General features: G+C 43.9%; 1 protein-coding gene across 1 annotated transcript; it reads right to left on the minus strand.

The window, feature by feature from the left end:
* Positions 1–16,331: 16,331 nt before the first annotated feature.
* LOC138262112 (tumor necrosis factor ligand superfamily member 10-like) lies at positions 16,332–48,157 on the minus strand. Its single transcript, XM_069211870.1, has 5 exons — positions 47,659–48,157; positions 32,936–33,097; positions 24,936–24,972; positions 22,543–22,650; positions 16,332–18,939 (listed from the first exon to the last, which is right to left on the minus strand). Exons 1-5 carry the CDS (start codon positions 47,896–47,898, stop codon positions 18,482–18,484), a joined length of 1,005 nt encoding a protein of 334 aa, XP_069067971.1. The 5' UTR covers positions 47,899–48,157; the 3' UTR covers positions 16,332–18,481.
* Positions 48,158–72,089: the final 23,932 nt, after the last annotated feature.

A 72,089-nucleotide genomic window follows, 5' to 3' on the forward strand; every position in this document is an offset into this window, starting at 1 on the left:
TTTCATTTGCATTTCTTGGCCCACAGATCTGAATTTGGCAAAATTCGAAATCCCTGAAAAGCAACAAAGTTAAGTTGTTATTTTGGAAACAGTACTGAAAAGAAAATCTTCAAATATTAGCAACTTTCAACTTTTTTACTACTCAATCTTAAAAATCACAACAAGGCTTAATAAGACTGCTTAAATGCAAAAAAAACAAACAATTCCCTTGAGATATGATGCTGTGCAACTGGCACGATGGTAGATGAAAGCACGCTTTGCCAAAGCCAGTAGAACTTGCCTGTGCGAGCTAATGGTACTGGCAATTATTTTTATCCATGCTGTATAGCAGCACGCCTACTGTGGGCCATTACTAAGTCATTTATTTTAAAGTGCTATGACGCGGCCAGTGCTAATGTGCTTTTGTTTAGGGTTGGGTGGCAAGGCAAAATAGACAAAGGGCAACTTAGAATAGAGGACACATGAGAAACAATGGGGTAGCACAGGGGCAATAGGACAGTCAGGAGGAGCTGGGGCAGTAAGCTGACAATGGAGGGCCTATAGGAGGGGCTGGGGCTGCACACGGACAAAGGCAGGTCAGCGGGAGGGATGCGACTATTTTTGTTGTTGTAATTTTGTCTCTCCCCGGGATTGAAGAGAGCAGAGAATAAGCAGTGAAGAATCACAGTCTGCGTTGTGTTGGTAGTAGCGGAAATGGGCATCCCATATCAGTCTTGTCAGGTCGTGCTTCTGACATTCTGGACCATATTCACAAATCTAAATTTAGTTGTAAAGATATGTTAACAATAGTATTGATTTTTATTTATGCTTGGAAGGGTTTCACTCAGAGGTTCCTGGCAGGCATAAGCCCATTTACACGTGCGAGGATCTCTGCCATGAGTGTGGAGCTCTCTACATCTGTAAATCCCACTCCAGGAGTAAGACAGTGGGCGTTCCAGTGCATGGTTTGCTTTGGAAGTTTGTGACCAACCACAATCGTGGATGTTTGTGGGCATGCACAGACTCCTCTTATTCCCATTTCTTCCCTGGAAACTGTAGGATTTTTACTGCAGCCAAAGGCTGGTGTAAACCACTTTCCAGTGTGGAAATGATCATCTATCGCTCCCAGATTTGGTTAGTTTTAGGGGAAATGGTTTCCCAGGAGAAAATATTTCACTTGTGAAGAAAAAAAATAAATTGCAAAGGGAATTCTATTCTCCATGTGTGGACTTCTCCACTGTGTAGAAACCTGCACAGTGGGACTAGGATCCCACTGGGAATGGCACTTGACCTACCTGAGGTACACCCGGAAACTTGCACCTGGCACAGTTTTCTAAAAATACTTGTTGAAACATTTATGAATTTCAGAAAGTGGAAGAAGTATGTGGAGGTGGAGGTGCAGCTCTACACCTGTACTTTTCCTTATTTAATTATGAATCACTCATTATGTAAACTGTGCCTTTCAGAACTGGTGTACTACCTATATGCAACACAAACGAGGTCAAGCAAGCGAATAAAGTGGGCTCTTTACTTATGTGGGCCCTTCATAATGGGACCTCACTGTGTCTCTCCCTATATCTGCACATGTCTACCACCTCATGCCAGGGCCCTCAAATTGCCAACCCAACGGACCCGATTCAATGCAAAATGCAATTCACATGAGTGTGACTCTCTTCCTCCATTTCTCCTATTGTTTCTATGGGGAAATCATCACACCTGAGAGTTTACTACTTAGTAGTAAATGTGTGCTGGAACAGGGGAAAGGGCTGTAAGAAGAGGAGTATTTACTGCTCAATGGAAGGGGTTAGGGAGGAGTAAGGATGGCTTTCGGAGGGCTCAGGAGGGGTTACATGGGTAAGCCCACTGCTATTCGCAAGGACTCAAAGCAGTTGTAAATGCAGTCCAGCTCAGACTTGGAGTAAGTCCAGCACCACATACGGCCAATCACTGGCACTGCAACGCCCTCCCACAGAAAATAATGAAGGCAAGGATTTAAAATGGAACCTCATAGGAAATAATGTTAAAATAAATCAATTTATTTATATTTTTTAAATATATATATATATATATGTGTATGTGTGTATATATATATATATATATATATATATATATATACATGTAATTTAATGTTACAACATTGTAGATACCTTAAAAAAATATTATTTTAAGGTAAACATTTTTGATAATGTTTTAATTTAAAAATAAATATATATTTTTTCGAATAAAAATGTATGTAAATTATTTCTATACATAGATTTTTGATATTTGTAAAACGTAGGTAAAAATAAACATTTTTACTTTGTAATTTGTTTAATAAACCGTTAAATATGAATATTTTAATTTGTATTTAAATTAATTAAATATGTAATTAGAATCAAGTTAGTATTGCTGCAGATTTTTAATTTATTATTGTGACGATTATTTTATTTAGTATTAAAGTAAATAAATATAATTAATTTATAAAAAAATTAATCTATATTAACATTTAACATAAAAATATTTTGACTTTAAAAAAAATTGTAATTAACTTGGTAAATGTTGCCTTTACTTAACCATAGTGAGATATCTACCCCGGTGGTGGTGGTGAACTCTGCCTACATGTGAAAAGATTCTATAGTAACTTCCCACTATTAACTCAATTTTGAAGGACAACCAAGAACTTTTGACTCAATGTTGATTTTCATTCTTGCCTTTTATTTTTTAACCTTCATATCCTGCTGACAGTTTGCCTTGTATCCTGTGTGCCACCTTCAACCATGTCTGACATTTTAGGCAAAAGTTGTTTGTGTGCTCGATTTAATTAGCCCGTACCTAAAATGCTTACTGTAAAACTTGAAGTCGCAAAAGGCAATGCATTGTTAGCTAATATACCTGGACTGGGAAAAGGTGCTACACAAGGCAGTTATATTCAGGGATCCCTTGTAAACACGCAGTCAAGTGCATGATTCCCAAGATGTTCTTGGCAAAGTTTTCATTCTAAAAATATCGACTGTGCGATCCTTTATCAGAACTGAGGCGATGAGGTGCTGGTGATTCTTTGGAGGACCTCCTTTGACACTTATTCCCACCCAAGATATGCCTCACCAAAGAAGTTACTGTTTGCCATTGACAGAGTGGCTCAGAGAGGTTCTATTTCTGTCACTTACTCACAGCACTGTTCAATGTGATGTCTGCATTCTTCAGTGATAGGCTAAGTGCTGCTCTTTTTCCAGAGCCCTGGATCCTACTTTAAAGCCATCCACTAACCCCGCCCCCGCAAACCCAAGTTGAAGACCACTGCACCACAGCTTGATTTATTTCTGCTTGGTGCATCATGGCATATGCAACCTGGTACCAAACTATTTCATTCTCTTCATTTTCATGACGTGGATGAGCCAGTGGGATAAGATATTTGACCATCCTCTGTGGTATGTCCATACCTGCTTCTAGGCTCTGTTTCTCAGTTTCCATATCTAGCAATATTTGGAGAACTTAAAAATAGGTTAAATATGATTGTGAAGTATCAAACAATTAATGGGGCTATTACCTCATTTCTTATGTCTTCTATGAAAAATGTTGTGCCCTCGTTTTCTCTTCACAGGCGTCCATATTTACCTAATATGTGTACTAAAACCTAAAAGGGGTTTGATACCTGCCAGAAGTGCACCTGCCTGCTAGGAAGCTCTCATACAGTCCTATTAAAAGTATACATGATTATTTTGTATATTTTGTTTAATTTTGTTTTTTGCAAGCATATGTTTATCATGTGTCTCTGTAGCTGCATTTTTTAAATAACTTATTTTTGTGGCGTGCAATAAGAATGAATTCAAACTGTATCAATTGCACAATTTTACCGAGGTGTGACCTATTGACTTTGCCAGTGTTTGTTTACCCTTGTCCTTGTGTTTCAGTGACTAAGAATGCATAAGGGCCTATGTATTACTAACAGACAAACAGGGAATCCTAATTATCTTTGTTACTAACTTTTTGAAAAAAGGAATAGGCATTTGTTAAACCACACCATCTCTCAATTAGTGACATTTTTATGTGTCAAGGTTCAAAATCAGTGTTTTGATGCCTATTACCTGCACCGTGTCGGTGGACCCACATGTTCAGTAGTCAACATATTAGACCATTATTAATTAGGCTTCTGACCTAATCGAGGTACTGATACAGCACTTGTCAATGTTTAGGATTGTCTGAGGACACTAGTGAGAGGCATTCAGCAGCATTCAATACTGTCAGCCAAGGCCAAGTTTTATCTAATTAAAACACACTGGATGAAAAATGTTCTTCTCAGTCATAGCTGGAAAGTAAAACGTTTTGGTGCCTTCTGCAGACCCCACACCAGTATGTCATAAGATGACCTGGACACCAATCTTGGCCTTAAGGAGCACACGGACAGAAATGTGCCATCAAAAATGCTGTTCAAGCTTTTGTACCATCACATATGGTGGTGGTAGCACCCTCATCCAGGGACTCTGACTCCATTCTAAACCCCTTAAGGGCATTCTGTGTGTCTCAACATGTCTTTTCAGGGCCTGAAGAAATATGATCACATCAACCTATTCTGATGAAGCTCTCTTGGCTCCCCTTACCGGCCCACACCTTCTTCAAAACTAGACACATCATTTACAGCGTCATTATGACCAGAACTACCACTTATCTTGCAGACAAGCTCACCATCTCTGGTGGCTCTCAGCATATCCACAGGCAGAAAAAACAAGGCACCAGCCCTTTCCATCTTTGTCACCAGAATCTGGAACAACATCTGTGTCCATCAGGCCTGGCCCAGAGTTGCTCCAATTCAGGAAATAGTTGAAGGTGCACCTCTTTAAAGATCACTACATCACAATGCAGTAACAGTATACCTGTGCTACCAGAACTCAGCTATCTTTCCTATCCCTCAACTGCATGCTTGCCTTTGACCATGTACAGGGCTAGATTTTTGCTAGTTTTCATTAAACATACACCAAAAACATACATACATATACACTTACATACATAGCTGTTAGAAATAGGGTCTTTGGTTGACAGTCAGGTTACCCCCTGTTCAAGCAAGGACCCTCACTCTAGTCAAGAAAAAAGAGAATAACCCTCAGCTAACCCCTGCTTACCCCCTCTTGGCAGCTTGGCAGAGCAGTAGGCTTAACTTCAGATTGCTAGGTGTAAAGTATTTGTACCAACACACACAGTAACTTAATGAAAACACTACAAAATGAGACAACACATGTTTAGAAAAATAGGAAATATTTATCTAAACAAAACAAGACCAAAACGAAAAAAATCCACAATACATAAGTCAAGTTATCAATTAAAAGGCAAAAAGAGTCTTTATATAGTTTAAAACACACACTAATACTGTTAGCGTACAAATGTACCTTGGGTACTTCAAAAATAATCAAACAACAACAAAAAGGAGGGGCATACGTGGGAGATTCGGAGGAAAGACTCCTGGTCCCGTGTGTATGGCTCCCGATAATCAATAAATCAAAATGGTATACACACGGTTCCAAAACACAAGAAGGTTTCTTTCAGACTAGTGGTTCTGCATTAAATGGAAATCAATATATTCGAAGCAAGAGCCCTCACTCACCCTCCGGTGACATGCTTCATCATAGGGCTATGCTCCTCGTCAAGTTCCGGGGACCAACAGCGCTTGTAGGTGGACCAGAATTGACGGCTCCACGGAAAAACCATAGTGGATTTTTCAAGCCTGATGTTTTCCCTGATGAGGCCCTACCTTTAATATTTGGAGGGTTTCTTATCTCCCTATTATGGGATTCCTAATTGTTTAAAGGATTAGGTACGTGCTAAGGTCCTGACGAATCGCATAAGATCATTTGTTGACTAAAAAACAGCGAGAAACATGTTGACCTATTATACAGAGTAACACAGGGGACCCTGTGTTTACTTTTTCCTTTACTATTCTCCATTTGAGACTTAGTAATTGTATAAATTATATTTTTTTCATTTGGGGAGTGTAGACATTATTTTACCATATCCCTATTTATTGTTTTTAATCATGTCAGGGGTATTAGTATCAGAAGAAATAGTATTTTTTTTTACATCTAGGCATTTTTAACTACCCGTACACCAATCCTTACTCACTTTTTGACCGGTTGTGCATTATTTCCAAAAGATCTCTGGCAAAGAGCCCCCTTGTGGGACCCATCAGGCATTGCAGCGCCGGCTTGACGAGGAGCATAGCCCTATGATGAAGCATGTCACCGGAGGGTGAGTGAGGGCTCTTGCTTCGAATAAATTGATTTCCATTTAATGCAGAACCACTAGTCTGAAAGAAACCCTCTTGTGTTTTGGAACCGTGTGTATACCATTTTGATTTATTTACTTCAAAAATAACCCCGCACGTGTGCATCAAAAAGGGCTTGTGATGCGTCGATTTCACTCACGAGCGAGACCTTGCGCTGTTTCTTCTTTGGTCGGGTCGGGCGCGTCGTTTCTTCTCTCCGCAGGAGTGCGGTGCGTCGATCCGGTCAGCACTCTCGGGTCTGGGCAGGCCTTGTGTTGTTTTTACATGCCTGGCGGTGTTTGCTTAACAAATCCAGCCGCACGATGATCCGAAAAACACGCAGCATGGGTTGCGATCTCACCAGCCTCCATCAGCGATGCTGTGCGTTGGTTCTCCAGCTCCGTGCATCCATTCTTCGGTTGTGTTACAGGTGAGTGTCTATTTTCAGCCACGAAGCCTGTGGCGTGTCAATTTCCCAGCCGCAGACCGGAGTTGCGTCGATCTTTTCCCCGCACGGCGCTCTGTGCGTGGATTTCCTCCTCCTAGGCTGCCAGCTTCTCCTTTCAGGGTCCCAGGAACTGGATGGGCACCACTTGGCAGAGTAGGAGTCTCTCCAGAGACTCCAGGTGCTGGCAGAGAGAGGTGTTTGCTGTCCCTGAGACTTCAAACAACAGGAGACAAGTTCTAAATCAAGCCCTTGGAGAGTTCTTCTCAAGATGGAAGGTACACAAAGTCCAGTCTTTGCCCTCTTACTCTGGCAGAGGCAGCAACTCCAGGATAGTTCCACAAAGCAGTCACAGGCAGGCCAGCTCTTCTTCCTCAGCTCTTCTCCAGGCAGATGTTCCATTTGGTTTCCAGAAGTGTTCTACAGTCTGTGGTTTTGGGTGCCCTTCTTATACCCAATTTCTCCTTAAAGTAGGCCTACTTCAAAGTAAAGTCTCTTTTGAATGTGAAATCCTGCTTTTCCCAGGCCAGGCCCCAGACACTCATCAGGGGGTTGGAGACTGCATTGTGTGAGGGCAGACACAGCCCTTTCAGGTGTAAGTGACCACTCCTCCCCTCCCTCCTATCACAGATGGCTCATCCGGAAATACAGACTACACCCCAGCTCCCTTTGTGTCACTGTCTAGTGTGAGGTACACACCAGCCCAACTTTCAATCTGACCCAGACAGGGAATCCACAAACAGGCAGAGTCACAGAAATGGTATAAGCAAGAAAATGCTCACTTTCTAAAAGTGGCATTTTCAAACACACAATCTTAAAATCAACTTTACTAAAAGATGTATTTTTAAATTGTGAGCTCAGAGACCCCAAACTCCACACGTCCATCCGCTCCCAAAGGGAATCTGCACTTCAATCAGATTTAAAGGTATCCCCCATGTTAACCTATGAGAAGGACAGGCCTTGCAACAGTGAAAAACTAATTTAGCCATTTTTCACTGTCAGGACATATAAAGCACATTATTATATGTCCTACCTTAATCATACACTGCACCCTGCCCTTGAGGCTACCTAGGGCCAACCTTAGGGGTGCCTTACATGTAAGAAAAGCGAAGGTTTAGGCCTGGCAAGTGGGTTCACTTGCCAAGTCGAATTTACAGTTAAAACTGCACACACAGACACTGCAGTGGCAGGTCTGAGACATGGTTACAGAGCTACTTATGTGGGTGGCACAACCAGTGCTGCAGGCCCACTAGTAGCATTTGATTTACTGGCCCTGGCACCTCTAGTGCACTTTTACTAGGGACTTACTAGTAAACCAAATATACCAATCATGGATAAACCTATTACATACACATTTTGTAAAGGAGCACTTGCACTTTAGCACTGGGTAGCAGTGGTAAAGTGCCAAGAGTAACAAAAACAGCAAAATCAGTGTCCAGCACACATCAACAACCTGGGAAACAGAGGCAAAAAAGTTAAGGGAGACCACGCCAAGGATAAAAAATGTCTAACAATAGACATGTAGCATGCCCAGTAATGGGGCTGAGGGTGGCCATGTGAATGAGCTGCAAGTGGAAGAGCAGGGCCAGTGACAGGAGAATGGTTACTTATGAGGAGACCCAGGACACTAAATAAACATGAATCAAACATTTTAATAATACGTGCCTTTTACAGAGGCGGCTGTTTCATCTGGGATTTTCGCTTGTACTCCTTATTATTTGTCCTTTGTTGTGTAAGTCAGTTTTCTATATTGCAGATCATGCACCTCGACTGTAGCATTAGAGGTGCGTTGTGTTTCTGGAGAGGGATGTACTTTATGGCCAGAAGGTCAGTTGGAGCTGGCCATTAAGTACCTGAATGGTAAGATGCGCAGCAAGATCTCTTAGAGTGAGTAGATGGTGGAATCCATGGAGAGGAAGAAAATGCTTCTGTAGGCATGAACTTAAGAAGGCCAATTCATCTGAGGCTGGTATTAAGGACTTAGCAAGTCCGCATTGTGCAAAATGAGAGATTCTATGAACGGCTAACCCCCTAAAAGACCATAGTACCACAAGAGCAAGGGGATTTCTGGGAACTCTAGTGCACCTTATTCTAGTGTGGTGTGTACTGCCCCTGGTAGCCTTTAAAATACCACAGAGGCCCCTGCAGTGCTCCCTGATACCCCATCCAACTATGACTGCCCAATGAGACTGCCCCCCGCCACACCCTTAGGTCCAAAATAGCCCCAAGAGGTTCTTCAGTGCTTCTAGAGGGCACTACTTTTTCAATAGTGCCAGGCAGCAAACCCACAAGCCCTCTCCGTCAAGGATCCTAATTCTAAAAGTAAATTAAAGATATTCCCTCATAAACTCTTTACACTTGAGTGAAATCAGTATACATTGAGAGCCATTTACTCCACATGGCAGCTTTTCCTATACATCTTACTTTTCTCTGCCTCAATTGTCATTACTGCAGGCGACAGTGTAGTGCACAAGTGCACATGTTTTCTGTGCAACATTATTGGTCCATGGTGCTTCTTCGATGCACTGCCATTGGATGTAGTAGATGAACTCTGGAGGTGGGGCTCTACTGTGACCAATTTTGTGAAATCCACATATGGAGGAAGTGGTCTGTGCAGCAAAACTGTTCTCTGTCTTCACCGCTCTTTATCCAAGATAAGTTTAGTCTTGAGGGACGTGCATACCAGAGCCTCTGGAGTGTTGATGGGGTGGGGATGGGGGGCCGGGGACCACAGCCCGCATCCACCACTGCAAGCTCAGGAGTAGAGCATATGGTGCGGAAACGCTTTTCAGTGCAATGAGATTTTTTGGGACGCGCGTACCAGAGCCTCGGGAATGTTGCTGTAGGGACCATCACCCCCATCCACCATTGCAAGCCCAGGAGGAGGGCCAACAGTACAGAAGCACTGTTCAGCAGGGTGAAATCCTGCGGGCGCTGGACACACCTGGGACACTCCCGGGCCTGTCTTCTCCCATCCTCACCTCCGTGGCTCCTGTTTTTCCTGTGTTTTCTCCAGTTCTGCCGTTTTATACTGGTATTGTGTGTGTGTGTCTGCCCCCAATCTGTCCCTGATTTGTGGCAGTGATATTTAGGGCCAGATTTACAAGGCCCTTGTGCCCCTTAGCGCCACATTTGCTAGAAAATTCTTGTTGCAAATGTGCTGCTAACGGGCCACTACCATAGCACCATATTTATAAGGTGGCGCAAACTAGATTTGCACCACCTTGCAAACCATTTGCACCACATCATGCATAATATATGATATTAAATAATAATAAATATATAATAATTAGTATATGATATAAAAGGGGGCCTTCCCTCAGAGGGTAGCTAAAAATGGTGCAATGGAATCTACAAGATTCCATTGCACCATTTCTAGTCATTGTGAACGCCTGCTTAAAGCAGGCATTAAAATGAGGCTCCCATTGATTTCAATGGGCCTCAACACTATACCGATTAGTGTCATTTTTTTACGTTAATCCAGTAGAGCTTTTCAATAGTGTCAAAAAAATGACGCTATTGCCCCTAACATGCGGCATGGTGCTCCATATTTTAAATACTGCGCTACCTGGTGGAGTTGGGGGGGCCCAAGGGGGCTGCAGAAAAAGTAGCGCATCACTAGTGATTCACACTTTCTTGTAAATATGGCCCTTAGTGTGGGACAACTCTATCCCGCTTTTAAACACCGGGGCAGGGAGTGGGGGGACTCATAGTCCAGCAAGATCTATCACATACCTGTACCCCTTACTGCTCTACCACAACGGGAAAATGGAAAGTAAGTCTTGCCATGTCACAGGCCAAAGGACATACAGCAATTAATAGCTTTCTAGCCTGGGCTGTGGGGGTTATCTCTAAGAATATTGTATTGGAGTGCAGTGACTCTGTTTCCGCTCACGGAATTGACATCTCAAGCCTCAGTCCCTCACTCTCAGTGTGATGCTTAAAGGGGAGGTCATGGTTCGCCTGTAGTAACTTTGGCCTCAGTGGGTGCTGCTGTAGAAAAGGAGGTGGGGCCTAATCTTTTTGAGTCCAGCCCGAGGACTACTAGTGCTGGCCCTGCAGCCAAACATAGAAAGAGAACCCAAAAGCCCCAAACTGGAGTCTATAACAGTGTGGTGACTTTAGATCAGTCTGCTGTGACTTGCAGTATAGTATCTTCTGGCATTGACCCAAGGGATATTATAGGCAAAACTCTTCTCCATCTTCCTTGATACACAGCTGCATCCCATTTACGATTGCCTCATTGCTATTGAGGAATCCTTAAGCATCTGCAATAAGGGGTGTGAGATAGAACCTACCAGGCAGCTGCCAAGCACAGATGTAAACCTTAATCAAATGCGCCCCCCCAGCCTACCTTCACAGAACCAACTAGAAACAGGCTGGAGTTGGGGCCCTTTGGGTCTTCTACCAGTGCTGTTAGTCAGGGAGGAATTGCAAGGTGACCCTGCCTCAAGAATGTGGGCGACTGTTGATACCTACTGTTCAGCCTCAGGGTCATTCTGCTCCCTTTCCTGTGATTCATCTTCCACCTGATTCATACCTCTATGTGGTAGTATTGGCAAATGTACCAGGTTTGGCCCCCGGAGTATCAGAATCGGTGTTTGAATTGAAAAACAAGGTGACACACTGGCTTCTTCATTCTAATGCTAAGTGTGACATCAACCTTTAGACGGAGCTCCTTCTGGTACGCAGAGTAGGGGAAGGGAAACCTCTGCCAAGGAAGCTCCCAGGAGACCTCACAATTGTTAACTTTCATCATCTCATGGTTGTGGGGAAAATTATGGCTCAGGCCTGAGAAGGCTCTATTCGATCTAAGACCATAAGGATTTTACCTCAGTTTTTTTTTTATGAACATCTGGACCTGGCCAACCCTGGTAATGTTACCTGAAAAGCCTCATTCCAGCGATTGTGCCATGCTGATCAATTTCTATCTAGGAATAGCATCATGGTCTTGTCCAGGTTGGAGGATAATGACTGACAAAGCATTTTGGGTTGGGAAGATACTCATGCCCAAGGCGCCTCTGACTCTTTGTTGATTGACACCTGTGGTGTGAGTACTCTTCCCCCGCATCATCCTGGTAATCTGGGCTTGTTAGGAGGGCTGCACAGAAAAGAGATGGAAACTCATTTATCTGATGATTCACCTTCCCAGCTAAGTGGGTGGACCTATCATTAGGTATCAGAATCCCCTGCCCTGGTGACACATAATTTGGACCAAGGGGTGAGGCCAACAGCCGAGTGTGAATTTGAAATTATTGTGCTGGAATGTTGCTGGTCTAGTACTTAAGCTGTCAATTGCAGATTGGTGTGTGGCTATTAACAGCTATGATATCATATTGCTGCAAGAGACCTGGACATTGAGGGATGTTTTCTTAGATGGGTATACATGCTATAACCTTCATGCTTCCCCATCTCTCTCTGTCGAGCTAAGGGGGGCTGGGCCACGTGTTTTAAGGTTACTATTGACTGTAACATCGAGAAGTTGTACCTGGGGAGTGGGGGAACACAATATTCAAGCTTTTGATTGTAAATGGGGCTCTAACTTTGGTTTGATTTTAGTACATTTTTATAACAGTGATTTTTCACGAACAATCAGAATTTCAATCAGCTTTAAGATTTTGTGTATAAAGTTACAATCAGGAATTTATGATTGGTTATACCATTCAATCTTATTTGGCTGGTGATTTTAATGCAAAGCTGGGGGTTACCCCGACATTGTCATCTTCTATTATTGGTCCCTATTCAATAGATAATAATAGACTGAAGGTACATAGGGACCCCAGAGATGACATTTTATATCCTTTCTTGGTGGCTAACGGCCTGGAGACTCCCGCTACCGAGTCTACGAAATCCTCAGCATCAACTTAGATGGGCAGGGGGCCTGGATCTACAATTGATTATATTTTTATTTCTAGAAGTGTGAAATCTTTTGCTTCTAAAGGGGAAGTCTACCTACCATACATAGTGATCACTGTCTCATAATGCTTTTATTAAATATTTCTGTGAAAGGGCTGAAGGAAATAACTGCCTTTAAGCAACCAATTTCCACGAAAGACGCAGGGCGCAGACTAGTTTGGCATTCTGTAAATATGACGATTTATGCGTGAAGTTGTTCAAGGGGGTGGGGGACTGATCAACCTGTTCAGAGGAGGATGCCACTTCTAATGTAATGCTGGATAGTTTTGCAGAATTAAACTCCTGTATTAGGAAGTTGCTTACTAAGCCTACTGGCAATAGAATCATAGCATAGCCTGGTTTGACAAAGTATGCAAAGATGCCAATAATAGGTTCAGAAAGGAATTGAAATATATTGCTAGCGACCAGGCAGTGATAGGAGCTAGTAGAAAGGCCTATACCCAGGTGTTAAAGAGAAAAGCAGATATGAAGGTTGAGAAATGGGAAAGCCTTGTGCACGCCTGTCAAGCCAAAGACCTGCAGGTTTTTTTTTTAAAGGCTATGCATGGTGGACATTCCCTGTGTTCTGTTCCCAACAAAGTCAGTACTCGTAGGTCCTGAGGAATGGATAGGTCATTTAAGTAGACTTTATCACTCCAATGACTCTATCCAAAAGAGAGGATTTGTTCACCGTGTATTGCCTCTGAATATTCAGTTCGTTTCTGAAGAGGTTTTTGACAGCATCATTAATAGCCCTTCAAATAAAGCACCTGGCCCGATGGGATTCCCATGGACATATATAAGGACAATCCAGGTTTCTGGCATCCTTTGCTTACTGATATTATTAATTCTGCGTGCAAGGTAGGCATTCCATCAACTTGGTATTCCTCCACGATTGTCCTAGTTTTTAAAAAGGGCAATGTCCAGGACCTAAAGTGTCATTGTCTAATTTCCCTTTTAGATTTCACTATATAAGTTATTGGCAAAATATTAGTGGACAAGTGCTTTCCTGGTCCCGGGAAAAGAATATTCTATCAGAGGTGCAATATGATTTTAGAAAACATTTTATAACTATAGAACAAGGTCTTCATCTACCCTTTTAGGCCCATTTACAAGAAGCTTGTGTCATCGCTGCATCATTTTTTTTGATGCAGGAACAGCGCAGGCTGCTGACCAATATCCACAAGGCCACGCAAAGCCACTTTGCGTGGCTTTACATGACCTTGTAGATATGGAGTAAGACAACTCAGCGCAAGTCGATTTTCCATGGGTGTTGCTTGGGTGTTCCCACGCAACATCGATGGATTTTGCCGCATTCCCAGATTTACAAGGTTTTGTAAACCTGAAAATGCGTCAAAAACCTACACCACCCCTAAGACTGATGCAATGGAGAGAAATATCTTTATTTCTGCAGCACACATAGAAAGAGGGAATCCCCTCCATTGATTGTTTTTGTACAGGAAGGGACACCTTCCAGCACAAAACAATCAGTCCCACAATGTAGGCACCCTTGCACCTATATACACCCTTTGCTTCAAATATATAGGGGGAAGTATCTACCTATACTGTCCTACATAGTGGGCAGTATTCAAATTGAGGAAATGATAGAGTATGTCGCTGTCTGTCAGGGGGGCGGTCCCTCTTTCAACATCCCATTTTGCTCCTCATCAGGAATTGGGCCTTGAGTATATTGAGGATGCGATTAATCTTGCCCTCTTGATGCTGTGATCTCAATCTGGTACAAGGAGGAAGCTAATTTGAACAGGGAAATCATTTTCGACTGTTTATCCTGCTCTTATGGAATAGGATACCCTGGCTTAAATATATTACGGAGACAACAGTTGCCCTAGAATTCCCTGCAATCTGTGAGAAACCTTCTTCTGATATTTGCATTTGCCCATGTGACAGGAGTTCTCCCTAGACCTTGCTACATTTTGTTTTTGTCTGCAAATTTAACTTCCATTTACTAAACGTTATTTATTGCCTGTGCTACGGAAATGTAATTGTAGCAAGTGCAGAGTGGTGGTGGTATTTTTGCAGCAATCAGAATGCCCAGCTGTGTGTATAGCAATGGGTTCCTTTTTGAAAAATGCACGTCGCCTACGTAATTCAGTGGGTAATGATTTCATTTTAATACCTGGTTTCTAGATTCTGGATAGCCATTCTATTAATGTTTTTATAGCTTTGAATGTTTCATTAATCTTACATGTGTGTTTTATCTATTTATGAATGTATGCGTTTCTTTTCTGATCTACTTTCCAAGTGATCGGATAAAGAATAATTGAATTGAATTAAGTCTTGAGTCCTGGTCATGAGATGTTCATATACTACCCTATGGGAACTGGACTGTGTCTGTTCCGATGTGCATCCATCACTTTTTAACCTATGCTGTTGTGAGCCAATAGTGACAGAGGCTGACAAAAATGTTTGTGTAGTTTAACCTACTGCTGCCTGTGCTTTATGCCACACTGGGTGTATCAAGTAACACATGCAGCAGGAGGTGAAAATATATAGACATCACCTCATAATAGAGATTGTCCTGCTACAATAAAAATATTATCTGTAAATGTTTTTTTTCTAAATTCTGGAAAATGTCATCCCTTGCAAATGATTGTGGTGTTGAGGCCTGGGTGGGTTTCACGGAGTCCGACTCCGCGGAATTCCGTGGAGTTGAAAAAAAAAAAACCTAAATGCGCCCGATCTCAGAAGCGCCAAGCAGGGTCGGGCCTGGTCAGTCAGGCTTGACTCTGCTTAGTGCTTTGAAGATCAGGCGCATTCAGGAGGGCCGTAGGCAATGAAAGGTGCATTTTCACGCCTCTTGTGCACCGGCCTGCCCCGTGGACACGGGACAGGCCGGTGCACAAGAGGCCTGAAGCTGCAGTTTTCACTGCCTACGGCCCTGGCCTGAGTTCAGGCCAGGGCCGTAGGCAGAAAATGTTGCCATTTCAGTCCTTGTTTGTGCACAAACAACAACAAAAGAAAGAAGAGACAAGCACTTACCTTGAGGGGGTCTGCCTCTCCTCATCGTCCGATGGCAAAATGTCTCAGCGTCTGTCTCCCTCTGCTCTGCCTCGATGCGTGCTGCAGCCCAGATATGGGCTGCACAGTGCAAGCGCACTGTCTGCACTTGCGCTATGCAGCTCGTAACTGGGCTGCAGCATGCACTGGATGAGCTCCACTCCAATCCTGGCAGGGCTAGCAGAGTTTTTGGATAACTCCGTGCTCCAAGCAGAGTGCAGAGTTCCAAAAACATTGTTAGATACTCCAGAGGAGCAGAGCTCCCTTCACCCCTTAGTGTATATAAACACTAATAACCACTGATTTTCAGAATTAGGAAAACACAAAAATATACCCACTGGAATTTGTAAAACGTAAACAGTGAAACAGGAACCCCAACATGACATGCTACACTTCAGGTCACAGGCAGCTACGTTGGTGTCACGGTTAGATCCAAGATTGCTTCTCTCTCACCTTTAAATTCCTGCTCTAGAACAGGGCTGCACCCTTTCAAAATATAAGTCTAACCATTGTCTGAAATAAAACAGATGTCTGATGTTGACTTAATGAAGTGCACAGATCATATGCAAAGCATTGAGTATTTAGAGATGGCCTGGTCACCACAGGACGCATGTTGAGCGCACATTTCCTCAGACTCACAACACCTGCAACAGACATCCTGTCCAGTTAATGAGGGCATATCAAAGGTTACAACAACATTTAGACACAGAGAGCATTATTCATACAATAGATACTTGTTTGGCTTACATTGTGTACACGGCATACTTAAAAAATGATTTAATGCATGTTAAGATTCTACATTCGTTTAAAAAAAAAATCAAAACTCAAATACTAGAAAATGCAGTTTCTTGGCTCTCACGTTGTCGGAATCTGGCTCCGTGTCCGAGATAAAATCGCCATTGTCAATGAAACAAGTACTCGGCTGGCTAGTTTGTGTCCAGTAGCTTGCCTTACCAGTGACTGATGAATTAAAAATACACATCTACAACACAGGTTACATTTTGGTTCTTCCCCCCAGATGTTTAAACAAATGACAATAGTAATAGCACAGGTTTTAATGGAAACCTAATTAAGAGCAAGCAGCCAAGATATTCAGTTCCAGAGAACAGGGAAGCGCGCTGAATGTCTGGCTTACTACATTAATCCTGCCAGTAGCAGCAGAGTAATACACCCTTGAAGGTAACAGAATGTTACATAGTAACAAAGAGACTACAAGGAATCCATGGTCCAGAGTCCATTGTCCCACTCCTTGGTAAACTAATACATGCAGCCGGGTTTAACGTATGTACAGAAGGCCCCGGTCTACGAGAAGATCTTCAAGCTGTCCTTATCAGGTAAATTTACATTCAATGAACCTAAATAGAACTAATCCACCTAGTTCATGACTAACCTGAACATTATGGAAAGGATCCGGCTTTTGTTGAACTACACTGGTAAACTGTTGCCTTAGTGCTACAGATAAAAGCAGTTAACTCAACGATGCTCATAATTACGCTGTGCAATATACTTGCAATGAAATTTGACTATTTTGCTATGAGCAACTTCTGTTAACCCAAATCAGAAACTTGACCAATTAATACTTCCCAAATGTGCTACAATGAAAATGTTTGATCTAATACAGTTTATCCCTAAATGTATAGTGCTTTATGTACAGCCCTAGTTGATATTTACAACAATTTGTGCACTGGCCATAGCACCCAGTAGTGCTAGTAAAGTGTTGCTGCCATTCTGCACCAGATAAGACTGAATCACCATGATTCAGTACCCCTCTTGACTTTCTTTTCTAGCGCTGCAACAGTTTTACTGGTCTCTCTACCTAGTATCATCTCTCGATTCTAAAGCTGTTTTCTGTGCATCTCAGTTATCCCAAAAACATATTTTCTAGAGCAATCTTCATTTCAGTTTCAGACCTTCCTGTGAGTTCAGCCTCTCACTGCATCTCTTTCCATTAGTGGTATTTAGTCAATTGCTGTTTCTCAGCTGAAGTATGTAGAAAACTGGGATAGAATGGCATGAGACGATGCCTTGTTCCATGGTTGAATTTCATCAATGTGATGAAGTCCACCAATAGCCTCTCGTAGATGTCCTTCTAGAGATGATTTTTTTTCTTTTCAGCATGCTATGGAGTGTGCTTTTTTTGATTAATCTGCTGGATGGAAGTTTAAAAAACAACACATGTGGCTCAGCGCTTTCTTTGTTGAATAAGTGCTGGTTGGCTTCTTACTTGGCATTGAGGTGTGAGCCAGGCTCACTAACCTCGTAAGAGCTTTCTTTGTTCGGATATGCATTAGTCGCATCACAATTTCACATTTTACAACTGGTCCTTTATGGGCCACAATGCAAGACAGAGTCAGAAGCATAGGCCCCCTTTGTAGACAGGGAGTGATTACCAACCCCCTTTGCCAATTACTGCTTCTTTGCAGTTGATCTCAGTGGAGTTCTGCCTTTAAATGGACTAGCCATCTGACCAGACAAGATCCTGCACATACATCCCACCATGAACTCAGTTGTCATCATTATTTACTCCTTCATAAAGTGTATTTGCGTCAAGATATTTCATTTGCAGTGCCTTGAGACCCCCACGGGTGAGCAGCCGCACTTTACAAAAACTGATTGATTGATTGAGTCAATTTGAATTATGACACATTAGCCCCCCTGACCATCAGGAAGATGGCTTGCCTTCTGCGTTAGATGCTTGTATGTGTTTAACAGGATAGGATACTTTCTTTGTAGTGACCAACTTCCTGATCAATAAACCACTGTCTTAAAAGTTCCACTGGTCTCCCATGTTAACCACCAGTGCAGTGCTTGCTTGGACAAACAGTGCTTCTGCAACATGCCAATCATCTACTGGAAATGTAATGTCCAAGGTTTAATTCAATTACAAGTCACCAAAGAACTGCTTCTTTCTCTTAAGCATCCAGTTTGAAAGTACCAAAGTAGCTGGCAGTCTCCTCCGGGTCAACCATTGCTAGGCTTGAGACAGATACAAAGAGCTCATCTCCCACTTCTAGCTGAAATACTCCAGCCTGGTGTACTGAGTGTAGGCCGTACTCAGCATTGGGTGCCCAGCACTTGGTGCCCACACCTTTGAGGAGCAGGATGGGATGTAGGTAGGAGGTCTTCTTGTGAATGCACTGTACAAGCTGTTGGCCGATGGCATGGGAGGTATGCTCACTCCGGTGAGGGTATCGGAAGTAAATCTGTGAGTACACATAATACTTGCCGGGCTGTGTGATCTTCAGCCTGCCCTCGTGGTAGCTGATGTTCTGTCGGTGTGACCAGATGTTCTTATCTTCCCATTGGCGGATAGGGTGCCTACATGATTGTGGAAGGCTTCCAAAACCATGACTTTCTGATGTAGAACCTCCTAGAAGACAAATGGGTAACATTCAATGACAGCACCATGGTTATGACTCGTATATGTTACATTGGTACAGGGAATATATACATTATATTAAATAAAATAGCACTGTTTAACATAAATTAAAAGGAAAATGGAGACCAACTTGCGCTTCAATTTTAGAGAATGCTGCAAGGATCTGCAGGATGATAAAGACCATCCTCATCTTGTTCATCTGGTTGCAGCATCTTTTAAGGGCTAACCCATGCCACAGGAAGTTGAGGTTTCAGTAAGGCCATATGCCCAAAACTGACAGGGCAAGGAAGTCCATAGGCACGTCTGTCAAACATGGGATAGCAGAGGCTGCCAACATTTTACCTCATGGGCCCACCAACAGTGTCCTAATTTGACATCATCACTACTATACGTGATGTACCGTCACTGCCTCACATATGACATGTTTCATGACAAAAATACTGGATCCACTACATTGACCTAACTAACACATCACAAGGTTTGTCCTGATCGTGAGCTGTTTAGTTAAGGTTAGTAATTATACACTCCTCATCATTGCAGTGGTAGACGATGTAGCGGTTGCAATATTTTTGTAGGTTAATATTGTTGACCTCAATATAGTGACATACAATCCTGTATACCTACATGTGGTTAGATAGTCAATATATGCTTATGATACGCTAATGACACAATTTTCTTACCTTTAACTTTAAAAATGTAAACACTTTGAATTTGAAGCATAGAATGGTAAATGTCACCACTCAACTGGAGTGCGCAGTACTTGAGTTCTGTTCTAATTGTTCACTAACCTATAGGAGAAAGGATAACCTTTGCAACACTGTTGGAAACGACCTAATGCAGTAGTGCAGAGTATGTTTGTTTTAATTACATTTTCTTTATTGCACATTGTTATTATAGCTTTTAAGGAACTTATTGCATATGTATATGGTGTATTCTTTTATGCACCAGATAGAGGCTCAGAATGTTATGAAAAATTATAAGTATTTTGTTTTGCACAGTCATATATTTATACTGAAAAAGCAATTAGGTGTGCATAACATAAAAGTTGAATTGAAAAATCAGAATAGTTGGTGCCTGATTTAGATCTCGGTGAAGGGGTTAGTAAGTCACAGCGATGACGGATATCCTGTCTGCTGAAATATAAATCCAATTATGTCCTATGGGGTTTATATTTCGGCAGACGGGATATCCGTCACCCTTGTGACGGAGTAACTTGTCCATCGAGATCTAAATCAGCCCCCTTAGTTATTGTAATACCTATAACTGCGCAATACTAGATAGATCTAGTTAACATGAATGTTGAATTACATTGGTTTTGTATTATTAAAACTGACAGCATTTCTATTGCTAGTCTGTGGGTAAATACCTGGTCTCCATTCACCAGAGTTTGTGTTGCATCACAACAATATGAATTATTGGTGAACATAGCTGACTTCTAGACTGAATAAGAGTGAGTGGTTGATTTGAGAAGGAATTTAAGGGGTGTATTCACACTACTGGGGCCTCGGTCCGATGTGATTTGAAGTTCCAATGCCGTCATTTTAATGGTTTGGTATCACTAACTTTGGGATATGAAATTCCGGCACTATTCAGTGCTCTCACTGTTGACCAACTATAGCAATAGGTGTTTTAATACCAATTTCAGTGGGTAATTCACAACTTCTGGGCATTTTTCAAGCGGCTTATTTCAACAGGTTTACTCTGATGAAAGTGTTTCTGGAAACACCAAGTGCCAGATTTACAAGGAACTGGTACAGCTCAACATCAAAATCAGCAGCACCGTGCTGTGTCAGTTTTGAAATCCGGGGGGGGGGGGTGCTGTATTTAAAAAAAATACACCGCACCCCTGTGTTTCCCCTAGTGCTGGTGCTAAATTTAGCTGCCAACGCAGGTATCATTACACCATAGAGCAAGGGTGTCTTTGTTGAAGGGAATGATTGTTTATGTGCAGGAAGGTGGGCCTTCCTGCACAAAAATAATCTACAATAGTGATTTGGCACTTTGTTGTGTGCTGCAGAATGCAGCACACATGGAAGTAGCAAATTCTCATTATTGAATGATTGTTTATGTGCAGGAATGATTGTTTATCTGCACATACAATCATTAATGGCCTATTGCTCTTTCTGTGTGTGCTGCAGAATGCAGCACACATACAAAAATAAAAAACAAGGAGAAATAAAAGTATTTCTCCTTGTTGTGCCATGCTAATGCCAGAAGATGATGCTCCAGTAGCACTAGGGGTTTGTAAATATGCCCCAAATGTAATCCCATAAACAAAATTGCAGGTTTACTTGTAATTCCTGATTTGGGCAAAAACTCCAGAGAAACTCTGAATAAAGGTCTCCCATATTTCAGCCATCTCCCACACCTTAGACGCCCTATAATGTCAACCATTTGCTATACAATACAAACCCCTCCCACAAAGTTATAGAACCCACACCTAAGTGCACACCAACGTGTTCCTCTCTCAGCAAAACTAACAGGTGTGTGTCAGTTACAGAAATCCATTTTACTATTTTTCAAGGCCTTCCCACGAATCCTTTCCTTGTTGACTGTTTCACGGAATAATCAATATAAATCATATGAAGGCCTTAACTGTTGGCTTTGCCAGTGCCTGTTAGGAAAAATGCAGGTAATCCGTACCAGACACCATATTTTTAGGGTATCCCATGGCAAATAAGTCCTGAGAACTCAGCACACTAAAATGTTGCTTAGACCCGCCATTTGGAAGATCTGTAGTGCGGCTTCCCTTATGAGAGGTTATTGTATTTTGGCATATCTGTCATTTTCAATGTATTGATAAACATCTGTTTCTCTCATTCTTTCATCTATCCTTCAACCGTTGAATCTCAAACCATAACATGTCTTAATATAATTCAAACAAATCACTCAGCACCACTAAACTCACTGCTAAAATTAGCAAAACAGGTTTTTCTGCCAGTGGTTCCAACTGCAGATGCGACAAGCCCAAAAAAATACCCTTGAGCAAGGAAGATTTTTGAAAACTACCTGCATTGATCTTTTGATAATTGCACTCTTGAGGCCAGGCTAACAAAGCATCTGGCAGACAGAATGCCCTTTCTGCACAACATTAGAAACTAATCCATGAAGGGACTGATTCACAGATGAACATGAAAGAGCTGGTACTCTATGTAATATGGTTTTAATCCTATGCTCTGCATGCACTTATTGTTTTAGAAGATTTACAAAAAAAAAACCGTAAGGTCACCCTTTGGCAGAAGAAATGTATTCTCTCAAGGAATAGGAACTCACCCAGAAAAGGGTGGGGCTCCGTCACAGATAGCACCTCCCTGAGGTGTGATACGTACCCTGCTTCCTAAAGCCAACCGGGTACGAGATTGCTGTGAGAAATGGACTACTGGTGTGAGCCCCCCTACCCCCCATCTCCTCCATATTTCACTGGTGTACCCTCCCCAGAGATCTTTTTTTCTTATTTCAACCGTGCATTTGGTGTGGGTCTGTGCCAGGAACTAAAAATGAAGGCGAGCTTTAGGGCATGGCAAGGCAATGCAAACACTTTCGCTGTACAGTCCCAGGATGCAATGAATAAGGCAATATGGAATCTGAACTTACCCTGATGGGGGGTGCTGTGATCTCGGAGTGTGAGGTGAGCTGAAGGCTTGGGCGACAGACCTGAGGGCCTCTGGAACTCTGAACTGTTCACATAGTTCCTTCTAATATCTGTGGAGGAAAGACAAGCACAATAGTTGTAGCTGTGTGGACATACAAATCTGCTCCAATCCACAGTTATTTTGAAGCACGGTTCTCGTCCACCCTCCCCTCCCACTCCTCACTCCCCCCCCCCTTTCTTCTGTGATCTTATTACTACAGCCTTGGCACTGAAAGTTGGATATGAATTTGGTACACATTTGTTTTGGAATGCAGTTTGCCCGAATTTTGTTTGGATGCATCAACAAAAACCTAAAAAGATCCTGACATTTCAGTTTCTTTAAAAATTGCAACATAGAAAGAGAAAAATCATCAGTAAGAAGAAATGATGATTGTTAAAGCAAGAGGCAAGATTTTCTTTGTTTATATGGAGTACAGACTACTGGAAAACTTTGATGCAAACTATATAATCTGGAAGGCAGTTTCACAAAAGCATTTATGACTGCTGGTACTTTTAGATACTCTTACATACTCTGTGAAGTGGCTCCTGATTAGTAAAAGTGTAAAGAGGACACATCCCGTTCTCTTTGTGAACATTGTACACAAATACTCCATGAATAGTCCCATTTTATTACAATAGGAGTACTACTTTACGTACTCTAAATGCCTTTGTGAATAGGCCACAAAGTATTGCAATCTGGCAGTCCTTCCACGTGGAGCACTGCTCTGATACAGTCTGGATTTCATCTGAGTACCAACCACAGTGCCATAGCGCGTTGATGAAGTGCTTGGATGTACACAATGGGGCACATTTAATAAAAAAAGGTTCTGCTGCATTGTATTGCATGAGAGTGCTGGGTTGCATGGGAGTGAGAGAGCAGGAAAGCACCATATCTACAAAGATGCAGACCGTTTTTTTCTCTTCCCAGGAACAAAAGCCTGCCTAGCTCCACGTCTATGGTCTTCAGATGGTTCAAAATAGTTATGATGGATAGTTAAGACTTAACTTTGGGTGAAAATAAGGCCATTTAGGCTAAGAAAGTTGCAGATTCTAAATGATAAGAAAGGCCTTTAGAATAGGTTGTTTGTCATTGAATAGAAAATACCTAATCAAAGGTTGTTTCAAGCAAAGACACTTACAGGCCTGATTCACAAAGTAAAGTTACACTTTTGTGTAAGTTTACGAATGTTTGCTATTCACAAAGGTATTTTACTAGTGGTATATTTACAACTGTAGAGCCCCCGCACATAACAAGATACTACTAGTAAAATATCTTTGTAAATAGCAAACATTCGTGAACTTACACAAAAGAGTACATTTCTTTTTGTGAATCAGGCCCTTATGTCTGTGACTTGAAAAATCCCCAAAACATAGTTAGATAACCAAACTGTACCAATCTGAAAAGTACCACTGGTATCTACAGGCCTTAAAATTGTACCTTCACAATTTATAGAAATCTGCTCAAGGGGGGACCAACTTATCATGAATGTGACTTCTAAACGCATTTAAGGAAAACTGTAAATCCTGGCTATTTAGGTGATCCAGTGAGCCACTATGTATTGTTAGAACAGGGAAGTTACTGCTTTAGCATACTATGATATGGTTTAACGCATTATTAATAAACACATATAAAGTGGAAATAGAACATATCATAGAAAATATTCTAGTCATTGGAAATAGGGCTAACAATATATGAGATATGGGATCATTGAACACTAAAATAATGCCTCAGCAGACATTTTTGAAGGTGGATTCCAGTTTTCACATCACTCCTGCATAGGCAAGCACGTCTGTGGTGGTGCAGAGCCCTGCAGAGACCATCTATAAACTGCTAAAAGTCTTCCAAAATATGGTGGTGTTAGCTAACCTGTTTGCTACACCCTACTTCCAGAGTGGATCACTTATGAATCTAGAGGGTCTTCTTCAAGAGGTTCTTCTTTCAACATTCAATCTATTTTATTGTACTGGAGTCCAGGTCACACAGCTGAGCTCTATCAAAGCTGTAATAATGGATCATCACGGCAACGTAAGGCCCATCACTCTCTTTCACATGCTCTGTCCAACTGCAACTGTGACTGTTGCCTAAAACTAGCTTCCGGTGCACATCTACCTGTAGTGACCTGGCACCCCTCACCCCTTCTCCACTCCACCCTTTTCTTGATCAATGTCAGCTTAAGTGTCAACCAGCACTCCTGTGGCTCTAGTACTCTCTCTCCCTAAACTGAGGCTCAGAAAAGGCTCCTGGTCCAGGTTACCTTAATGCTAGGCGTGGAATGCGCTCTGCTTGCCAACTTACTAGGGCGGTGCAAAAACCATTGTGTGAGTCGGAGTGAAAAGCTGTATTTAGAAACAATACCTTTCTGAATGCTGGATTGGATAACGTTTTCAGTCACCTGGGAAACAGAAAAGAAGATGATGAGCTTGCAAGCCTTTCATTTTAGGAAAAGAGGTTAAAATCTGGGTGTCATTATTCACAATAATGGACGTTTGCCTGCGACACATTTTTCGGCTCTGAAAATAGTAGTCACACCCATTTTAATGACAAGCAATTTATCAGCTTGAGTAGGATGAAAGGTTAAGTCACGTTTCTTTCGAACAGGATATAAAACGTCTGTTCTTTGGGCTGCAAAGTGGCATTTGGCCCAGGTGTATTAGACCTTAGAATTGTCTTATTCGCTTTTGAGAGTGTGATACCTTCGGATATGCCTCTTGTACACATTTAAAAACATTTATTCTTTTACATTTAGTATTCAGTTCTGTTGTAGGCCACTTGTTTTTAAGTAGCCCTTCATGCCACATGCATGCGATTTCTAAGCACTGTCAAAAGAGTTACTAATACCCTGTTTAATGGTATTTCACTTACTGGCCATCAGGGAGTGCTACAGTGCAGGTGAATGTGTGCATTATCTGTTTTTGTGTATAATGGCTCCAGTTTACTAAATACTTTAGATTTGGGTTGTTTAGTTGCTCCTTGGGCTCAATAGGGTTGTGTTAGACATGGCAATCAGTTGTTTCCCTAGAGTAATCGGATCTTTAATCCGGAGACTGATTCAATGAATGATGAAAAGGGCTGCCATGCTGAAGAGTTTTCTTAGTGAGACTTTTCCAGAGGTGGAGATGCTGCTTGACAGACTTCCGGGTACAGATCCCAGGAGTGTCAGAGTGGGAATGCAGAGCTGCTGTGGTACTGCCCAGCCTGGCCTGTCCTATGCACCGGCAAGCACTGGGGCTGCAGAGAGAATGGCAGTGTCAGTTCCTTTTCTTAACACCAGGGTTCAGAAAAGCAGGAACAGCTAAGAAAGAATGGAGGTGCAAGGCCTGTGTAGACCACATGAACTTGAATGTTCTAATGGGCATTAGTGCCCTCATGCAATGTTGAGAGAAGGCATTTGTTTAGCACCATGTAACATTATGGACCTTGCCTTTTGGTGCAGTTGTAGACTTACCAGAAGAGCTGTAATTTAAGGTGCTCATTATAAGCCCTGAGATACTTTTAATACTACACCAAGTAAACACAGGTATCGCCGAGCGTGGTATTTACCAGGTCCAGTACTATCGCCACATGCAGTGTTCCACACCTCTAAATGTGAATTAACTGGTGTTAATATAGCATGTTTTCACAATTCTATGCTACGAAAGTCAGACTATTGCAGTATTTTCCAACAAAACTTAGCCTTGCAAAATTTAAAAGGAGGAAAATTGGAGTATTTTTCGCACTACATGTAATCCTGATTTGAATGCAAATCAGGATTACTGCAGGACTCATTTTGATTCTTGGATCAAGGCGATATGCGTCCATGTTCTAAGAAAGGCTGAATGAATTGCTATTACATTGCACTTAAGGCCTGCAGCTGGAGATGCTGGCCCTGCATTTCTTTGGCCCGCTGCCCTCCGTCCGTGAACAGCGTTTGTCCTTCAGATGGACCTAAAAAACTCAACCCTACCTACATCTGAGATCACTTTTGGGAAGGGACCAAAAAGGGTCTCTGTGCACACTTCTCTTGCTATGTTCAATCTGTTTCTCTAAGATCTTTGCAATTAAATATTAAACCTACATTTGGCAAAATATTTCACATCATACAATAAATAGAAATTTGTCACCATTTGGACCTTGAACAAAATACTGAAAATGTAATTGCCTAATTGAAAGTGAGCATCAAATTCGGATTCTGGAGCAAGCAATATTTTACACCTGAACTTAGACTCCAAGTTGTGTTCAAATAGTGACATTACCTCAAGTGTCGTCAGACACATTTCACCCAGAACAAATATTGACAACACTAGTATGTTTGGTCTTGGCCAACCAGACCTGAAATTGAAGTAGTCTACTTTTGTATACAAATGCTCTTACTCACAATAAAGAGTAGCAGTGACTTGTGTGGACTGACCCACTGTCACATACGCATACTGTGGTGGGCGGGAGCAAAATGTGAATGACACTTGAACAGACTAGTGGATGAAGAAGGCTGACTAAAGTCCTAGTATGCACATTTATATGTAAGTATATTTACTGCATTTTTGGGGGGGGGAATGAGGCTCACAAACCATCCAAAGCTGTCTGTAGGCCAGACCTAAAAATAAAGAGGAAAAACATCTTCCTGTTTGTGCAATATCTAAATCTACGCCTCCCTCTGAACCCATTTTGTCGGAATAGTACACAAATTAGGCACCCAGCAATTCTGCACCCAATCAGTATTGATAACTTGAGCAATTTGTGCGATATATAATAGGCTAGGAATTTGCCCCTTAGATGGGTGGATATCTTTTGAGTTAAGTGCCTGCTGCAAAGACCTGTGTGGCATCACCCGGTGTCAAAGCAGATTCCAATCCCGGGATGGCTTGATTCTGCCTTTTATAATTCTGCAACGCTCCAGGGACCACCAGTGTTTGTGTATCATGACAATTATATATTAGTAAAAAGTTATCATGATAAGTGCTTTGCATAGTATAATAAATAGAATCCTGCTGAAAAGGTTAAGTGAAATGATGGCGTTTATGCTAAAGATAGAATAGTGTAAATGGTCTTGGCAGACACAATCTATACATTGCAGGCTTCTGCCTACGCTTTTCACAGATTTATTTTTCACATTTTGGGGGTACTGTAGTAGCATGACTGGAAACCTGTACAAGCCATAGATTCCAGATATACTCCTCGTTAACACTTGCACCTGTTGTGTTTTTTGCAGAAATAATAATTTGTTTGTTAAACTAACTATTAACATTTTTAATCAAATAGAAAATTAATTTTCTTAAGCGGAAAACTCTTCCCTTAAACTCGGTTAAAATATAGCAGTGTTTAAGGAGTTATCACCCCCAGTTTGCACACTTACGCCTGAATTTTTAGCCAGGGTGCTCACGTTTCACAGGTCAATACATGGGTAGATTAGCTTGTCCTGTTTGTTTTCTTTTCCTTCTGTAATCGTAATTTTGTTTATCCCATAAGAAATGCAGGACTTGAGTATTTGGATAAAACGAAAAAACATTGACACCTATTGGTTTTGCAAATTCTCACATTTTCCCCCAAGATGGCTACCATGCATGCTTGTGCAGCAACCATCATTAAACAAGTGTGCTAATGCTTTAAGAAAATCCATTCGGATATGTCTATCACAGATAACGTCTATGAATGGCTTTTCTGAAAACACAGGAAATCCATTCAAAGATGGCTGCCCCAAATGTACTTGCATCTGCTGTGGCCCTCTTTTATTGAATTTTTTTATGCTGTAAGAAAATCCATTCAAAGATGGCTGCTATGAATATGTCTGCGCATTAATTGCAACAAACTCTTAATAGTTTTTCCTATGCTTTAAAAGAATACATTCGATGATGGACACCACAAATGCATGTGCATCCATGGTGGCCATCTATGAATAGTTAACAAAATATTTTAAGATGGCTACTTGGTGTTACAATATAAGAGGCATTCAAAGTGTAAAGGAGCTTTGGTGTACTTGTTCTTGAAAGAGTGGGTAGTGGTGGGAAGGGGAGATAGCCAGGAGAGAAAGACAAAATAGTCCCTCTTATACACTGTAATGCAAGGACCGATACCAGCAGTGGAAGTGTAGATACCATCAAACCAAAACACTTTAAGATCAAAATACTCCTTAGGTGGGACTGTCATAAGAAGAGTGAGGAAAACCATCTAATCCAGAACAGGAAAGTGCGACGGACAATAATGTGATACTGTCCTGAGTAAGGGGCCGCATAGTTAAGTGCACAAAAAGGGTTGGAAAATACACAAGGTGATGTCTGTGAGTACTCCAGTGACACATTTGCAGTTGTATGTAACATTCTGTAGAGCCAAAACCTGTCTCCCCATTAGGAGAACAAACGATCTCACTCGTTTATTGTCTTTATTATTGTATAAGATATGTTCTCCTTGTAGATTTTTGCAGCAGTGACTTCAATTGTGTGATTATCATCAGATTTTGATTCTGTTAATCACAATCTTTCATTTGTTGGTGTAGAGGACACTTTTTGTGCCCTTATGTTTGACTTAGGGCCACATTATTTTTAAATATAGCCCATTATTTCACATTTTTAATACACATAGTCCATGTATTCGTTTTTATTGAAAATTCTAACTACATCACATCTGCCTTCAAATGCTTGCAAACCAGTGACTGCTGCTTGTTGGATGGGGTACCAAACAGCTGTGTTTATTATTCTACAAGAGTCAATGTTGACATTTCCAATGAACAAAATAGCACCGGAAGAACCTGGCTTGAGGGAGAAGAAAAAGAAGGAGACACGGGACAGGGGAGGTTGCGCATGAAAGCACATTTCATCCAATGAGTAGATGTTATGTTATGTTATGCGTATTTATATAGCGCCTAACTGCCAAAAGGCCTCGTAGCGCTTCAAATGCCCTCGCAAAGATGAAACTACTTCTATTCATTGAAGAATTTAGATTTTAAATAACCATGTTTTCAGGTCCTTCCTAAAGGAAGTTTCTTGAGAATTAGATCTTATACTGAAAGGCAGGTTGTTCCACATCACAGCACCTTGATATGCCAATGATCTTCCTCCCCATCTTGCTTTCCTAATCGATGGTACCATGATCAGGTTAGCTGATGAGGATCTGAGTGGCCTAGCTGTAACATAGATCTGTGCCAGTGTTTTAAGCATTTCAGGACCCTTATTAAAGATGGCCCTGTGAATATGACAAAGGGCCTTAAACTGAATCCTCTCTGCAACCGGAAGCCAGTGTAAAGAGGCGATTCCTGCTCTTATAGAGTGTTGTTTGGGGATGTTTAAAAGTAGGCGTGCCGCAGCATTCTGTACTCTTTGAAGTCTTTGGATAACAAATTTAGGAGATCCTATAAACAAGGCGTTACCATAGTCAATTCGCGAGCCTATCACCGCCTGGATGACCAATCTTCTAGCCAAAAAAGGTAATATTGTTAGAACCTTTCTCAGCATCCTAAGCAGGGCAAATGAGGTTCCTGCTATTCTATTGGCATGTTGTGCCATTGATAATAGAGGATCCAACCAGACGCCCAAGCTTTTAATAAGGCTTTTGGGAGGAGGCAGAGTGGAGGCTCCGTCTAGATTGCTGGACATAGCTAGGGGTCTATTATTCCCAAAGTACATCACCTCTGTTTTTTCGTTGTTAAGCTTCATTTTACTGCTCGCCATCCAAGTAGCCACTGCTTCCAGGCATGGTCCTAATGCCGTGCCCAGGTCTGGTCGAGATTTCGAGAAGGAGACAACTAGTTGGGTATCGTCTGCATATGAGACCAATTTTACTCCAAATGGTTCTACGATCCCTGCCGAAGGCCTCATATAGACATTAAAGAGTAGCGGACTCAGCGCTGAACCTTGAGGAACCCCGCAAGTACTGAAGGTGCGCTTAGAGATGTAGGATCTGTCCAGCACCCGAAAGGATCTACCATGTACATATGAGCTGATCCATTCTAGTGCCGTGCCCGCGATTCCCCCTTCCCGCAATCTAGTTGCGAGGATGCTTAGATCAACTGTATCAAATGCTGCGCTCAGATCTAAAAGGATAATCGCGGTCTCAAATCCATTATCCATCCTTATTTTTGCTTCCTCCGTGATGGCAATCAGTGCGGTTTCTGTTCCATGTTTAGGCCTAAAACCCATCTGAGTATGATGTAAAACTTTTTCTTCCTCCAGAAACGTTGACAGCTGGCTATGTACATGCTTCTCTATCAGTTTAGCCATTAAGGGTAGCAGCGAGATTGGTCTATAATTATTCAATAGTTTAGAGTCTGCATTGGGTTTTTTCAGCAGAGGTTTCACAATTGCTTGTTTCCATGAGTCTGGTACCCTACCCGAAACTAATGAGGTGTTAATCAGTTTAGTGATTAATGGGCCTAGGATGGGTAATCCCATAATTAAAATCTGGGGGGGTGCAGGGTCCAACGGTGATCCTGATTTTATTGAATAGATACCGTGGACGGACTTACATAAGGGAAATAGGATAGACTGAACAACAGCCTACTGCCTCTAAAAGACAGGTATGGATACATAATTGCTAACTTGTTCCATGTCATCAGATGCACGTGTATCCAGTCCTGGATTTATAACCAACAACATTTAGGCGGTCATTCCAACCGCGGTTACCGCCATTTGGCCGCTCCGCGGTCAAAAGACCGCGGAGGCCATTCTGACTTTCCTGCTGGGCCAGCGGGCGCCTGCCAAGGGAGCGCCCGCCGGCCCAGCGGGAAAGGGCCTGCAACACTGAAGCCGGCTCCGAATGGAGCCGGCGGTGTTGCAGGTGTGCGACGGGTGCAGTTGCACCCGTCGCGATTTTCACTGTCTGCTATGCAGACAGTGAAAATCATGCTGGGGCCCTGTTAGGGGGCCCCTGCACTGCCCATGCCAGTGGCATGGGCATTGCAGGGGCCCCCGGGGGCCCCACGACACCCGTTCCCTCCATCCTGTTCCTGGCGGTAAAAACCACCAGAAACAGGCTGGCGGGAAGGGGGTCGGAATCCCATGGCGGCGCTGGTTCAGCCCAGCCAGGGGAAATCTGGCGGGAAACCGCCGGATCCCCTTTTCTGACCGCGGCTTTACCGCCGCGATCAGAATGGGCTATGAAGCACCGCCAGCCTGTTGGCGGTGCTTCAGTCATCCGTGGCAGAATGACCCCCTTAGACCCATATTAATGGGCTTTATGGCGCAGGGCAGCACAGCAAGTCACCTTGCGGTGCTTCCCTATGTCAAAGTGAAAGGGCAGAAATGTGCCATATTTATCCAATAGGGCAGATTCCTGTACTTTCCCCATCCGCTGGTGCCCTTTTGCCTGCCTAGCACCATTGCAGACACCTTTGCACCATGGTGCAAGGGTGCCTGCTTTGCATGCAGGATTGTTTTTGTGCAGGAAGGGACACCTTCCTGCACAAAATCCTGAGAGGCTTTTTCCTCTTGCTATGTGTGCTGCAGAATGCAGCACATATAGGAGATAAAAACGATGAGAAATAAATATGTTTTTCCTCGTTCCGCCTCTCCTGAGTATGCGTAGATTTTGGTGCAGTCCCACGTTTACAAGTCCTTGTAAATCTGAGAATCTGTCAAAATCCCTTGGAGTTGCCTGGGAAAACCCACCACGGTGCCCATGGAACTCCTACCCAGGGTAGAGTTGGACAGCACATCGATTTGCGCTGCTTTACCTTACTCCATATTTTTGAAGCCATTCAAAGCCACGCAAAGTGGCTTTGCATGGCTTTAAAAATATCACATAGTGGCTTGCACCACACATGTACCACACTGCATTGTTTTACATATTATTTCATCTGTTTGGATACTAAAGTCCCACCATGCAAAGTGCTATCCATTAGAACACAGGCTGGTCAAAACTCAAAAACGAAGGGTCTCATTTATACTTTTTTAGCGCCGCATTTGTGTCATTTTTTAATGCAAAAGCGGCGCAAACTTACAAAATCCAATTACATTTTGTACGTTTGTGCCGCTTCTGCGTAAAAAATTATGCAAATGCAGTGCTAAAAAAGTATAAATCAGGCCCTAAAATCTGGGACATTCCACAAACAGAGAAGTAGGACTACAAGTACTCATCACTGGAGGGGCACAGACCGCATATACCAATATAGAAACCACAGATAAGTGGAACTAAAAGCAATTCTTACATCCAATATCATATGTGCAAAATCAACTATTGAACCCATAAAAACACGCCTCCCTTTGTATTTGTCGACCCGCCCTGAACATTGGGACATGTGCCAAATTTACTGAAATCTGCAGAGAAAGATGGTGAAAACCCAAGACTATCCGGGTAAATTTTGGTTGCCTGGACACTTTGTGGAAGTCAGACTTGTTGAATGTTCACTGATGTACAGGGGTCAGTTGGCCAGTGAGTCGCACATCACTCACCATGCTGACGTAGGACCTGATGCCGCTGGCCATCCTCTGGCAGGGCTCGTTCAAGAGCAGCTCGTGCAGATCCGTCTCTGTGGAGTCAGCCATTTCTTCCAGGCTGTTGATGAACTGCAAGCACTTGAGCTCTTCCGAGGTCCCCTGGGTCTGAGCCTTCAGCTGAAAACCAAATAAAAGCAAAACATCTGGGTCAATTTATGAGGATTTGGCCTTGTAAATGCTCTGCATCTGCAAAGGATTATAGAGTCAGGAGAAACAGTTTAACAAGCAGATATGACCCTACTCTCTTGCACGGGAGGTACAAGATTGTGCTAGCCACAAGTGGCCTTATCTTAAGGTCATGACTCACCAAATGGGGCAGTTTTACATTTCAAGAATACTGAAGATCCCACTCAAAACAAGCATTAGACCGGAAAGACCATCCCACAGGCTTTTACACGCAATCCCAGTCTCGTGATCAGCGAATAATGTTGGCGGCTGAACCGCCAGCCTCATGTACGTCTGCTTTTCTCCTTTACAGCAGTAGAGCCTGTCTAGGTAGTGCAAACCTGGGGCACCGCTATTTTGCACTAGAATTTGAATTAACCAACCAGCGCGAAACTGACATTTGCACTATGCTCGTAGTCACTTATGCCCAGGTTTATTTAGGATTTTGTCGCCCTTGCACCATTCAAGGTGATGCAAAATCTAGAATGAGATTTGCCATTCCATGCAGAGGCATCATGTGTGGTTTGGTAAATCTAGTGTAACTCAAGGCAGAGCAAGTTGCAGCCTTTTGCTACACTGAGCCGGGAAGGTGTTCTATGGGTGGAGCGTGGATATTCCTAGGCATCTACCCATGGATTCTGCCACATTCCCAAGTTTACCAACATTCCAGTTTGGAATATATCAGAATTGCACATCTTTCTGATACAGACGAGCACAACAAGCTGTCTTGCTGCGTTGAGTTGCATTAAAAAAATCATAACTCTGTTCCACAGTGTCAATGTGGATGCAAAAAAAGAAATGTGCTAGTTTTGCAATAACATTCTGCCCAGTTTCCATTTCCCCCCCACTTTCCAGCAATTTAACGTTAATCAAAACCTTCACTGCACAAACTATTTATTGAGGGTTTTACGTAGTTCTGTGTGCTAACTTTCTGTTACTTCAGAGCGCTATGGAAATGACAATATGCGAAGAACAAGGAGACAAGACTTGGAGATTGGCGGAGGGGGTTACTCTGTCACAAACGTGATGGATATCCCATCTACTGTATGGGGCTTGTAACATTGGGGACAGGATATCCGACATGTTTGTGGTGGGGTAACCCCTCAGCCAAACTCTAAATCGGGCCCTTAGTTCCAATGCTCCCCAGTTGTGACCCTTGAGCTGTGATGAGGTCAATTGAAAACAAGTCAGACTAATACAGTCTTTAGAAGTTTCCAGAATCGTTAGAGGTTTGTTCAGATTTTAAGGAAGGGTTGACCGCATTCTTTAATCTAGGATCCCTTACCCCCAGGGATCTGCCTCTGTGTTTGCACCTTGTAGATGATCATTGCTGGGTAAGGTGGACATGAGATGAGATTTTTGGCACGGGTGAAGAGACGAGTCAACATTTTACAGATATGTTGAGTCTTTGCACCAATATGCCTGAAGGATGGTACAACCAACTTTGAATATGATCATGGATTCTACCAGCATATCCAATGAAACAATGTAATTGGAAGTAACGGGCTTCAGTCCTGTTATTTTTTTGCCTAATGTAGTGTGGGAGTTGGAGTATAGCTTCATCATCAGTAGAACACATTGGAGTGAATTGCCTATATAGTTATTGATGCAAGGAAATCCCTATACTGAAATAGTGTGTCCACAGGATCCTAACAGTGGGACCACTGGTTACTGACCTCTGCCGAGTGACTATGTTGTCCTATGGACTACTTATCCAAAACCCTCAACCCGCACATACAGTGACATCCCATTCTTAGGTTTTAAGTTAGAATGAAAGCTTGCAGGCTGCCCCACTCAAGGTGAAGGTGTGATTTCCAATGCCCTCCCTTACCCGAGCTTAAAAAGGTGCAAGGAACTGCTCTTCTGCCCACAGAAATCTATGGCCAAGTTATAGCTCAGATATGTTGTGATGTAATGCATTCTCCATACACAGAGGTGGTGGTGGGGGAAGGGTAGTTGAGAAAGTTTTTCTGTAGTTTCATCAGGAAGTGTTTTTTTTTCAACCACAGGACTTCCTTTTTGGTCGCAACTTGTCAGTAAAAATTTGCCCTCAGACAGGTTGCGGAAAAATCATTCTTGCTTTGACGATGCTAAATATTTTGGTGAAACAGAAATGGGAAATTACAAAGCCATATTCTTTACTCCTTTTCTCCCAGGCGCCCCTGCCATTTGTTTTTCTAGGTTAAAGGGTGTTTGATGAACATCAGAACTATTGTCCTGGTAATCCAACTCCACATCCTCAGGTATTTTTGTATATTTTTTCTCATTTTTTGATTCTTGTCTGAAAGGCAGTTATGTCTTTGTATCATCTGTTTGAGGCACCTTTTAATTAATTTCAAATTTCAGGTAGGCAGGAATGACTACAGTAAACTTAAATTGAGTATGGTTCCTGCAGAGGAGGCTATACAATTCGTAATTAAGATATTTGTTAGTGGTTACCTTTCAAGTCACCGACTGTAGCCTGTAATTTAAATTATAGTTCTTTGTAGACACGACTCTTCTCACAACCTCCGTTGTTCAACCCTTACCTGTTTTCTCTGTTTAACCGACTACTAATCCATAGCCAAGCTAATGAGTTTATCTCGCATCCTCCTCTCTCTATCATTCAAGGAATGATGGACGTCCTGGCCATAGTTCTACTTTCCAACAGTCTAACAAGCATTAGCAAACCCAACAGGTTCCTGCCTCACCTTGGAAGGCCTGCATCTTTTTATTTTTATTTGTTTCCAAACATATTCAATAAACATTAAAAGTGTAAAAGTAATGGCACAAGTGCCATAGTTTAAGAGTGGCATTGTTGCAAAAGAGTAAATAACAAAATACCCATCACGAGACATAAGTTCAATGAAAACATCTATGAAAGCAGAGATTAGCCCACTGTCTCTGGCATTTACGTGAACTTCTTTCTAGACAGGTGTGCCCTTGTGCTAGAGCAAAATCAGGTGATTCACAGTGAAGAGAGCCAGTGGCTAAAGCGGACTGATCTATTGCAATATGTTGTGGTGGGCGGAAGCAAAACGTGAATGTCAGTTCCACTGACCAGTGGATAGAGATGAGATGAGATGAGAGAGAGAGATATAGAGATATAGAGATATTGAGAATGGATAATGTTTGGTTTTGTCCTCCAAGCCCGGGTAAACACTGTCAGTTCCAGACAAACACTATCCTTGTGAGGGCCGGCGCGTTAGGAGGACCGCCCCCCGTACGGCACAGGACAACAAAATAAACAAAAAATTAAAACGTACCTAACTCCCAAGTCCCAGCTGCATCGCTGGTCTTCAAGATGCACTGCAGGCACAGGCTCCCAGCCTGCCCTGCGGCCAATCCTAATACTGCTTTCATGCTTCTGGCAGCATGAGAGCAGTGTTAAGATTAGCCGGAGTGCCCTGACTTGGCACTCCCACGCAGACTGGTAGCCTGTGCCTGCTCTCCAACCCGGCAACACAGTGCTGGGTTGGAGAGAGCTGAGACGACTCAACTCTCCATGCTTGTTGTCCCTATGCCCCACCCTTTAAAAATAAAACGATAATAAACATTGTTTATTATCGTTTTTTTTCAAGTTTTAAAGCTGGTGGGGGGTCGATCCTCCTTCACCATAGCGGAGGAGCCACTACTGGGTCTACCTCTGACCAAAAGTTCACAAAGACAAACTTGAGGGCTGAACACCAGAAAAGGCATGACGTATGCATGCCTTTCACTAATGAAATCAAGCGAATTTTAAAAGGCAAGCCCACAAACCAACCCAACTGATGGGCGTGGTTAAAAGCCCACAGAGAGATTACACCAGGGACAGAGCGCTTTGCGTGCTCGACCCTAAAAAGGTTGACAGTGATTGGCATAGGAAGAAGGACATCATGAGCTCCCTTTGGTGGTGCAATCCACAGCCCATTGAGTCCTACACATCTTCAAGCTTGCTCTCCAGTGGTGGGCCTCCAACCCACTCAGAGCACCAAATGTGTTGTCAGAGCACAGAGACAAGGCCAGAGGAAGGTGAAACCTAGCAGAGGTTCAAGAGCAGAGGCGTTCCCTGGACTGCCAGGTCAGTGCATTCCAACACTCATTCGTGGCCTGAAAATTACCCGAGCAAAGAGAAACATTAAACCGGTCTCACTGGATGCTTGCACTAAAGCTGCCAGACAGCCTGACTCACTTTAGGTGTTCAACAGCCAAACAATCTCTATTGAGGATCCACCCACCAATTCTTTGCAGATATGTAGGTCGAGAATGCACTTTTGGATTCAGGGTGGTGAAAGCAAGCATGCTAAGTCAGTGACACAGAAGGTGGCTTCAGGTCAGGGTGCATATAACATACTGGAATTAAACTTGACCCATGAGGGGTGACAGTGCACCACAGCTCCAACTCTGAAGTTCTTAGAATGGCCCTATTCAGACAATTAAAGGAAACCTGAACCAGGCGTGACCTGAAGGCAAGAATTTCATAGTCAAACTTTTAACACTTTGCTGCTTTGAGGTATGGCCTAGAGACAGCTTTAATTTGACCCCAGTATCATGTTATCCACAAAATCCTAATAAAATAAACAGTGGCAAAGACAATGAGTCTGGCGTAGGCTGCGAGCCTTTTGACTTTGTCGGCGCTTGTTTTGCTTTGGTATCGGTTTTGCAAAATTTTATAGCTGGGGAGAGCTAGGCCTTCAACACTCTGAAAAAATATAGGCTAAAATCAAAAATATCTTTTGCCTCTAAAAGCACAGGTTGGCATAGTTGTCACTGGTACTTAAGTGAACTATGTTGTGTATGGATATGCTCCTTGTGACATTTTTCACATCTGATTTTTACATAATTTGTCCACTTTAAGAAATGACACATTTTTATATTTTCTCTTTTCTCAGATTACTAGCAAAGTGGATTAACATTTGGTTTATTCAATTGCATCAGGATTACACGTTCCTGTCTTTGGTTGATGTGCTTACCTCCTCAGCACTGTACCCCTCCCCCCGCTACTCCCCAAAAAAATTCCACCCATTCTTACCTTACCACCTTTTCTTGGCCTGCTTAACTCTCTCTTCAAAGTTCTTTTCACCTTACAATTTTACTTGTTGTCTTGTGACCCGCTGCCATAATGAACCATGAACAGTTTTACATTTCCAAGAGCCCAACGCCCTGACAGTTGGATCTAAGCATGCCAGAATCATGGTACGCATTCCCTTTCCAGGAACAGGGATGGGTGAAATTTACAGCAGCCATCTGTGTTATAACTCGTTTGGGGATCCTGATGGACCTTTCACATGCATGTTTATGGGAACAAGAATGGCTCCACCCATTGACAATAGCATAGCTAGAGTTTCTATCTGCACCTTTGATTTGGAGGTAGAACCCTCAATAAAAGACAACAGTGGGTTGTACGGGGTACGGATATGTTTCCCAGTTTTTTCAATGTTTTCTACTTGTCAGATGGCACATGGTATTAGCTTCACATCAGCTTCTTTTCTCATTAAGAATGTCCTTTGATTTAAATCGCTGATGCAAATGATTCTCAGTAAGAATTTACACGGGGAGGGAGGGCGCAATGTTTGCAAGATGGCCTGGTTAAATTCATCCTTTCAGGATATTAACAAAAGAGATTATTACATCCAATAAATATAAATGGAACTCTTTTACATGGTATTGATTATCCTGAAAATCCGGCAGGGACCCATCTTTTCTGGATTTCCCTTGGGCACACCCGATGTGAAGCGCTGTGTGCTATGCAGAGACCACAATCTAAGATGAAATATAGTTTCAACTAACCTTTTCTGCACTAACACTGACTTTAGGAAGTATGTCAAAGAAACTTTCGAGCATTTTTCAAAAGAGGAGTTAGGTTGGAATACAATGGCGTCTGTTAGCACTGCTGTTTGTGGCGGATGAGCTCTGTGAGATGCTGGGGTGATTTTGCCTTTTCTTTCAGGACTTTTCTTTGATGGTGCTGGGACTTCAGACAGCCAAGACTAGCTACTTCTGATGAGTCAGCTGTTCATACAGCCAGGCCTAGACGTTTTTGATGACTCAGCTTCTGTGTCTGAGGAGGGCAGCCTGCCTCATCCTTTGAAAGTCTGGCCTGATTCACCTCATCTAACTTCCAGGGAGAGGCTAGAGGGGTACAAAAGCATTCCAGTGTTTCTCTCATTTATTTCTGCACCCCGGTGACGGCTAGCCACCTTATTTCTCTTCTTAGAGGGGTTGCCTCATTGGTAAGCATTTCACAATCAGGAAACGTGTACGGCGAATAAACAATAGTGACAGTTCTGAGGATATGAAAGTATGTTGTTGAATTGCATGCTTCAGCCTGCAGTTCTACTGTATGTTTAGGATGCAATAGCATTCAATTCAATATGCGGCAAAGACAAGCTGCTGTTTGAGATGCATGCACTTACAAGAGGAGCATGTGAGGATGTAACTGTATGCCATCCTAGAGGGAGCTTATTTATCACACACAATGTCTGTGACTGCAGAGCTCCTGAATGGAGCCAATGAGCGTGATTAGTGCTCCTGAATGGAGCCAATGAGCGTGTTCAGTGCTCCTGAATGGAGCCAATTAACGTGTTTAGTGGTTTCCCTTATTCTCTGCATCCTATTTCATTTGTAAAATTCGTTCACAGGTGCCCTTTGAACCATAACCTTGTCTCAATTACAAAAAATATTAATAATAATACAACTGGTGCTACCATTACTCTTCCTCAAAATAATAATAATTCATTTTGACATAGTGCTTTAAGAGGCACTATTAATACTAAGCACTATACATAACAGGCATTAATACTATCCTATTTAGACATATTCATGCTTATTAAGACAGAAACTGGTTCTTGGAAGCAAGGTTTGTAACTCTGGGATAAAGAAACCCACAAAAAAAATATAAGTGTTATTCCTCATTTCACAACCCGCCTTTATCGTGCTTCTTTGCCAGTACAATGCAGTGGTGACTCGGTGTGTGGTTTTTAGATCCTTCCACCTTCCTGTGCCCACGTGACTATCCTTTTTCACAAGTTCCTTGTCCCTACCCCGCGCCAAATGACTCTCAGTGAGTGGGGTCGTGGAAAGAGGCGCAGCTCGTTTGTGTTTCAAAGGAGAGAAATCAGTGCTTTCCGTCTCGTGCAAAGCACAATCTCCCAGTCCAGGAAGCACTCGGAAATCACAACAAGGAAGTTGGAAGCAAGAAAATAAGGTGAACTTTCTAGACCCCGAGAAAACCCCAGGGTAACCGGTTCTGGCACTCAACCTTAAAGAGAAGGAGCGGCAGATGAAAGTGCCTTTAGGAAGTCCTCGGAGTATGTTTACCTCTACTGTTTGCTATTTATGGACGGGAAAGCGTGTGAGAGCAGATCCCGAGCAAAGCCTTGAATCTTACATCGAGCCTCAACACAGCCAAGGCGCCTGGACTAAAACAGCAGTAGTTGCTTCTGTAAAATATTACTTTATTTTATGAGCATACCTCTGCCTGATAATTAAAGGTGCGCATCTTTTATTCTTCACACAGTCCCCATTTTTCACACATTGGTAGTGCACTGACCTTCAAGAGAAGGTCACCTAAAATGAAAATGAAGTGCACATTTTCCCCATCAGGATGTAATTAAATACTACAAGATAAAAGTATTTGCTATTAAGTGATGTTTGAAAGTTGGCCATATTTTTTAAAATGTTGCTTTTGACTACTATCTTCCAGCCATGCACACTGTTGTGGGTCAGGAGAACATCTTCCATCAAACATCACTTTGGGGGTTATTCCAACTTTGGAGGAGGTGTTAATCCGTCCTAAAAGTGACGGTAAAGTGACGGATATACCACCAGCCGTATTACGAGTCTATTATATCCTATGGAACTCGTAATATGGCTGGTGGTATATCCGTCACTTTTAGGACGGATTAACACCTCCTCCAAAGTTGGAATAACCCCCTTTATTCTTAACCCAACAAGGAGTTCTGTTAGTGACATCTAAGCATGAGCATGTGTTAGAATCCTGTAAGCTTAGCTAGACAGCAGTGCACAAAGGAGACTGTGGTGGTGAGGCCAAAGATGCTGGGATGCAGGCAGCGGAGGGTGGGTACCAGCTGGAGTCCATCATGTTTGTGAACTTGTACACATAGCAAGAGAGCTATTCGGACGTCTTCCCTCTGAAGTGAAGCACTGCCCTCGGTCCCACACTTTTTACATATATTTTGCATACAATAGCTGACGTTGTTCAAGAATTCCGACTGTCGATATTCTCATAAACCGAAGACACGCAACTGGCCATCTTCCTTACCCTGTGGAAAGGATCACAATACTAACAGTTGTCTCCCTGCCTAGAAAAAGTTGCCAGGTGGATGGCAAACTGTTGTCTTAAACTAAATGGGGAAAATACAAAGTTGGTGATTCTGGGGTATAGACTAGACCCCTCCCCCCAAACTTCTCTAGAATGGCCAGAGTGCTTGTGCAATCCTTCAATCCCTGCTTCCCCCATAAAAATCTTAGGTACGTAGCTGGATAGTTTCCTTTCTATGGGTGCACAGCAAAAGAAAACTTGTGGTACCTGCTTTGGCATCCTCCGAACTCTTCACAAAATCCTTGAGTGTGCAAAGTGTCTTTGTGTGGCTTCATAGATATGGTTGAGAGGCTTGCGCCAACAGAACATCAAAAAAAGTGATGCTCGGGCAGGGCAAACTTTTCATAAATATACCCCTAACTTGCAGACACTCATGCCCTTTAAAAAATGCAATCTCCTAGAAACAACAGGTATGTGGCTGAGCCGTGCATGGGTGCACACCTTCATGATATGGCCCTGCCTGGCACACACCTTCATGATATGGTCTTGACTGAGCGCACACCTTCATGATATGGCCCTGCCTGGCACACTCCTTCATGCTAGAGCCCATGCATCACCGCACAACTTTCTGCTAGGGCCCTGCATCAGCACACACCTTCATTCTAGGGTGCTGCGTCAGTGCAGACCTTCATCATGGGACTCCTGAACTAAACTGTGGCTTCTCAGCTGTGTTTCTACAGGCAGGAAAGTGTCCTGTAGGGTTGCAGTTCCTGTCTGGCTGCCTCACTCCACTTTTAACTCTCCTCAAAGTTGTAATTGTTTATAGCCTGTGGGAATCGAAAAAACTGGGCTGGGCTGTATTTCATGGAACAAAAACATCCCCTCCTTTATTTTATTGCAGCAGACAATAGGTACATTCCGTTTCCACAGCCACTTCCTTGAGCACTGTCTCTGTTTTTCTTAAGTGGCAGCCCTATAGCCAGGGCCACTGGAATTATGCGGCAGGAGGATCATTTTATCCGGCAGGAGTGATTAAATGATGTGGCAAGAACGGCAAATTATGCCGCATAATACAGCACATGTTGTGTTAGTATTATTTCATTATTTTGGCATCTTTATGCAAGTCAACACAGTCTGGGTAAAGATGCTATCTAATTACTACCAGTTTAACTCACAAACACAGCATTAAGAAGCAGAGAGGTGACCGGTCAACCTCTGTGAAGGGCCTTCCAATGCATGGCAAAAGACATTGCCAAGTTTTTATCAACTTTTCATTCGTTTGAGCTAGAAATATTTTTTTGCTAAAACCAGTGGATTATTAATAACATAATTCCAGTGGCCTTCCGTATAACACACAATCCACCATCACTAGGGCATCAGAGCGCCTTTCTGTTGTCCGAGATATGTTCTGCATAATGTGTATTCTATGTGTGTTGTTCATGTTAGCTACGAGGTGTGTGATTCCTGATATGTGCTGTTGAGAGCACATTGAGTTTCAGATATACGGCATATCCGTGCGGTGTTGGACGTGCAAACAATGTTCTGTCAGTTGTTTAGTATGGGACATTGTTACACTCATGGTCTTGTGTGACATGCTTGAAGGCACACGTTTGCTGAAATGTGTAAATAAATTACCCAGAAATCGTAAACGTAAAAACATCTTGTCTGAGTATTGTTTAAGATTGTTATAAATTTGTTATAAAGGGCAATTTCTGAGAGTTGTAAACATAAGACAGGGTTAAACTAGTAGTCAAGGGTATAAAAAGCACGTTTTGTGAACGCCAACAATGAAGTAGACCTTTGTGGGACTTACGAAATTTTTGCTGAAAATGTGTAAACATTTTTGGAAACTTCTAATTTCCGACTAAATGTCCTGGCATCTGTTGGGTGAAAGTGGGTGTAGTGCACCAGTCAATCTGACATTTTCAGTTTTTGGGAAAAAAAGGATGGCAGGAATAGGGCCAGTTAGCTGTTGGAGAGGAAAGAACGAAATAGAAAAAACATAAGAATGATTAATTTGAAAAAATAAGAAAGTCTAACTTCTTCATATGTATAATCTATACACCGCCTAAAATTTGAATTAGTAAGGTTTTGGGACCAGGTGCAAACTTCTCAAAGCGATTTGTGGTTATGTGCATTACATATACATTAAGCATGCATAAATCTGGGCCAACTGGAACTGTTTGTGGATTATCAAAACGTAATTTACATGTGTAAGTGTAAGTTATGCTTTTCACAAATTAAGACTGTTTTGTGGGAGCCTTGTGAATCTAGACTGTAGAAACAAGGGGGTGGGGGAGGGGTTAACAGGATATGAAGCGTTTGGTAGTAGAATCGATGGGATGTGTTCCTTATGACCACTTTGTGAGAGCCTAGACACATCAGTTTTTTCAATTTGCCTCATTTCCATTATTTCACAAAAACGGCAGTACTTGAAATTGGAATTTACATGGGCAGGCCTATTGGCTTTGTCAATCGCAGTTACACGATTTGTGCCTGAGCCTTTCTTCGGGAGGTACAGTATGAACTTAGAATGCGATTAGTATGTCTGATGAGGAGGCTGTCCACGCAAACTACAGACACGGTTTTACAATGCTGCCCTTTTATCTTCCAAAATTAAAAAACGTACTTTATAAGGGGGTCAGATATTAGATTTTTCTCCATCAATGGCCAGAAAGGTTATTTTTAGAGCGGTTTCAGGCTTATGCCACCCAGACTTTAGTTTTAGTACAAATCCTCCATTGTGGAGCTGAGCTTACCGGAAGTTAGGTCACTTTCCGTACGGTTTGGAGGTGCTCAACAGACAGTGTTGAAACCGTGGCATCTTTTTTGCAGTGGGTGTGGGGAAAGTCCAGAGCAGTGTCTGAGTTGATGTGATAGAATTAGGATCACTTGCTTACTTAGATATACTTTATTTACACAATCAAGTCCACTAAAGTGCCACGTGCAAATAAAAACACCACCATATTTCATAAATGTAGACTAGTTAAAATGAAAACTGAGGACAGATAGAAGCATCTCATGCACGGAGTTTCTATAAATTCCTGTAAGGTAAACGTAAATAGAAGCACAAAACATACAACGTTTAAAATGCGTCTTGTTGATGTGATATGAAACAGAAAATTTGGCGCTTGGCAATTTCTACACCTCTTAAAAAAGTAAGAGAAACTGATAGTTAAAGCAGTTCTATGTAAAACCACATAGTGGGCTCAGGGTGTTGATTCTCTAAGAATCAAGAGGGAGAAAGGGAGAAAACCAAAGGCTTAAGATGTTAAAATCCACTTCAGATCTAGTGGAATTGCGGCACAAACATGCCTTGTTTGTTTCTGAAGCTGTGAGACTGGGCCTATGTCTCTAAGGCATTTAAATCAATTTATTTGGTTTAGTAATATATCCACCAAATCCAGAAATTTAATAAGTCTGATAATGCCAGAGCGCATGCATTTAAATTCAGACAGTCTACTCACAAACTCTGACCTGCTTGTTATCAAAAGATTATATTCTGAATGTACCGTATCCCTTTCAGGGACTTGTGATAGGCCCGAGGTTACTTTTAATTCCCAGCTCAGCCAGGCAGGCCAGAGTGGCCTCGGTCTGATAAATCTTCACCAGCATTACATTCCACTATTTTGGAATTCCAGTGTTTTAAATCTGGAATTAGATGCCACACACAAATGGTAGAAATGTGTACACAAAGGATGATCCGAAGACATAACAGAGCACAATGTAAAATAATCTAAGATAAAAAGCATAAAACAACATACATATTTTTTTTCTAGATTAAAGTTCCAGGAGCAGAAGAAGCAACAGATGGTCATATTTGCTCTTTCCAAGAGAAACTCAGGAGTCATCGTCCGTGATATCACAAGGCGGGACTCTGTAGCCAAGCCACGGTGGTTCTAATCCTGGCTTTCACGATTGAACATACTGTGTTATCCTGGGCAAACCCTGTATCTTTACATGCTAATATTTGAAATGCTTAAGGTGTAGCCCTACTAACTTGTTGTTTTAAGTGTGACATTAAAACCTGTTTTTGCACAATCCCCAGCTTAAATGAGTTGGCAAGCTCACCTACAACGACAAAAGCCTGACTTACAAATGTTAGTATCGAACTGCATGTGGCATTCCAAAGAAAAAAACACACAGGGCTTGACATCTGAAATCAATCAGGCAAGTACAATGCATCATTGTCTGGAAGCAAAACAATCTTACTCTTCGTGTGCACTTTTAACTTTCCTGGAAGCTGATTGGCTGGGCACGCTCCTTTATCCACCCGAAGGCAACATAGTGGCTATATAAGAAACATTTTCGGGGAAGGTTTTTTATGATTTGGAAGGATACGAGTGAAGGGGCAAAGAGATCTAAGCAGAAGATGTGAAAACCCACCGAGTTATCTTGGAGCTTAATGCATTTCAGGGCTATCCATTGTTTCCTGACATGTCTGTCACATGGTGAGGATTACTCGAAGGGCTATATTTACCCCGGAAGTAAATTAACTGGAAAGTGTTGGTTTCCGAAATGTTTTGAATACTCAGAAAACGCGACCCCTTTCTAACTTGCTAAAGTGGTCTCTAAATATTCAGCAGTGTGTAAAGTGTATGATCATCTCTCACTTAACCAAAGCACCTTTAGCAGTTATCTAGGCCAGTGATGTGCACCCCTGTGTTACATTTCAGCACGCGAAAACTTCCACCTACAGGAGGCAGTAAATGGTACTGTGTACGTGTTCCTGGACATCTGTGTTTGATGCACATTTCAAGGAGTGTTTGTGTTGTTCTTTTTGAATGCTTGGAATATGCGTGGATATTTGCTTCACAATAGAAAGTGATGCTATGGGAGCAAGTTTATTCTGAGACTCTGGTTGGTCAGTTCTCCCCTCTGATTCTGGCCGGCCAGTTACTCCCTGAGACTCTAGCTGGTCAGTTCTCCCCTCTGACTCTGGCTGGTCAGCTCTTCCCTCTGACTGGTCAGTTCTCCCCTCTGACTGGCCAGTTCTCTCTCAGACTCTGGCTGGTCAGTTCTCCCCTCTGATTCTGGCCGGCCAGTTACTCCCTGAGACTCTGGCTGGTCAGTTCTCCCCTCTGACTCTGGCTGGTCAGCTCTTCCCTCTGACTCTGGCTGGTCAGCTCTTCCCTCTGACTCTGGCTGGTCAGTTCTCCCCTCTGACTCTGGCTGGTCAGTTCTCCCCTCTGACTCTGGCTGGCCAGTTCTTCCCTCTGACTCTGGCCGGTCAGTTACTCCCTGAGACTCTGGCTGGTCAGTTCTCCCCTCTGATTCTGGCCGGCCAGTTACTCCCTGAGACTCTGGCTGGTCAGTTCTCCCCTCTGACTCTGGCTGGTCAGCTCTTCCCTCTGACTCTGGCTGGTCAGTTCTCCCCTCTGACTGGCCAGTTCTCTCTCAGACTCTGGCTGGTCAGTTCTCCACTCTGACTCTGGCTGGCCAGTTCTTCCCTCTGACTCTGGCTGGCCAGTTCTTCCCTCTGACTCTGGCCGGTCAGTTACTCCCTGAGACTCTGGCTGGTCAGTTCTCCCCTCTGATTCTGGCCGGCCAGTTACTCCCTGAGACTCTGGCTGGTCAGTTCTCCCCTCTGACTCTGGCTGGCCAGTTCTTCCCTCTGACTCTGGCCGGTCAGTTACTCCCTGAGACTCTGGCTGGTCAGTTCTCCCCTCTGATTCTGGCCGGCCAGTTACTCCCTGAGACTCTAGCTGGTCAGTTCTCCCCTCTGACTCTGGCTGGCCAGTTCTTCCCTCTGACTCTGGCCGGTCAGTTACTCCCTGAGACTCTGGCTGGTCAGTTCTCCCCTCTGACTCTGGCTGGCCAGTTCTTCCCTCTGACTCTGGCCGGTCAGTTACTCCCTGAGACTCTGGCTGGTCAGTTCTCCCCTCTGATTCTGGCCGGCCAGTTACTCCCTGAGACTCTGGCTGGTCAGTTCTCCCCTCTGACTCTGGCTGGCCAGTTCTTCCCTCTGACTCTGGCCGGTCAGTTACTCCCTGAGACTCTGGCTGGTCAGTTCTCCCCTCTGATTCTGGCCGGCCAGTTACTCCCTGAGACTCTGGCTGGTCAGTTCTCCCCTCTGATTCTGGCCGGCCAGTTTCTCCTTGAGACTCTGGCTGGTCAGTCCTACCTCTGACTCTCGCTGCCCTCTGAACCCGGCTTCATTCATGCCCGGACGCAGAGCCTACCTGGTCAGCGCGCCGTTACGTGGGCACAGTCGGGTCAGCCCCCTTCCCCAGCCCCCTTCCCCAGCCCCCTTCCTCCGGCCGCAGCTCACCTTGGAGATGGACATGGTGAAGTAAACAAAGAGGCCGGTGACGGAGGCGATCTGCAGCGCCAGGATGGCCATCACAGCCATGGCCGGCCAGACGGGGCTGCACTTCTTCCGGCCCTTCCTCGCCCCCTCCTTCTCCGGGTCTTCCTCCTGCTTCCCGCCTGCTTGGGGGGGCATCATGCAGGCTGCGGAGTCGCTGCTGTCAGTGCGGTAGTACTGTCCGTTCTGCTGGTGGTGTGCCATGGGACCCCTGGATCAAGCGCGCGCAAAGACGCGCGCGCACACACACACACACACACACAGAGATCCTCACACACAAACACAAGCAGACACACACACACACTGCCACTCAGCGAGACACCCGCCCCTGCCGCCCTCTCGATCCCTCTGGCGCTCACACGGAAGAGGCAGCTCGGAAAAAGAAAAGACGCTCCAGCTTCCAAGAAGGAGGGAAGAGGGCCGGGGGAGGAGTTGGACCAGAGCTGCAGCGAGCTGCGCTAGTGCAGCCCGCTGCCTGGCTCCAGGGGGTGTGCCCGGGCCTTCCACCCGAGCACCAGCCCTGCCCCTGATCAACAAGGCCATGTGCGGGCGCAAGGACGTGAAACGCACTGTTTGACCAGGCTCGCTCTCTGCTCCCCTTCTGCCCCCACATCTGACCCAGGCTTCCCACCTCAAACTTTCAACAGTTCAGGCTCCCTGGTTCAGAGCTCTGGCACATGAAGAGTGTTGATCTGCCCAAGATCACGCAGGGCCGCAGGGATCTTAATGTATAAGACATTCTTTCCAAGATTGTTATAAATAAATAATATGGGATACTATAGACTCGGGCACTTTCACCAATCTGCCACAGCGGGAGATCCCCGCACGGAGCTCAGGTTGTGTCCTGTCAGGGGCGAATCTGATGGAGTTCTGAGCTTCTTCATGTCCCTGAGACAGGGGGTGCTCTGATGAAGGGCAAGAGAAAGACAAGTGGTGAAATCACACACAACGATACTACAGAGCTGAGGACAGTGCCACGTAGATAGCACCCGGTAATATCACAACATATCAGAAATACACAGAACCTAAATGTAGACAAATACAGGACCTCAGTACACTAAGGCCCATATTTGTACTTTTTTAGCGCCGCGCTTGCGTCATTTTTGAAGCAAAAGCAGCGCAAACTTGCAAAATTCAGTTGTATTTTGTAGGTTTGTGCCACTTTTGTGTCAAAAATCGGCGCTAAAATAGTATAAATATGGCGTAGGTATCTACATTTCATGCACTCAGCACTTTTAAGACATTTGGGCCCATATTTATACTTTTTTTAGCGCCGCATTTGCGTCATTTTTTGACACAAAATCGGCGCAAACTTTCAAAATACAATTGTGGGCAATATTTATACTTTTTTAGTGCCGCATTTGCGGCATTTTTTGACGCAAAATCGGCGAAAACTTACAAAATACAATTGTATTTTCAAAGTTTGCACCGATTTTGCGTCAAAAAATTACTCAAATGCGGCGCTAAAAAAGTATAAATATGGGCCTTGTTTTCAGACACATTTTTATTTAATGGCATTTAGAGATGTTTTATGTGTGTAACTAGATGTATAATGCTCTTAAGTGATGAATGAATTTTGTGAGTTACTGGACAGCCTGACTGAATTACCATATTATGTTTTTATGTATTAAGAAGGATATGTAAATAAGTAATAGGCCTTTGGCGCAGGGAGGCTGCAAATGCTGAACTACTAAGGTTGTGAATGTATTGTATAATATTTTCCTAATTTTTAGGGTTTTAAGTAAGTAAACAATATTTTTACTTACTAAACGTAGACAAATATGGGAAACAGAAGTATGAAGCAGTATAAAAGCAAAAACTACATGTACTAGAATCCAAAGATACTTCACAAGGACCAGAAAGAAGAATGTGACGCATTACCGCAGCACGAACATTTACTTATGGTCATGTTATGGACAGCAGGCGGTCATTATTTACTGTTGTAGTTTCAAAGCTCTTACTTACTGATCTCAGAAGGATGGAGTTCGGACGTATAAGCTGTTGTTATTGGTAGGAGAATTAGTACCATCCCTATCATTATTAATATTTTTATCAGTAACATTATTGTTAATATTACTAGTGCTATTATTACCAATATTGGTATCACCACTATCATTACTAGTATTTCTTCTTCTTCATATTATTATTATTGTTATTATTATCATTGTGATAATAATAATAGTAGTCATAATAGTTGTTATGATTATTATTATTACTACTATTATTACCGGTATTGCTACTACCTCTATAATTACTAGTATTTCTTATTCCTTTTGTTCTTCTTCTTAGTAGTATTAGTATTATTAGCATAATAATAATAATAACAATAACATGAGTATTGGTATTATTAATATTGCTATTATTTCTAGTATAGTATTACCACTATCATTACTAGTATTTCTTCTTCTTTTTCTTATTAGTATTAGTTTTAGTATTAGTATTAGCATAATAACACTGATAATAATAATAATAACAGTAACATTATTATTATGATTATTGTTTATTATCATTATTTTTATTATTATTGTTAGACCTGGCATTTTTGGCGTGTTTCCTCTGGCTTTTTGCTTTCTGACCTCCTGGTTTTATGGTATGCTGGGCTCTGGCTTTGCTGGTATATTGTCTCTGCACACTTTACCACTGCTGATAAGTGCTAAAGTGCAAGTGCTCCTTATGTAAATTGTATTGGTGAATGGTTTCTCCATGATTGGCATATCTGATTTACTTATAAGTCCCCAGTAAAGTGCACTATGTGTGCCCTGGGCCTGTAAATCAAATGCTACAAGTGGGCCTGCAGCACTGATTATGCCACCGACATGAATAGCCCTGTTAACATGTCTCAGACCTGCCATTGCAGTGTCTGTGTGTGCAGATTTGAACTGCCAATTCGACCAGGCAACTGTACTCACTTGCCAGACTGAAACCTTCCCTTTTTGTACATGTAAGGCATCCCTTAGGGAGGCCCCAGGTTGCCCCATGGGCAAGGTGCAGTGTATGTTTAAGGTAGGACATGTACTGATGTGTTTTACATGTCCTGACAGTGAAATACTGCCAAATTCAGTTTTTACTGTTGTAAGGCCTCTCTCTCATAGACTAACATGGGGACTACCTTTCAATATATTTTAAGTGCAGTTTCATATTGGGAGCGCTAGAGATATGGGGTTTGGGGTCTCTGAACTCAAAATGTAATAATACTCCTTTTGGTAAAGTTTGTTTTTAGATTGCCAGTTTGAAAATGCCACTTTTAGAAAGTGGGCATTTTCTTGCTTAACCATTCTGTTCCTCTGCCTGCTTGTGTATTCCACGTCTGGGTCAGACTGACAGGCTGTTTGTGAATTTCCACTAGACAGTGACACAAAGGGAGCTGGAGTATCACCTACATATCCTGATGGGCCATCTTGGCTAGAGTGGATGGAGAAGTGGTCACTTACACTTGAAAGGGCTGTGTCTGCCCTCACACAATGCAGTCTCTGACCCCCTTGTGTGTGTCTGGGTCCAGGCTTGGGCAAGGCAGGATCTTGTAAACAATAGAGACTTTCTTTTGAAGTTTGCCTACTTCAAAGCCAGAACTGGGTATAAGTAGTGGACTCAAACCCCCAGACTTTTAGAACACTTCTGGATCAAGTAGAACCTCTGCCAAGGAGGAGGGCTGAAGAGCTGGAGGAAGAGTACTGCCCCTTTGCTGTGTATGCTTTGTTGGGTTGGCCTTCAGTTGCTGTTTCTGCGTTAAAGAGGGGAAAAACTGGACTTTGCTGTCTATTCTGCTTGTCATGTTTCTGCAAGGGCTTGGAGTAGAGCTTGCCTTCTGTTGAAAGTCTCAGGGATATCAAAGACTTCGGCTTCATCTGCCTACAGCACTGGGAACTGTGTGTTTTGTGCTGCAACAGAGAAAAAACCACAGCAACGCCGTCAACGACGCCACTGACTGCACCGTGACCTGATAACACCACACGGAGCCGTGCCCCACATTGCACCGCAACCCTGGTTTCACCCATGCTGCCACCTGACACCGTCACCAAACCGCTGCTTGCACCATGACCTGTGGGCCCCGCACTCTGCTGTGCCTTGCTCTCACCACAGCCTTGGCATCCCAATGACGATGCTCCAGGCTGACATAGACACTGCAGCCTGCACAGTGGCCTAAGGACACCGCTCGTGAGGTACACAATGCACCATCCCATCCCGCTGCCCTGGTCCGCCAACACCATCAACTCCAGTGTCGTCATCAGACAACCCTGTCTGAACCACGCCCTGTGGGTGCCGCATAGAGCCTGACCCATGCTGCACTGCTGCCTTGGGCCCACAGACGACAGCTATTCAGCAACAACAACAACGCTACCTCCACAGTGAGCTGGAGACTCCACACAGTGCAGCACCCACCGTCACACTGCAGCCCTGATCTCACAGACGCTGCAGGACACTGCCACTGAGCTGCTGCTTGCACCATGACCTGTGGGCACCGCACATCGCATTGTCCCACTTCGCACTGCAGCCCGACACCATCCACGCCACCGCTCTTGACTTTGTCATCAGCCTTGAATTCGATCTGCAACACGTGTGACTTCAAGGGCCCAATGACCCCCGCACCAACCTCCAAAATCGGCGCCTATGACGCCGCACTACGGATCTCATTGTGAGGATCACAACGCCCAGCATTTCCAAGGTACTGTGTGCGGGTCTTCCCAATACCATAGCTTGCCGCAATGCCGTGGCCGGCCTGAACTGTTGGATTTGTTGTTCATGACGCCGTGACAGCCCCGATGGAGCTATCGACTTCAAGGAACTGTATTTTTAAGTAATTCTTAGTATTTTTAAGTAATTCTTACATAATTCATATGTTAATTACTGTATGTTGGATTTTCCAATTTTTGTCTTGTTTTAAACAGATAAATATTGTCTATTTTTTCTAAAACTGGTGTGGTGTCCTTTTGTAGTGTTTCGCTGTATTACTGTGTGTTATGTGCAAATGCTCTACACATTGCTTCTGAGATAAGCCTGACTGCTGGTGCCAAGCTGCCAAGGGGGTGAGTAGGGGTTATCTGACTGGGTATCTCCCTTATCCTGACTACAGCGAGGGTCTCTACTTGGACTGGGTGCAAACCAACTGCCAACTAGAGAAAACAATTTCTAACAATTATTATTTCTATTATTACTGTTATTACCAGTATTGGTATTACCACGATCACTACTAATATTTCTTCTTTTTATTTTATTATTTACTCTCTACTGCCCTTTTACTCTCTACTGCTCATGCAATAACTATACATATAATAACATCAACAGTTGTATTATTATACTTAGCTATGTCCCCCCCTCACCGATTACTATCAAGTTATTAACACGCTGAACCTAGCACAACCATACGCAGACGGAGAGTTAATTTGAAGTGTTTCTTTGGAGCCTATCGGAACTGAAGTAGGCCTCAGTAGATTCAGCCATTTCCAAATACAGAATGTTCCAGATCCGTAGAGCTAAGTGGAATCTGTGTAGCCAACCTCAGTAGTTCAATTCCCACTTTTTGAATCTCGTGAGGTGAACTAATTTGTTGATACTCGTGAGGTAATCCCCTTTTTCACACTCGTGAGGTAAACTCATTGTTGACACTCGTGAGTTAAAACCTTTTTACACACTCGTTAGGTAAACCCATTTGTTGACACTCGTGAGGTAAATCCATTTTTCAAACAGGAGGTAAACTCATTTGTTGACACTCGAGAGGTAAAACTTTTTTCACACTGGTGAGGTAAGTCATTTTTTGACACTCGTGATGTAAACCCACTTGTTGACACTCATGAGGTAAACTTATTTGTTGACACTCATGAGGCAAAACCTTTTTTCACACTCGTGAACCTTTTTTCACACTCGTGAGGTAAACCCATTTGTTGACACTCGTGAGGTAAACCAATTTGTTGACACTCGTGAGGTAAAATCTTTTTTCACACTGGTGAGGTAAATCCATTTTTGGACACTCTCGTAAGGTAAGATGAGCCCTGGCGCCGAAGTCAGTGTCATGACCTCCCTGCCCACCAGCAAAGCCCCCGCTTAAAGTGAAAGCAGAGCGACCCGAGCCCTACAAGGCGCCTCCCGTAAACGCCTGGGGGTCAGCTCCTAGGGAAGCCGGAAAGCCCGGGGAGGAAGGGACGGGCTGTCTCTTCCACCCTCAGCACCGTTTCCTTCAAGCTTTGCCAATAAACTGCCCACGCACATTTTGCATGACTCTTACCGGTGAGTCTAGGATTCGGCCGTATTCCAGTTCTTGCAAAGCTGCTTACAGGCCGGGCGCCTAGAAGCTAGACTTCACACAACTATACGTTGGAGCCAGCTGACAAGATGCATTCGCAATTGGAATGTAAATCAGAATTCTTCTGACGTCTCCTGTCTTCGGGGTTTTGTCTTAGCAGCCCCCAGCGGTATCGGGCAACAATGTCTGGGCTGTTTTCCTGCAACTCTGTATCCCAGACTCCCAGCTAAACACGTATTCATTCATACAAGATTAAAAGACAGCGCACGATTTCCTGCTTTCTAAAATAAAGCAAAACAAAGGATGTTAATATATAATAAGCGAATGCCTGCCAACCCTTGTGTACAAACTCTCATTACAGTAGAGTGGAGACATCACAATTCACCTGTAATAAGAAAATGTTGTGGCTACTCTACTCTAATAAATTATTACTGTTGCATTGCGACATCACAAGCAGAACACGTAACAGCTGCGTACACAATAAAGGGAAAACTAGAGCGAATATTTATGAGGCTGTTTCGTCGCGTTTGCACGACGCAAGTGGTACGTGCCAGACGCAAACCCCAAATGCGATTTGTGAAGCCATGCAAGGCCACTGAGTGGCTCCAGAAATTTGCAGTAAAGCAAGACAGTGCAAATAGTTGCCTTACTCTGGCCTAGGAAGGTGTTCCCACGCAACTCCCATGGATTTGTGCACATTCCCAGATTTCCCTGAAAATGCACCAAAATGCTACGCCTTTCCAGTTGAGGAGTCACGAGGAGAGCGATCTCTATTTCTCTGAGTGCTTAATTTGTGCTTGTTCTTTCCGGTGCTGTGCACCAGCACTTATTTTTGAGGGCCGGGGCTTATTCTTCTGCCTCAAGCATTTGCTGCAAGCAAAAGACACATATGGGAAAGACGAATGAAGGGAAAAACGAAAAAGCGTCACAAAGGAAGAAAGTAGAAAGCTGCAAGAGTGAGCGGAAGGGGCAGGGAGTAGCTTTACATGGATTGAAGAGGCCCGAGATGGCTTCAGGATTAAGCCTCCTCAGTATTCCATGTTCACACATTTAATTGCAGCAGCCGCGTGTTTAAGAGGAGGACTTTGGGCACCGGCACCTTTTTATTTACAAATTAAGCACTGATTTCTCCTTGTTACTTCCTCTTTCTATGTGCTGCACTCTGCAGCACACATAGAAGAATATACCTTGGAGGATTGCTTTTGTGCAGGAAGGTGCCTCTTCCAGCACAAAAACAATATTGCATGCAACAGAGGCACCCTTGCACCACAATGCCACAGTGCCTGCATTGGGGCTAGGCAGCCAAAAGGGCACCAGTGCAGGATGAAAGACAGGAATGCAACATATTGCATTAAACACACCACACTCCTGCTATTTCCCCGTCACGCAGAGAAGCAAGGTGACTTGCTGCGTTGCAGTTCTATAAATATCCCCCTAGGTTTTCAGACCCTTTACAATTACATTTTCTGTGCTGAAAATCTTTGAGCAATAGTTGTTCCTGGCAAAATATTTATGTATTGCACAGTTGGGGTTCATTACAGAGGGGCAGCAATCTCTCTGTATTTTACCCACACATTTGAAAGCACAAACCTATCTTTGGTATTGGTTTACATAAACTGCTTATAAGTGTGTTGGCAAGACATTAAAGCCTTTGTGTTTGTGCTTTTTTTTTACACTACAGACTCCATGTGTACTCCATAGTAAATTATATCAGAACAACTGGTTCATTAAAAGAATCCCCGGATCAAGCTTCTTATAGTGGGGTGTAGGACCTGTCAGTTAGGAGATCCCAGGATCTACCATGTGCTCTTTAAGCTAATTGGTCCTGATGATGACCCTTGAATTACTGCTTGAGGCTGAAACGCCGTAAAAAATTACCCCTGAAAATACTGTTTATGAAATTATGATGACCAGTGTGGATCTTTGTTAATTGTCTTCATCATTCAGGGATTGATGTTCTGCTCCAGATATTTAATAACTGCATTAATTTGCTGACCCACTTTGGTCTATCGCCATTTTCACTGATCACAATAAAGGGATTTTACCTTTGGCTTGTTATACTCGCTAACCTGCACTGTGTGACCACGTATCATATAGAACAATGTACATTTTGTAGGCCTGCTTATATGTATTTATTTGTTGGATTAACTGTGATATCTGTATGATTGTACGTTGATATATAAAACAAGTTTGAGTATAAAATAAGGTTCCTCTAAAATTGTTATTTGTGTGTCTATACTAATTTAGTAGAAATTTTCACTGTCTTTGAATTGTGTAATTGTTTATACTAATTAAGGATACCGTGAAGGATCTTGTTGGCGTGCAGGAGTCAGGAGACCGCTCTGAATGTGATTTCTTTTAAATAAAGCAATATTTCTTTTAAATGCACCTCAATTTCCTCAAAGGAAAATGGGTTTGTTTAAAAAAAACATGAAATGTTTCACAAACGTTTAAGCAGGGGTCCCATACCTCCTCCCATATAAACTTTCTTATTGCGTTCACAAAGGGAAAGGCCTACAAAGAGGACCCCTCCCCATTTGCGAATGAGTTACCACCTTCATTGAAGTGTCAGTAAAATATCAATGGGTTTCAATCAGATTCTGGTAGCAAAACATTGATAAAGCAAACCAATTCAGTATTTGGAAGGGACATCTACAACACGTCCCTTCCAAATATAGAAACAGTATCCATTTCTAAACACTTGAAGCTATTCAGAAGCATTTTTTTAAATCACTTAATGAGTTTAGTCCATAGGAAAAAGGAATTTAGCATTCACACACCCTCTGATTTACCAGTTTGGACCTTTTGCAAATGTCAAAAGCCTTTGAAAATAATGGCCCCTACACTAGGCATTCCAGATGGCTACCAATATTGACAAGTCTGGTGGCTCTATGGGACATATAGCTCTTCTAGCCTCAGGTATTTAACATAGCATATCCCTCTGAGACCAGAGGCTTCTGTCCATACGGTGCCCTCACCCTGTGCACCCCTCTACCCTCTCCTGCCCCCAAATCTATGAAGGTTTAGGAGCTTTGTAATAGCAAGTTACATGGGACTGACGTGTAAATGTAAATGTTTCCTGTGCCACCGACATCTTGGCAGTTGGATTCTTGATTTATTTGGGTGAAGATTGTAGAATTCTCTTAAAAGGTAATGGTCATGAAGATTAGAGGCCAGCTTCAATGACTGACCGTCAGGGCCACGCCTTCTCCAAGCCACCAAACACTGAAGCTGACATCAATCAATTTGTCCATCCTGACTCTTATGTACGTCATATTATTTTTCTGCATTAACCTGAACTTGTACTGGATTTCAAGCAGGACACAATTTTGCAGAACTAGGTTTCAACAAGGACACATAAAACACAAGATGTCAGGGATTATATACTTATTCATACTGAACTTGGGTTATGAGCCTTATCTTGGAACTGTGAATTCAGTGTACCATCGCTTTTTATTAACACGTTTTAGATTTTATTTGTGACATTGGTCTTTAGCTGTCCCCAGATATTATTTAATAGGGATTATTGCACTCTTTGCTCTTATGTTGACTTCTCCTCCCAGGATACCATGCACTTTATATTTTTTTGTGGCCCTTTTTCTTCTTTACAACAGTGTTATGTAGTCCCCCTTCTTAAGAAAGAAAGGTTTTTATCAGGCAAAGACTGCATTAGTTTACTTGCAAATCTTACTGTCTCCCATTGTTTGTATTCAAGTGATTACGTTTCTGGATGGGGCTGTTAGAGTTAAAAAAATATTGTGGTGCTGTTGTTGGATGAACTAACTTGTTTTTAAAACGTCAGGAAGAAGCTGAGATTTTATTTGAAAAATAGATTTTTGAGATGTTCTAGTAGAGATATTTGGAACCTATTTATTGATTGTAAGATGTATTTTTCTAATTGTGTTTCATGATTGTTTTATTGATTGTGTTGTTTTATTGACAGTGTATGCATTTCTCTTTTATGGATTGTATTTTTAATCCGAAATAAAGAAGACATACATACATACACAGGATGAATTTTCATGTACTAGGACAGTTGTAAACTAACAGTCACAAGATTCACAATATTTCCATGGTAAATGGACCAGTTAACTTAAATAACAGCATCAAAACCTTTTTTCAAATACAAATTCTACGTGAGTAACCAGGTTTACTCGTCCACTGTATATTTAAGTGCTGGGGATTTTCCTCTAATGGTTATAGTTAGCCTTGGACTTCCTCAATGATTGTTGTGCTGACATCTAAATTTCTTGGAGTTTATTTAAATTTTCTGGTACTGAAGTCAAAGATGTAGAAACAGGTAAATTCAATATAAAATTCTAGACTGATGACCATGCATACAATAGGGGGAGATATCCCTCTTGCAGAATGCTCACTGTTGTTATATGGTAATTCTGCTAACTGAAGCATCTTACTCTAAACATTGTCTTGCAACACTGTCTGAAAATTATGCAGAGTTGGATAAAAATATTGGAGACACTCTCGACCAAATTATTTCCATTAAAGAATTGAAAACCACATGGAGGCCTTCAGCTCCGTTGTATAGCACTTTGATTAAAGCTTTAAAGTTGACCTGCAAGCAGGCTGAGAGAAAATGGTGGAAGTCCTATAAAGATGAGGAAAAACAGTTTTAAAAGACACTTTGAGACAGTATAAAAAGAAAATCGCGAAAGCAAAGGTGGAACACTATTCTAGCCCTATCTTAGCTACATCCAACAGCATGAAGAAAGTGTCCAATATAATGCATGAATTGTCCAACTGAGACTCTCTAAACCATCCTGTACCCACTTCACAGGCATTATGCGATAACCTTGCAGGTTTCTTTGAGGAAAAAAATAATCAAATCATCAAAGTCATTGACACCTCATCCCAGGTTTCCTCTGGAGTCCGTGCCCCTTAGGTGGATAGTACAGGAAAGTGAACTACCGCTGTATTGTGCATACCAACCTCACATACAAACTAGAACACTTTAATTGTCCTACTGAGGATAACTTTCTTACTTTGGCACTGACTTTATCCTCTGGATCACCTCTGGAACCCTTGCTGCATAGGATATGGAAGGGTCAGTCAAATAACGTTTCCCAGTGCTTTGGCACATTTATTGCCAATCCTTACAGAATGGCTTGGTACTAGAAGCTTGGAAAAAGGCAATTATTACACCCCTATCACAAAAGCCATAGCTGGATTCAGAAACATTAGGCAACTATAGACTTATTTCCCCATTTACCTTATACTGTAAAGATCTTGGAACGTTTTGTTAGTAAGATATTATCTGACTACCTGGAAGCTAGGCAAATGTTAGATGAAGAGCAATTTGGATTCCAGCCAGATCATGGGACTGAAACAACTCTGCTCACTGCCATGGATAAGCTGGGAATGAGGGTAGACAATGGTCAATCAGTGGTTTTGATTCTTTTCGATCTATCTGCCGCTTTCGATACGGTTAATCATAACACACTTTTGGCTAGGTTGGACTTGATTGGAATCAGAGGAACGGTTGCGAAGTGGTTTGAGCCGTATCTGTTGGATAGACAGCAGGCAGTGCCTCTTCCACCATTGTAGTCCTCAGACAAACTTCAACATCTAGATTTTACATAATGCAGACCAAAATGTTGAAGTAAATTGATAATCTATGTCAGTTATCCAAACCTGTGAAATTGCATAGAAAATGATAGTATGATGTGCAAAAAGTCTGTACTAACTCCTTGGAAATGCCAACACAGTTAATGCAATTTCATCCCCCATTTTCATCAGACAATCAACAATTATAAGAATGACAGTATGGGGTGTGGTGTGGACGAGGACTCTAGGTCATGTGCCTCGTCTGAGCTCCCGGGGCCAGGGCTCCTGAAAAGCCAGTTACCCCCCGCCCCCCATTTGACTCTCTTGGAGCACTGAGCAGCCACTTGCCTGGTAGACACTGGCGGGGACCTGAGAAGTGAGTGAGCGAGCCGTAGCAATGGGCGCACCTGTGATCGCATTGGAAAGTCTGTTGGTGCTCCATTACCAAGATGGACACCTGCATCAGCGTGAGTATCCTTGTTGCATAGGACCGACAGTTAGCGCTCCTACCTGGCCTCCCTGCCAAATTGAGACCGAAACTGTGATGCCTGCATTCTGTTTTCTGGCCATGTGGGGGCCAATGGTGATTCCAGACTAACAGGAGACCTCTGAAACTCACACCCCTATGGGAAGCCTTCGGGCAAATTTGAGGAAGTTTTTGGAACATTTGGGACATTTCCTTTGCCTGCCAGTTCTGTACCAGTATCTGCAGCGGATCCCTTGGGGAGGGGGCCCTTCCAATGGCATCCTGACGCCACAAGCCCCTGAAGATCTCCTCCATCAAAGTCATGCTATCCCCCATGCAAACACCCAAAACCACTGGCAGCCCAGAGGCAGCAGAGGAGACATCGCAGAGAGGCAACACATCTCCCACACTTATCCCAACCTGTGACGAAGGGAGACATTCAATCCCTCCTGCTGGAAAAGTTGAAGGATATCGCGGCTATGAATGTGAACATTACAAAAGCGCGCTCCGAACTAGATCAATCTGTGAAGGGGGTTAAGTCCCTTATGGATCTGGTGGAGGCGACAGTGGCACAACAGGATCAGGTACAGGATGAACTGGTTGAGAGGGTGTCAGTGCTATAAACCCACCAGCGCCATCTGGGTGACACCATGGAAGACTATGAGAACCGCTCATGCTGCAACAACATACAGATTTGAAATCTGAATTACTCTGCTTCCAATCCCAAGCTGAAGAAGTACATACAGGCACTGTTCCGTCACATTCTTCAGGAGGGTAGGTATCTTACCTTTGACTGCACCCATCGTATTTTTCCTCATGTCAGCAACAGAACTTACTTGCACCCAATTTAAACACCAGAGTCCACTTCTATCAGGTCATGGAAGATATTCTGTGAACAGTTCAGAAATTGGACTCATTGCTTCAGAGGCAATACCTTCATTCTTTTTCAAGACATATTCCCTCATTTTGACTTCAGCGGTCTTTTTGAAAGATGCATGGATGCATGTGTGTGTGTGCGTGTATGTGAACAAATTGGGGTTTATGAGTGTATTTTTGTGAGCGAAAGAGTGGGGTTGTCTGTCTGCAAGTGTGCAGATGAGTGAGGTGCATATTTGTGAGTGCAGGTGTGTAAATGGATGTGTATGGTGGGGGGCTTGGTGGTGCGTGTATGCAGTGCAGGGGGGTGTCTGTGTGTCCGTGAGTGCAAGTATGCAGAAGGGGTAGTGAATGCTTGCATGTATGTGATTGAATGTTGGTGTGCATGTATGTGCACATGAATGGGGTTGTGTGTCTGCATGTATGCAAGTGTGTAGGGGTGTCTGTGTGAAAGAATGTGCATGCCGAGGGGTGTGTATGCGTGCGTGAAGGGGTGAGGGGGTGTTTGTAAGTGTGTGGACAGGTGTCTGCATGTTTGTGGATGTGTGGGGGTGCGTGTGCCCGTGACAGGAATGGGGATTCCTGTCGCCGGGTATGTTTCCACCAGAGTTTACGCGGTGGGGTGACTGCCACGGAAAGCCTGCAGACTTGTAATCCGGCCGGCAGGCTGAGGCCTGCTGCCGGGTTGAAGGTGGTCACCGCTGGCCGAGGCGGTGTGACCGCACTGGCAGGCCAGGCGGTGTTGTGGAGGTTTAGCGTCTGCCAAACCGCACAACTTGTGATGTGGTGGTTTTTACGGCCGGGCCTGCAATGGTAAGACCGCTACTGCAAGGCTTGTGGTCAGATGACCACCAGTCTCGTAATGAGGGCCATAGTGACCCAGACATTGGCCGAATGGCACAACTTTTCGGAGGTGCTATCCTATCTACATAAAAAAGAATCCTGTATCGCTGGGCTTCCTGCTGCGCTTAATCTTCACAGTTGATAACAAACGCATAGCTGCGTGAACATCAGATGTAGCCCAAACTTTGTTGCATATGGTTCTTCCACCTGAAAGGGCTGTGACCAGTCGGTGGCCCCCAGCTCTAAAGAGATGGATGGATGGCGACGATCACTCTTGGCGATGGCCATAGGGCTTCCAGAAGACCAGCACGCTAGCAAGACCAGCGGATGGACCTACCTGTTCCTAATAATGATTGACTGGCCATAAGACATTTGCTATCTTCGAACATTTAGCCTGGTGGGTTGGTCTTTTGCTTGCTGAACTGTATAGCTACTCTGGGTGTTGACCCCTTTTGGTGGTGGCCGTTCAATGTCTCCCACGGTCATACTGTGGCACCTCATACTCTTTGGATTTGGGGGGGGATTGGTGTGGGCCATGGAGCACCCTCACAAGCTGCCTGCCCCAATTCAGCTGATGCACACCATTTGACCGCCATCCAATGTTTATTTAATTAAACGTGGCTATATTTTCTTCAACACTGTTCAGTTCTGTTTTGCAGTTGCTGTTTTTCCCTTATACATCGTTCCAGTGTGTGCATTACATCTTAGAGTATAGTTAGCTTGGGCTCTTGGTCCCCTCAAGGGAGGTGGGGGTTTCATTGTAATCTATTGGGCCTGCCTTCCATTTCCAGCCCCTACTGACTGCATTGATGCCCCATCGTGCTTAAATGACACATCTCCTTAGCATAGGTTCCCTGAATGTGCAGGGGCTTAACTCTTCTATGAAACAGAAAGCACTCCTGAAGTGGCTTCACACCAAGGAGGTGGACATAGTTATGCTTCAGGAGACACATCTCCATGCGCCTGGCCCCACTAAGACCAAGGGGGTGGCCCTCTTATTGAGGCTTCTCCATATCTATTCATCTATTAGATGGGTGGGCAGAGTGGTGGGATTCAGACTTAGGCTGGGCACCAGGACAGTTCCATTCTTCTCCATCTTGCCCCCAATGACAATAAGGATGCATTTTATGCCTCCCTCCTCCCACATGTTGCAACCTTTACTAAAGGCGATCTGAATATTGTGGGCGATTTCAATACAGTTCTAAACTCTTCACTAGACCACTCTTTGACCCACTACAATACTTATCTGATCCCACCACCTCTGACACATGGCATTGAGGATTTTAACTTTGGTGGATATTTGGAGGGAGACTCACACTAGAGAGAAATACTGTACCTACTATTCAAACTATTTCCTGCCTCTCTACAGCTATGCATCTTATTAGCCATTATGGGTACCCAGACCCTGCCAGACCATGCCCTGTTGGTTTTGGTGTTGGATGTGTGGGTATCCACCCAGCGGGAGGCTCCGTCATGGTACATTAACAAAATTGCATCTCGAGACTTAGCATTGTGGTATTCAGTGTGGGAGTCTCTAGAGCATTATTTTAAGAAAAACAACACTGGAGAGGTGTCTCTTGCCACTGCGTGGGCCGAAGCCAAGCCGGTACTGCGAGGTCAATTCATAAATCACACATCCACTTTTGTCAAATTAGCTAAGGAGGATCTTGAGATTGGCCTTTCCTAGCTTGAGACCTAAGACAATGCTACAGACTCAAATAGGGTATACAGGGAGTTGTGGCGCATTCAGGGACAACTGAGCAGGTCTATATTACAGATGACACACATAAACTCCTATATATCAGTCAGAAATATTTTGAAAAGGGGTATAAGACCCATAGACTCCTGGAGTACAAATTACAGCAGAAACAAAGTAGGAGTCATATCTCATCCATTAGGGGAATACATACATCCGATACATACAAACTCACGATTCTCAATCTTTTCAAGACCAATTACCTGTTGCGGCTTGCTGCCCTCTGAAGAGGTGGGGCGGGTGCGATGCACAGGGGGTGGGAGGACATTTAATAAAAAATAAATAAAAACATATCTCCTTTGTTGCCGCTGCGCCACACCTCTTTCCCTCGTCGCTCCAGGCTGCAGGCACAGGCTCCCAGCCTCCCCTGCTGCCAATCTTGACGCTGCTCAAAGCAATATTAGGATTGTCTGGGAGAGCCCAACCAGGGTGCTCCCAGGATTACTGGGAGCCTGTGCGTGCTCTCTCCAGCCCAGCAACTGTGTGTGTGTGTGTTTGGCTTTCCCGAGATGGTTGGCCAAACATACATGCGCACTGAGGGGAGTGCTCTGTCAATCCTCTCAGTGCTCATCACCCCCAATGCCCTTTCCCTTTACAAGAAAACAATAATAAATGCAGTTTATTATCTTTTTCTTGTAAAGGTTTCGCAGCTGCTGGGGGGGAGGGGATGATGCTCCTCTGCCCTAACGGAGGAGCAGCCCCTGCCAATTGCTCATTTTTATATCATGTCTGTTAGAAATGGGGTCTTTGGTTGACAGTCAGGTTACCCCCTGTTCAAGCAAGGACCCTCACTCTAGTCAGGGTAAAAGAGAATCACCCTCAGCTAACCCCTGCTTACCCACTTGGTAGCTTGGCAGAGCAGTAGGCTTAACTTCAGAGCGCTAGGTGTAAAGTATTTGTACCAACACACACAGTAACTTAATGAAAACACTAAAAAAGGACACAACACCGGTTTAGAAAAATAGGAAATATTTATCTAAACAAAACAAAACCAAAATGACAAAAATCCAACATACAAAAATCAAGTTATGAATTTTTAAAGATTAAACTCAAAAATAGCGCTTAGAAACAAAAATGCTTCAATGAGATGTTAACACGGCGTCGTGACGGAGTCGTTCCCAACAAGCCGACACCAGCGGCGCCGGACACGGAGTCGTGTAGACCCCCAAGTACAGTACCTTTGGTGAAGAGTGAAAACAAGCCGAGGCGCGAAGTCAGGAATCGCGGCGTCTGTGCGAAACGTTGAATCCGTGCACTTCAAGCGGCGTCGGCCACGACGTGGTGCGGCGACTTCCACGGAGTCGCGGACTTCAGCGGGGCTGCTGCGGCGACGGGCCTGCAAAGAGTGTCGCGTTCCAGCGAAGGCCACGGCGTCAGGTGCAGGCGGCGTTACCGGATTCAGCAGCGGCGTCGGTCCGGAGTCGTCCGAAGTCGATTTCCTTGGATTTCCACCAGCTTTCCTTTCAAGGGCCCAGGGACTGGATAGGGCACCACTTGTCAGAGCAGGAGTCTCTCCAGAGACCCCAGGTGCTGGCAGAGAGAAGTCTTTGCAGTCCCTGAGACTTCAAACAACAGGAGGCAAGCTGTAACTGAAGCCCTTGGAGATTTCTTCACAAGATGGAAGGCACACAAAGTCCAGTCTTTGCCCTCTTACTCTGGCAGAAGCAGCACTGCAGGAAAGCTCCACAAAGCACAGTCACAGGCAGGGCAGCACTTCTTCCTCAGCTATCAGCTCTTCTCCAGGCAGAGGTTCCTCTTGGTTCCAGAACTGTTTCTAAAGTCTGTAGATTTGGGTGCCCTTCTTATACCCATTTTAGTCTTTGAAGTCACCTTTCTTCAAAGGGGACTCACACCTACTTGTGAAATCCTGCCTTGCCCAGGCAAGTCATCAGACACACAGCAGGGGGTTGGAGCCGGCATTGTCAGAGGCAGGCACAGTCCTTTCAGATGAGAGTGACCACTCCACCTCTCCCTCCTAGCAGAGATGGCTAATCAGGAAATGCAGGTTACACCCCAGCCCCCTTTGTGTCACTGTCTGGTGTGAGGGGAAAAACAACCCAACTGTCAAACTGACCCAGACAGGGAATCCACAAACACGGCAGAGTCACAGAATAGTTTAAGCAAGAAAATGCTCACTTTCTAAAAGTGGCATTTTCAAACGCACAATCTCAAAATCAACTTTACTAAAAGATGTATTTTTAAATTGTGAGTTCAGGGACCCCAAACTCCACATGTCCATCTACTCTCTAGGGGAATCTACACTTTAATCATATTTAAAGGTAGCCCCCATGTTATCCTATGAGAGAGACAGGCCTTGCAACAGTGAAAAACGAAATTGGCAGTATTTCACTGTAAGGACATATAAACCACATTACTATATGTCCTACCTTATCCATACACTGCACCCTGCCCTTGGGGCTACCTAGGGCCTACCTTAGGGGTGCCTTACATGTAAGAAAAGGGAAGGTTTAGGCCTGGCAAGTGGGTACACTTGCCAAGTCAAATTTAAAGTGTAAAAATACACTTACAGACACTGCAGTGGCAGGTCTGAGACATGATTACAGGGTTACTTGTGTGGGTGGCACAACCAGTGCTGCAGGCCCACTAGTAACATTTGATTTACAGGCCCTGGCACCTCTAATGCACCTTACTAGGGACTTACTAGTAAATCAAATAGGCCAATCATGGATAAACCAATTACATACAATTTACACGGGGAGCATATGCACTTTAGCACTGGTTAGCAGTGGGAAAGTGCTCAGAGTTGAAAAGCCAACAGCGACAGGTCAAAAAAAAATAGGAGGCAGGAGGCAAAAAGATTCAGGATGACCCTGCATAAGCAAAAGTCCAACAATGTCCAAACACCACCAGCTGCCACCAAGGACTGTTATCTACAAGATTTTGCCTTCTTCTAGGCACATTGCCCTGCTAAATTTTGATGTTAAAATATTCATCTCCATCCTGGTCGCCCGTCTCCACTCTCTCTGGAGGTTATTATTATCTAGCTGCCAGTCAGGTTTAATTAGGAACAGGCAACTTCGGGATAATGTGTGGCAGGTGATGAACGTGATGGATGTGGCAGAACGGACCATAACCACAACCACCCTTCGCTAGCTAGATGCAGACAAGGCCTTTGACTGGGTGGATTGGAAATTCCTTTATGAGGTCCTTTTGAATTCTGGGCTAGGCCCTCACATGATGACATATTTGCTGGCCAACTATAAAACCCAGACGTTCCGTATTAGAATTAACGGTGCCCTCTCCTCTGCGATACCTCTTTGAAGGGGCACAAGATCAGGATTCACCCTGTCTCCACTAATCTAATCCCTTACAATGGAGGCACTGATCCACCGCCTTGAAATAAACAGTGGAATCCGAAGGCTTAAGGTGGATGGAGAAATCTACAAATTAGCACTGTCCGCAGATGACATATTGTGCTTAATGCATGCCTGGATACCCTTTTCAATTTGTGAACGAATTAAAACATTTCGAAGTGGCATCAGGCTTCCGCATTAATTAAGCAAAGTCTATAGGTAGTGGGATAGCAGACTCCACTCACAGGGCCTGATCCTTGTTTTCCTCATATGGTCTTGCATGGGATACCATCCTCTTGTCTTATCTAGGGATCTCCTTGACTAGCTCCACCCACACGCTCTATGAACATACTATACCTCTGGGGTTGGAAGTCTTATTGAAGGACCTCTACCACTGAGGTAGGCTGGAGATGTCATGGCTGAGTAGCATTAATGCTGTGAAAATGAACTTTCTGTCCTGGCTAATCTATATGATGCACACTTTGCCCCTTTGGATCCTTCGTGATGACATTCAACATGCCCAAAACCAGTTGCTACAATTCATGTCACAAAATTCCACTCTCCGAATACCACAAGCAGCATTATATAAGAGAAGGTCAGACAGAAGGCTTGGACTTCCCAATATAGAGTATTACATTCACTCCTCCCAACTACAGTCTGCTCTCGACAAACTTTAGGTGCTCCTGGGATAGGGATGCTCTGTCATCCCTTTTCATCATATTTTATGGCTGAGGCAAAAAAATGTTTTTTACCTTCACAGAAAGACACTACTGTATGCAATTGCTACTCTCCTGCAACATTGGGATGAAATGAATCATTGCCAGAAAGATACTAAATATCCTTTCCCTTTCTCTTTTATTGTACATATCCCAGAGTTTGAACCGGTCATGCTGGATTCGTGTTTTGCGGATTTGAAGGAGGGGAAACCTTGTCACTTCTGCGGGAGTTGTACCAAGATGGGATTAATTAGATAGGCAGACATGTAGGTAGTGCTTCAATCTGTCTGTGGCAGATAAGTTCCGTTTACACTGGGCAAACACACTCCTAGTGAAAGGTAACTGCAGTAAACCAAAAACGCCTGTGGAACAAATCTTCCCCAGGGATCTCCTAGGAGGGGCATCACTCACCTTTATGCAGCCTTGAGCAGCCTTTCCCAGAGACATCCTTATCAGTCAATCAATCAATCAATCAATCAGTGCTTGTATAGTGCAACTACTTACCTGTTAGGGTCTCAAGGCGCTGGGGAGGTAAAGTGTATCGTTTACCGGTGAGGTGTTTCTTTAAAAAGTCATGTCTTCAGTTCCTTTGTGAAGCTGAGGAGGGAGGTGGTTTGTCTGATGTGGAGAGGGAGGGCATTCCAGGCGGTGTCTGCGAGGTAGGAAAAGCAGAGTCCTCCTGTTCTGGTTTTCCTGATGCGGGGTACTTCTGCGAGAGAGAGCTGGGCTGAGTGTAGGGTCCTGTGGGGTACGTGGAGGTTGAGTCGCTAGTTCAGGTAGGCTGGTCCGGTGTTGTGGAGGGCTTTGTGTGCATGGGGAGGATCTTGAAGGTGATTCTTTTCTCTATGAGAAGCCAGTGCAGTGTATGCAGGTGTTGTGAGATGTGGCAATGTCGAGGTAGGTCGAGAACCAGTCTGGAGGAGGCATTCTGGATGTTTTGTAGTTTGCAGGTGAGTTTCTTGTTGATTCCAGTGTAGAGTGCATTGCCATAGTCCAGTCTGCTGGTGATGAGGCCTTGTGTGGTGGTCTTTCTATGTTCAAGGGGGATCCACTTGAAGGACTTGCGTAGGAGGCAGAGGGTGCGGAAGCAGGTGGAGGTGACTGAGTTGATTTGATGGTTCATGCTGAGGTTGGAGTCTAGGACGATTCTGAGGTTACGGGCTTGGCTGGTGGGGGTGGGCGGGTGTCCGCGGGTGGGTGGCCATCAGGAGTAGTTCCACGCTCTGGGTTGAGGGCCCATGATGAGTACTTCTGTCTTGTTTGCATTGAGTTGAAGGCAGCTGTTTCTCATCCAGTTGGCGACTGCTTCCATGCCTTCATGGAAGTTGTGTCTGGCTTTGTTGGGTTTGTTGGAGAGGGAGAGGATGAGTTGGGTGTCGTCGGCATAGGAGATGATGTTGATTCCGTAGCTTCTGATGAGGGTGCGTAACGGGGCCATGTAGACTTTAAACAACGTGGGGCTGAGGGCGGATGCCTGGGGCACTCTGCAGTTGGTGGGTGTGGGGTCTGCGAGGAAAGGGGCGAGTCTCACTCGTTGAGTTCTGCCAGAGAGGAAGGATTGGATCTACTAAAGGGCCTTGTCTCTGATGCCAACTTCGTGGAGTCTTCTTATCAGGATGTGATGGGAGGCGGTGTCGAAGACCGATGAGAGGTCTATTAGGATGAGTGCCGTCGTCTCTCCCTTGTCCAGCAGGGAGCGGATGTCTCTGTTGCGGCCCGGAGGATTGTTTCGGTGCTATGGTTTTTCCTGACATCTCCGGATTGGGAGATGTCGAGGATGTTGTGGTCTTCTATAAACATGGTGAGTTGGCTGTTTACATGATTTTTTCAATGACTTTTGCAGAAAATGGGAGTAGGGAGATGGGCCTGAAGTTTTTGAGTTCGGTGGGGTCTGTCGAGAGTTTCTTGAGGCGGGGGTTGATCTTGGCGTGTTTCCAGTCGTCGGGAAAGGTGGCAGCAGTTACTGAGTGGCTGATGGTGAGGCGGAGCTTGGGGGTGATGATGTCTGCGGCTATGTTGAAAATGTGGTGGGGGCATGAGTCCGTGGGGGCCCCAGAGTGCATGGACCTCATTGTTCTTAGAGTATCTTTGGTGGTGAGGGGGGTCCAGGTGGTGATTGTTGGTTTGTTGGTGTCGGGTTTTGGTAGAGGGGGTTTTGTGCATAGGTTGTCCTTACTGAAACTGTCATAGATGGTCTTGATTTTGTGGTGGAAGTAGGTGTTGAGTCTGTCACAGAGGTCCTGTGAGGTTGGGATGTCCGTTGTTTCACTGTTGGGTTGGGCGAACTCCTTGATGATGCTGAAGAGTTCCTTGCTGTTGTGTGCGTGTGAGGAGATTCTGTCTTGAAGAGGTTTCTTTCTGGTGTTTCTGATGAGTTGGTGGTGTGCGGTGGTGGCGACTTTGAAGTTGCTATGGGCTTCTGTGGATTTAGTGTTTCTCCAGATTTTCTTGAGGTGGCGACAAGTGCGCCTAGATTCTCAGAGTTCTGGGGTGAACCAGCTGGCTTTCTTTGCAAAGGTGTTGTTGTTCTTTATGAGGGGAGCTATGGTGTTGGCGCAGTTGGCGATCCATTTGTGGAAGGTGTGTGCTGCGGTGTTTGGGTCGTCGTTGTGTGCGATGGTGGGGGTGGCAAGGGTGGCAGTGAGCTGATCCCCAGTTAGTTTTGTCCAGTTTCTATGTGATGGTGTTGGGGTTTGATGATGGTAGGTGTGTTAAAGGTGAAATGGATACATCAGTGGTCTGTCCATGGGAGTTCTGTAGTGTGACTGAAGGTGGCGGAGGTTCCGGTTATGAAGATGGGATTGAGGGTGTGTCCTGCTGAGTGTGTTGGCTCTGTCACGATCTGTCGGAGTCCTATGTTGTGGAGGTTGTCTCGGAGGGATGCGGTTTTGGAGTCTTGTAGGTTTTCGAGGTGGAAGTTGAGGTCTCCCCACGGAGATGCAGTCCGTGATGGAGTCGGTGAAGGGAGTACGTGGTCCGGGAGGGCGGTAGATAAGGGTTCCCATGGTGGTGGATGTTGGGCTGGTATGTAGCTTGAAGTGGAGGTGTTCCATCAGACTTGTGGATTCTTGGAGTATTCGGAGTATGTGTTAAGGCGGAGGTTGGACCTGTGGATAATGGCGCTGTTCTCCCCATGGCGGCTACGGTGGTCTTTCCGGGTGATCTTGTATCCCTGGGAGATGGCAATGACGATGTCTGGTCCTGAGGTGGTGTTGGTCCAGGTCTCGGTGAGGAACGCAACGTCCAGGGTGGTGCTGTCAAGGAGGTCCCAGATTTGGCTAGCGTGTTTATGGATGGAGCAGACATTGAGAAGAATGCACTTCAGAGTTTGCAGGGTCAGAGTGTTGTCCTGGGTGAGTTGTGCTGGGTCCAAGGTCTTGGTGGTGGTGTAAGTTTGGCAGCAGCAGAGGCAGCAAAAGGGACCGTGGGTGTTAGCTGGTGATGCTTGCTTGCAGTTGTTGTTGCGTCCTGGGTTGACTGAGATGAGTGCTGCTGATGTGTAGAGGTGGCGGGTGGCAGGACCAGGGGTCCTGGTGCTGGTCGCAGTCGGGTCGCAGATGGGCGGAGATGGGCTTGCCTTAGGCGTGCCAGTGGTGCAGCCGCCATTAAGTAGGGATGGGGGAGGAGAGGACAGCTGGGAGGCGGGAATGGGAAACAGCATGGAAATGGGGGGTGGGGCCGCAGGGCAGCAGCGGCGGGTAGAGAGAATTAGAAATAGGGGGGTGCAGGGGCAGCAGCAGCAGGGAGAGTGACAGGGTAGAGAGAGAGAGAGATATGAGAAAGAGAGGAGTGAGGAGAAAATGAGAAAAAGATAGAGGAAAGTGCAAAAAGCAAAAGGTACAAAAAACAGCACACAAAAGAAAAAAAAATGAGGAGAAAAGATAAAAGAGGCAGAGGGCAGCCCAGCAGAAGAGCAGAGCTTTCCCACTAGACACCAGGGATGAGGCGCAGGCAGAAGCCTGCGGGTGGAGGAGGGCCTCAAACTACTGACAGAGGTCAGAGTTCAGGGACAGAAGGTCTTCACTTGCCAGTGGAGCTACACGGTGGCAGAGCAGTTCACTGACCAGGTCAGTGATCAGTTGCTCTGGGAGCAGGATCTAGGGACTTCCATTGCTGACAACAGTTGGCAGTGGCTCTGGATGTGCTTGGCCAAGACCTTTATCTGCCTTCAGCATAAGGTTAATGCATAGAAAATCCTCATGAGATGGTATTTCACACCAGTCCAGCTTCATGCCATGGTTGGAACTTCTGATCTTTGATCATGCTTCTGGTCCGAGGTGCTCCTTTTGATTCATAAGATTTGTTCAGTGACCCTGTTGATGGACCTGGGGGAGGCTAGTGAGGATTCGGTCTATCCATACATTGCCCCTAGAGTCAAGCTGCTCACCTTTTTCCTCCTGGAGGCACGGTTAACAATAGTCCACACCTGGAAGAACACTTGCCCACCAAGTATTTCCCTGTGGTGGTCTAAGAGATGGCATATATATACACCTTAGAACGCTTGACAGCAATATTTATGGACAGAATGTACAAGCTTCAACAAATCTGGCTGCATTTCAATATTCATGTTAAGAGGGATAGGGCGGGGATGAACCCATCTACCATATTGTGGATTATCCTAAAA

This window comes from Pleurodeles waltl, chromosome 10 (assembly GCF_031143425.1).
Source record: "Pleurodeles waltl isolate 20211129_DDA chromosome 10, aPleWal1.hap1.20221129, whole genome shotgun sequence".
Lineage (NCBI taxonomy): Eukaryota > Metazoa > Chordata > Amphibia > Caudata > Salamandridae > Pleurodeles > Pleurodeles waltl.

Bases quoted from the DNA above. Each gene is read 5' to 3' on its own strand.
- LOC138262112 (XM_069211870.1), bottom strand. From the start codon at position 47,898: ATGGCACACCACCAGCAGAACGGACAGTACTACCGCACTGACAGCAGC. The intron at 22,651-24,935 runs GTATTGTTTCTA...TTTCCTCCACAG, and splicing joins CCAATCCAGCATTCAGAAAG to ATATTAGAAGGAACTATGTG. The intron at 18,940-22,542 runs GTAAGTTCAGAT...TTTGTCTTCTAG, and splicing joins TCACAGCACCCCCCATCAGG to GAGGTTCTACATCAGAAAGT.